Here is a 72089-nt window from a genome sequence, read left to right as displayed (position 1 = left end):
TACCCTACCAATTTGAAAAAAAAAATTTTTGTGTGAACTTGCTTGAAGAATATATTTTGGAACATGGTTTTTGAGTTAAGAACACAAGCATGTGAGTTTTGAGCATTATTATGTGGTTACATCTCATAACCACTTATTTTCATTCTTGTGTGCATTATTCTCGTTCTATGATTGTAATCTTTGAATTGTTTGATTCTATATGTCCATTATTCTATGTATACATGCATTTATATGATTGAGGCCATCATTTCATTTAGCTCACTTACCCAAATAGCCTACCTTTCATCAACCATTGTTAGCCAATTTGAGCCTATTTAATTCCTTTTGTTCTTAATTTTAGCACATCACTACCCCTAAGTGAAAAACTATAAATGTCCTTGATTTAGATCTTTGATTAGCTTAGGCTAGTGAGGATGTGTATCATTTGGGTATGGGAAACTTGGGACATTGGTTGAAGTAAAAGTGTAATTTTTATTTTTGTTAAAAATATTGGGAACTGGGTACATATTCATGCACTATATGTAAAACCATATGCATTGATACGTTTGTATATACTTTAGAAAAAAAATGATAAAGAAAAATAAAAAGAACATATATATATATATATATATATATATATAAAAAAGAAAAAATATAGAAAAAGAAAAAAGAGAAAAAGAAATAAAAAGGGGATAAAAATATCTCAAAGTAAAGTTTAATAAAAATCAATGCATATGGAATGTTAATTAAAGAGAATGCATGAGTATGTGAAAAAGTGGGAATCATGGGTAGCTAGGTTGTGTATTAGAATTGTATAGGTTGTTACATGTGTTAGGTGAGAGCTTAGGCTAATCAAAGATGCAAATTTCAAGCTCACTTGACCATATGCATCCTTACCTTTACCCTAGTCCCATTACAACCTATGAATAAGTCCTCATGATGAATATATGCATGCATTGAATAATTGTTGATTGTTAGATGAAAAACAAATCTTGGAAAGCATGAGTAGAAGAGAATTGAGTGATTGACCCTATACACTAGAGCGACTAGAGCGGATACACATCCGGTGAGGGTTCAATGCTCAATTCCTTGTTCCCAGCTTTCATGAGCATTCTTCTTGCAAGTCTATTTGTACTTTATTTTGATATTCAAATTGGTAGGATTCATGAATCATCATACTACTTAGCCCTACATGTGCACATGTGTTCTTGGGGATTGACTTACTTTTAACCAAGTAGGGAGAACTATTTTGTATTTAGTTGCATTCATATAGATAGGTACATGTAATTTATTTACATTGAATAAATGTTCATACCCCTTTTCTTGTCCTTCTTTATTCTTAGCATGAGGACATGCTTGGTTTAAGTATGGGAGATTTGATAAACCCCGATTTTGTGGTTTATCTTGTGCTTAATTTAGGGGATTTTATCACCTTTTATCACAGTTATTCAATGAAATAGCATGGTTTTGCAATTCTCCCTTGATTTGTGCTTAAATGTGAAAACATGCTTTTTAGGCCCTAAAATTGGTGATTTTAATTCACTTTAATTCCATTCGATGCCTTGATATGTTTGTTCAGTAATTTCAGGTTCATAAGGCAAGTATTGGATGGAAGAAGTGAGGAGAAAAGCATGCAAAGTGGGAGAACTCATGAAGAAATGAAGGAACCGCAAAGCTGTCAAGCCTGACCTCTTCGCACTCAATCGACCATAACCTGAGCTACATAGGTCCAAATGAGGCGGTTTTAGTTGCGTTGGAAAGCTAACATCTGGGGCTTCGAAATGATATAAAATTTGCTATATATTGCTTCGCGTTTAGGGGTGCGCACGTGCCATGTACGCGTGCGCGCCGATGTTGCACGTGGATCCATTTTGGGCAACTCGTTGGGGGCAATTTCTGAAGCATTTTGGGCCCAATCCAACTCATTTCTGATGCTATTGAACCCAAGGATTGAGGGGGGAATGAACCAAGTAGTCATAGTTGAGTTTTCATCATGTTTTAGGCTAGAATTCTAGAGAGAGAAGCTTTCCCTTCTCTCTAGAATTTAGGGTAGTTTAGGTTCCTTTTTCTTAAATTTCAATTCTTGTTTTGATTTAGTTTTCTCTTTTAATTTCTTGTTATTACATCTCTATTCTTCTAGTTTTACTTGTCATTTTCTTTATTTTGCCATTTTTATGTTTATGAACAATTGTTGGATCTTGATTTCTTTTAATGCAATTTTATGTTTCCATGTTCTTTTATGTTGATCTTGCTTACTATCATTGATTTCTTGCTATTGATAGTTATGGGTTTCCTTTAATTCTTGCATTTTTTTATGTTTACTTTTCTTGCATTCTAGGTGTTTGATAAAATGTTTCCTCTAGTTTTTGAGTAGTTCTCTTTACTCTTGGCCTAGGCTAAGGAAATTGAGTGATCTTGAGTCATTGGGTCTCATTGAATTGGTGATTTGAGAACCCTTGGTGATCAATTTGATACTCATTGACGCCAACCCACTACTAATCTAATTAGTAGGTAGGTTGGGACTTATGGGTTGATATGATCAAGCCTATTTGACGTACTTCAAGCCTAGGAGTAGATATTATGTACTTAAGGCTTTGGAGGTAGACTTAATAGGTTGGCCCCTCATAATTATCAATATATGGTTTGTTGACAAGGATGGTGATCTCAATTACCTATGTCTAGCCAAGAGTTCTTTTCCATTTCTTTTATTAGATCTTGTTATTTTACTTTCTTGTTAGTTACTTTTCTTGTCAAACTATAAAATCAAACCCCCCTTGCATTTTCATAGCCAATAATTAAACACTTCATTGCAATTCCTTGTGAGACGACCCGGAGTCTAAATACTTCGGTTAATTCTTATTTGGGGTTTGTTATTTGTGACAAAACCAAAATTTAATTTGATGTGAGAGTTGTTTGTTGGTTTGGAGCTATGCTTACAACGAAGTTCTAATTTCTACAAGAGAAATTCCTAACCAACACGATTCTCGCTCATCACTGAGGTGGTTGTTGCTGCTGAGACTGAAATTGGCAGTTATTGTAATTGTTCTATTGGAAGCCGCCCTGAGAATTATTGTTGATGTTCTGAGGTCTTTGAGGTTGGTCCTCCTATCCAAAATTTGGGTGATTCCTCCACCCCTGATTCTATGTCTTGGAATATGGATCATTGTTGGGATTCCTAAGACCACTCCCCATGTAATTTACTTGTTCAAAAGAGGGTTGAGTATAATCATAATTATTATTTTGCACAAAATTACCTGCCATGTCATAAGAGACTTCCTGTGGTGGATTTTGGATGTTGATAGCTGAGACTTGCATGCCACCCATCTGTTGAGTAAGTAAATTTATTTGCTAAGACATAAGCTTGTTCTGAGCAAGAAGAGCATTAACAGCTTCTACTTCCAACACGCCTCTCTTCTGAGAGGTCTCAGAGTTCACAGGATTCCTGTTAGATGAGTATAAATATTGGTTGCTAACAACCAATTCAATAAGCTCAATAGTCTCCTCTGGTGTCTTCTTCTTGTGCAATGAACCCCCTGTAGAGTTATCTAAGCTCATATTGGACATCTCACCCAAGCCTTCATAAACAATATCTAGTTGGGTCCATTTGGAGAACATGTCCGGAGGACATTGCCTAGTCAGTAGCTTGTATCTCTCCCAAGCTTCATAAAGAGTTTCACCCTCCTTCTGCCTGAAAGTCTGAACCTCCAACCTAAGCTTAGTCAGCTTCTTTGGTAAGAAAAATTTAGTGAGAAACTCAATAACAACCTTTTCCCAAGTATTCAAACTCTCCTTTGGTTGGGAATCTAGCCATAGCTTTGCTTTATCCCTCAGAGCAAACGGGAAGAGCATGAGCCTGTACACCTCTGGGTTCACTCCATTTGTCTTCACAGTATTACATATCTGCAGAAAATCAGAGATAAATTTATTTGGATCTTCATAAGGAGTCCATGATACTGGCAGTTTTGTTGCACCAGGGTGACTAATTGTGGCTTCAACTCAAAGTTGTTTGCAGCTATAGGGAGAACCACAATACTTTTTCCATAAAGATCCGCAGTAGGGGCAGAGTAAGAGTCAAGCACTCTCCTTTGTTGATCATCCCATTCGGATTTACCACATTGGCATTAACAGCATTATCATTATCCATAATGGACTCTGCAGCCTTGTAAAATCTTGCTTGTTGTAAACGTCGCCTGAGAGTTCTTTCAGGTTCAGGATCAAAGTCTAAGAGATGCTCTTTGCCTCTGTTCCTGCGCATAAACAAACAAAAGACAAGAAAAGATGGGATTCTCTAAGTCAGAGTGTAGAGAACTCCCAGTGAGGTAACCTATGTAAAATAATAAAATAAAAATACTAAATAAATAAATAAATAAAAATTCGAAAATAATAATTGAACTTAATGAAATAAATTCGAAAATTAACAGGAAAAAATAAATAGGAAAAATAAAAGTAACTAGGTGACACCAAACTTAATTTCAGAAATTAAGGAAAAATATTAATACTATTATTAGAGAAAATTTTGAAAATAATAAGGCAAAATTTAAATAAAATTAAAACTAAAACGCCTAATCTAAGCAATCAAACAACTGATAGTTGTTAATCACAATCAATCCCCGGCAACGGCACCAAAAACTTGGTACGGAAATTACAATCCACAAACTAACCGGCAAGTGCACCGGGTCGTACCAAATAATACCTCAGGTGAGTGAGGGTTGATCCCACGAGGATTGAAGGACTAAGCAACAACGGTTGATTAAATTACTTAGTTAGGCAAACAGAAAGTAGTGTTTAAATGTTCAAGAAGCATTAAACAATCGTGCAGAAATTAAAATAGTAAAGTAAATGAGTTGGGAATAAAATATGGAGAAGGAAGTTAAGGATTCAGAGTTATCTAATTTTCCGGATTAACTTTTCTTACTAACTATTTTAATCATGTAGGATTTAATTTATGGCAAACTATATGTGACTAGACCCTAATTCCTTAGACCTTTCTAGTCTCCTCTAAAATTCATCAACAGCCAATTCCTTGGTCAATTAATTCCATTTAGAGGGTGATGATCAAATTCCAGTTTATATGCCACAAAAACTCTAATTACCCAAAAAATAAAAGGATTATATGTCACGTATCCCGTTAAATCCAGATAATTAAAATTTAGGAGAATATGTTTTCAAGCTATTGTTCAAGTAAAGAGCTTTTTCAAGTTATACAAGAACTCAAATAGAAAGAGGGTCATACTTCCGTTCCACCCAAATTCATAAGATAAAGAGCGAAAACAATTCTTAAATTATAAATCCATACATGAATTAAAATAGAAAAAGCAATAAAATCAATCCATACAAATAGACAGAGCTCCTAACCTTAACAATGGAGGTTTAGTTGCTCATGGTTCAGAGTAAAAAACTAGGATTGTAAATTAGAATGGAATAATGTTGTATTGAGATGGATATATTAAGTTAACTAATTCCCATCCCCTTTTATATCTAATCCTAATAAATTTAAAATCTATCTAAAACTAAAATAATATCTTTTTCTCAAAAATAATATTTGAATTTAAATTAGAATTAATTAACAAGTCTTCAGTTGATGGATGGGGACCACTCATTTTGTCCATTCTGCAGCTTCTAATATGTGTTTTCTGGGCTTAAAACTGAGTCAAAACAGCCCAGAAATTGCCCCCAGCGTTTTTCTGCGTTTTCTGCACGTGGTGCATGTCACGCGTACGCATCAGTCACGCATATGCGTTGATGGCCTTTTCTGCGTGTCACGCGTACGCATCATTCACGCGTACGCGTCGCTGAGCAAATCTTCAAATCACGCGTATGCGTCAGTCACGCGCACGCGTCGCCATGAAAAGCTCCAAATCACGCGCACGCGTCAGTCACGCGTACACGTCGCTTCTTGCTGCCATCTCCTTTGGTTCTTGTGCTACAGAAACTCCATCAAATCCAACCGAATGCTACCTAAAATAAACAAAATTGCAAAAGACTCAAAGTAGTATCCATATTGGCTAAAAGATAATTAATTCTTCATTAAACTCAACAAATTAGATGCAAATTCACTAGGAAAAGATAAGGAAGATGCTCACGCATCAGGGATGCACTCTTGTGCTCGTCCATCTCCAACACCGCAAAGTCCGTGGGAAAAAAATATGGTCCAACCCTAATAATCATGTCTTCCACCACTCCTGATGAAAATTTGATAGAGCCATCAGCAAGCTGAAGGCATATGCGAGTCGGCTTGACTTCTCGAGTCAAGCATAGCTTCTTTATTAATGATGCAGGCATCAAGTTAATGCTTACTCCAAGATCACATAGGGCTGTCCTTGTGCAGGCATCCCCTAGGGTGCGTGGTATCATAAAGCTCCTAGGATCCAGAAGTTTCTCTGGTAAGCTCTTCTGGATTACTGCACTGCATTCTTCGGTGAGGAAGACTGTTTCTACCTCTCTCCAATCCTTTTTATGACTTAAGATTTCCTTCATAAACTTAATATATGAGTGTATCTTTTCAAGAGCATCTACAAAGGGGATCTTGATCTCTAATGTCTTAAGATAGTTTGCAAAGTGGGCAAACTGTTTATCTTTTTCTGCTTGACGGAGCTTCTGGGAAAATGGCATCTTGGTCTTGTACTCATCAACTCTAGTTGATGTAGGCTGAATGTTTGCAATGCTTGAAGAGGGGTTATTGGCTTGCTTAGGAGGGGTGTTCTCAGCACTTGTACGTGTCTAATCACCCCTGCCTGGGTGTTCAATGCCCTTGTTGCCCCCTTCTTGGCGTTCAATGCCAGAAGTACCCCCTTCTTGGCATTGAATATGGCACTCCTCCCTGGGCTTTCAATGCCTTCAGAGTTGCCTTGGACTACAGTCTGGTCATCTTCTGTCAGCTTTTCTTCCTTTTCTTCCCTTTTGGCATTCAGGGTCCTTCCACTTCTCAGTTGGATAGCCTGACACTCTTCCTTTATCTGTTCAGATAATTGCTGTCTAGCTTGACTCAAATGTGCCTCTATATTCCTGTTGGAGGCTCAGGTTTCTTGCACAGCCTCTTGTAATTCTAATAACTCTTGTACAAGGGAGCGCAGCTGCTATGTTAATGGGCCTTTTTGTTCTAGAGGCTTAAATTCAGTAGATACTTCCTTAACCTCTCCTTTATTGAAGTCTCACTGGCTGAGTACAGATGCTGATTGCTGGTAACTGTCTCAATAAGTTTGTGAGCTTCCTTAATTGTCTTCCTCATGTGTATAGAACCACCAGCAGAGTGATCTAGAGACATTCTAGCCACGTCTGTGAGCCCAAAATAGAAGATGTCTAGTTGCACCCATTTTGAAAACATTTCAGTGGGGTATTCCCGTAGGATCCTCCTATACCTCCCCCAAGTATCGTGAAGTGATTCATTATCCTCTTGTCTAAAGCCTTGGATATCCAGTCTTAGCTGAGTAAGTTTCCTTAGAGGAAAGTATTGATTCAAAAATTTGGCTACTAGCTGACTCCATGTTTCCAAGCTAGACTTGGGTTGATTGTCCAACCACCTATTTGCTTGGTCCTTCACTACAAAGGAAAAGAGCAGCAATCTGTAGACATCCTGGTCTACTCTCTCAGAGTGTACTGTGTCAGCTATTTGCAAGAAATTTAGAATAAACTCTGTGGGTTCTTCCTGTGGAAGTCCATGGTAGGGACAGTTCTACTGCACCAGAGTAAGCAGCTGAGGGTTTAGCTCAAAATTGCCTACCCTAATAGGGGTTATACTGATTCTTCTTCCATAGAAGTCAGGAGTGGGGGCCATATAGGATCACAAGGTTCTTCTAAAATATTCATTCCCACTTGGGTCCATAGTGAACTCTTTCTATTCCTGTACACACAGTCAAGAAACAAGGAAATGGAAGGTGGGTGTCTCTATGTCAGAGTATAGAGCACTTCCAGTGAGGTGAAGATAAGAACAATAGAGGTAGAAGAAGAGATGGAATTCGAATCTTTAGAAGAAGAGGAGAAAAGAAACAAAAAAAATTAAATAATTTTGTTTTATTTTATTTATTTATTTATTTAATTGATTTTCGAAAATACAAATAGATTGAAAGTCAAGACAACTAATCAATTAAAAGACTTTGAAAATTAAATGTGATTCCTTAAGTAATTTTCGAAAATAGAAGAAGGAAAGAGTCAAATAAAGATTCAAATATTAAAAAAAAAGTAAAGATTTAAAACTTGAATGTTTTAAATTTAAAAAGAAGATAAGATAAAGAATAGAAAAAATATTTGAAAGATAAGAAATTGAAATTTAAAATTTTGAAGAAGATAAGATAGGAAAGATTTAAAGTAAAAAAATATGACAAAAGATTTGAAATTAAAATAAGATAAGATAATATATATGAAATTTAGAGAAAGATAAACAAAAGATAAGATAAAGATTTGAAAAGATAAGATTTGAAATTCTAAATTTTAAACTTTACTTAACAAGAAAACACCAAACTTAAAATTTTTAAATCAAGATAAGAAAAGATAGTAAAGATTTCAAAAATTTGAAAAAAAAATAAAAGAGATATTTTTGTAATTTTCGAATTATTAAGGAAAAATAAGAATAATTAAGAGACACCAAACTTAAAATTTTAAGATCAAAGGACACTACTTTTCGAAAATTGAAAGAAAAGCAACTAAAAGACACTAAAATTAAAATTTAAAATCAAACAAGAGAAATTACCTAGAAAAATTTTGAAAATTTAAAGAATAAGATGAAAACAGACAGGACACCAAACTTAAAAACTGACACAAGACTCAAACAAAAGATACAGATTACTAAAGAAAAGAAGGGGTTTTGAAAATTTTTTGAAAAAGAAAACAAAAGACACAATTAATAGAGTAACTAAACCTTAAAGAATACCTAATCTAAGCAACAACACAGTCTGGTAGTTTGTCAAACTCGAACATTCCCCGACAACGGCGCCAAAAACTTGGTGTGTAAAATTAAACTACGCACAACTAAACCGGCAAGTACACTGGGTCGGTCAAGTAATACCTCAAGTGAGTGAGGGTCGAATCCCATGGAGATTGTTGGATTGAGTAAGAAATGGCTATCTTGTAAATCTTAGTCAGGCAATTAGAAAAGATGGTTGTTTGTTTGAAAGCATAAACGAAATAGTAAAGAACAAAATACCAGATTGATTGTTAAAACAGTGATAAGGATTCAGTTAAGGCTTTAGAGATGCGTATTCTTTCTGGATTAACTTTTCTTACTGTCTACTTCAATAATGAATAATTCATTCAATGGTAGCCATAATTGACTAACTCATGTAGCATCCTCATCAAGTTAACTCATGGCTTCCCACTATAGTCAAAGGTAAAGACCTGAGCAATCCATTCCCCTTTGCAGTCCTACTCAAAATGCCATAGACAAGGTCGGATCTTCCGAATAAGGGAATGTTGCTTCTCAGACTCTAGCCTTAACGGAGAGAGACCTCAGCAACCCACAGTCAACGGGATTTTATGTCACTTATCCAAAGTCGCCCAGGCACTCTCTTGGAATTTGTAGTGCATTCTCTAGCTGTGGTTCAATACTATCCGGGTCAGGACTCACACGGAACCCATGTAGAACAAGAATGATTGTCACAGTTCATCCTTAATTCATGAGATGAAGAACGAAAATGCACAAGAGAATGGAATCAAAACGTGTATTGAAATAGAAACAATAATATTATTAATCCATGAGAATCAGCAGAGCTCCTAACCCTAACTGAGGAGGCTTAGTTGCTCATAGCTTACAGAAAGTAATAGTAAAACAAAAAAGGGGGCAAAAGATCCCTAACAATGGTGATCTTTGTTCTATATATAATAATCTAATAACTAAGAAGTACAAAAGTATGATAGACTAGACTTAAAGGTGCAAAAATCTACTCTTGGGCCCACTTTGGTTGAGTACTTGGGCTGAGCTTGGCGTCCAATTTGAGAAATGGGCGTTGAATGTCCACTGAGGGGTGATTGGCACTGCCTTGTGTCTCTTGGTGGCATTGAACGCTAGGAATGGGGTGGAATGTGGCATTCAACATTGGCTTAGGTTCCTTTGGGGCGCTGAACGCCAGAAAGGGGGTAACTCCTTGGCGTTCAACGCCCAATATGGGTAGGCTTCTTCGAAGAAAAGTGTAGACCATTGTATATTACTGGAAAGATCTGAAGGTTAACTTTCCAACTCCATTGAGAGCTTGTCATTTGGATCTCTGTAGCTCCATAAATGCTTGTTTGAGTGCATGGAGGTCAGAATCTGACAGCATCTGCTACGCTTTCCTTGCCTCTGAATCGGATTTTGCCAAAACTCCTCAATTTCAGCCAGAAATTACCTGAAATCATCAGAAAACACAACAACACAAAGTAGAATCCAAAAATGTAAATTTAGCACTAAAACCTATGAAAATATAATAAAACTTAAACAAAACATAACTAAAACAATATGAAAATGATGCCAAAAAGTGTATAAAATATCCGCTCATTACAGCTTAATGAGGTCAGACCATGGTCTACTTATATAAATTCTTACACCAATTTGGACCTCGTCGCTTTATCTTGCCGACTATCTAAGTCGAGTAATGATTTTTGCACTTTGTCGAGCTTAAATTAGTGCGTGCAGTAGAATAACTAATTGCTAGAAAATGAGATGAATATTAAATTATCATTGATGAAAATGATTTACAAATGCTATCTTGCTACTAAGAGTTTTTTTACTTGTAACACCTGGCCCTTGCTATGATGCCTTGTTAAAATTCCCTTCAGGAAAACCCTTCTTGGGAAAAAACCATGAAGTCAGAAAAAAGAGTACATTAGGGAGCAAGGGGTGCTTTTCTAGCAGTAGTATCTCTTCGTGTTGCATGCATGCCACGACCTAGGGAGCTCGTTCCCTTGTAGTTTAGACACTTTGTAGTAACCGTTTTCCAAGACTTCAATGATCTTGTAAGGTCCTTTTCCAATTTGCAGCAAACTTTTCTTTGTCCGACTTCTGTATTCCATTGTCATTTCAGATCAGTATGAGGCCGTTCATGGCAAAGTTTATTCTGATGACTTTCTTGTTATACCTTGTAGACATCCTTTGTTTCAAAGTTTTCTCTCTTATCCAATCATTCTCTTGGACTTCTAGGAGGAGGTGTAGCTCTTCTTTCTGAGCTTGGATGTTTTCTACTTCATTGTATAATTTTACCCTTGGGCTTTCTCCATTTACTTCAATAGGGATCATGGCTTCTATATCATAAGCAAGTTGAAATGGAGATTCTCCCGTTGTAGAGTGGGGAGTTGTCCGATATACCCATAGAACTTGGGCGAGCTCTTTAGCCCATGCTTCTTTTGCACGATGTAGTATTCTTTTGAGCCCTGCCAATATGACTTTATTCGTAGCTTCTGCTTCTCAATTGGCTTGAGGGTGCTCTACCGACATGAATTGGTGCTTAATCTTGAAGCTTGCCACCAAGTTTTTGAAGGTCGAGTCGATGAGTTGGGTACCATTTGCTTGTCCTCAAGCAAAAAGAAAGATAAATAGAGTTTAGCTTAATCAAAAAGATTTGAAAATCTTTTAAAATTGAAAACAAAAGTTGGATTTACTATAATTCTTATTATTATATTCAGCTCTCTTATCCATCATGAATCTTGCAGACATTAGGATTCAGAAAATTTTCAAAACTGAAATTCAAATTGTATTATGAGAATTTTTCGAATTTATGGGACTTGAAGGCAGTTACTTCTATTTGGGTTAGGGGAAAGATCATCGCAGGCTTTTGACTTTAAGTATTTTGTCACAAGGAAGCTCTTAACAGAATTTCAATCAATAATCCCGAGCCATTTAGCCCAAGTTACTGGGTGATAAGGCACCCCTCGGATCTAATTATCCAAGCATCTCCTTGACACGATCACACCACAAGCACATAACTAGGGTTTTGACCCAGACATCGATGCTGAGAGCCTCTTTGGACTTCTTAATATTATTTCTTAAGGCAACTCTTTAAGCGGACTTTCAATCGATAATCCCGGTCCAATTGGCCCAAGTTATTGGGTGATAAAGCACCCCTTGGATTTACTAGGCCAAATCTATCCTTAAAACAAAAACATTACTAGCACATAACTGGACCCTAATCATTGGTGCTCAAAGCCTTCGAACTTATTTTTTCAAACTGCTTCAAAGAATTAATGATCAAATCCTCATAATACTTCTTTAAATTTCTGTTCTTGAAGATTCTTTTTCTATTTTCTTAAAATTCAAGCATTTCAGATTTCTTCAAAAGTAACCACATATACTTAAACACCTCCACTGTTTGTTTTTGAATTATTTATTATTCAATTCCTTTTTTGTTCATTAGGATATTCTCTGTTACAAGCATAATCACTGGAGGTACAAACAAAGAAAGAAAGGAAAAAGAAAAAGGTAAACAAAATCCAATTAATGAAATTAAACATGCAAAAAAAGGAATTTGATAAACCCCAATTTTGTGGTTTATCTTGTGTTGAATTTAGGGGATTTTATTAACATATCTCATATTTATTCAATGAAATAGCATGATTTTATAATTCTCCCTAGTTTGTGCTTAAGAGTTAAAAACATGCTTTTTTGGGCCTTTAAACTGCTAATTTTAATTTACTTTAATTCTATTCGGTGCCTTGATATGTTTGTTGAGTGATTTCAGGCTTATAAGGCAAAGATTGGATGGAAGAAGTGAAGAGAAAAACATGCAAAGTAGAGAATTCGTGAAGAAATGAGCATTTGGAGAATTCAAGGCCACGCGCACGCGTCATCCACGCGTACGTGTGAGGAGGAAATCTACCAGCGACGCGCACGCGTCACCCACGCATACACGTGAGGAGGAATTTTCCAATGCGATGCGCATGCGTGACGTTGGTCACATGACCTCATTAAAGTGAATACGCTGGGGGTGATTTCTGAGCCATCCAAGCCCAAATCCAACTCATTTATGAGGCTATTTGATGCAGAATTCAAGAGGGAACAATGGGAGAGCAATTAGATTAGCTTAGGATCATGCTTTAGGTAGTTTTCTAGAGAGATAAGCTCCCTCTTCTCTCTAGAATTAGGGTAGAATTAGGTTAATCTCTCTTAGATCTAGGGTTTAATTCTTGTTTTCATCTAGTTTTCTTTGCAATTTCTTGTTCTTACATCTTTATTTTTGTTACTTTATCTTGTTAATTTCTTATTTTGATCAATTTTATGTTTATGAACTCTTGTCAATTTTAATTTCATTTAATGCAATTTGAGGTTTTATGTTCTTTTCTTGCTTGTTTGAGTTGTTATTGTTAATTTCTTGCATTGGGTAGTTTAGATCTTATTACTCATTGCAATTTTACCATGCTCTCCTTTTATGCCTTCCAAGTATTTGACAAAATGCTTGGTTGGGCCTTAGAGTAGATTTTGAGCATTCTTAGCTTAGGAAGAGAAATTGGGCAATATTGAGTCATTAATACCCAATTTAGATTGGTGATCTAGAGTTGTTAGTTAATATTATTTCTATTGACTCTAATCTCTTGCTAATTCAATTAGTAAGTTGATTAGGACTTATGGATTGAGATTCACTAGTCTTATTTGACTTTCTCTCAATGTAAATATAACATTGTACCATCTTCCGATGTTGGAGATGACGAAATAGGATTAGCTCTTGTTAATTATTGTATCATGATTAATGACTAGGATAGAAAGTCTTGATTCTCAATCCTTGTCATGAATGCCTCTTTTTAGTAGTTGTTATCTTTAGTTGTTTGATTTATTTTCTTGCCATTTAATTTCTTGCCTTTTTAATTTCTTGTTTTATCAACCCAACCCCCGTGAAACTCATAACCAATACTTGAGCACTCGATTGTAATTCCTAGGGAGAATGATCCGGGACTAATACTCTCGGTTATTTTTATTGGGTTGGACTTATGACAACCAAAATTAAACTTTGATTGAGTGCTATTTGTCAATTTGGAACTATACTTGCAACGAAGTTATTTCTCTTTTACCGAGAAGAAATTCCTAACAGAGGGTAACGCTACATCAGAAATAAAAGGGAAAAAAAATACTTGACTGTCACCAGAAGGGGGTTCACCAAGATCACTTTAGTCATCATCATCCTTACTTCTCTCTTCATCTTCAGTTTTAACTATTACTTCCTGATTTTGGACATGCGATACTTATTGTCTCTGAAGTTCCTGAAGCTCCTCTTCTCTCTTTCTTCTAGCTTCTGCTTCCCTGCCAGCTTATTTCATTCTTGCTCGAGCTTCAAGATATGTCATGACATTAGGATGTGCATCATGCATGGTCATGTAGAGATAGTTGAGCTTGTTTTGTATTTTCTGGTAACGTTGTTTTAAATCCCATTGAAATAGTTAAAACTCTCTGTAGAATTATTGAAAATCAACTTCTTGAGTGTGCAGATGACTTGGCCCTGCTTGAGATTCTGGTACAGAAACAGGAATTTCTAGTGCTTGAGGAGGGATTTTTGGTGCTTGAGGAGTAGGAAGAGGATGTTGTTAATGTTCTCCCATTTGGTCTTCACGGACATGCCGTCTTGCATCTTTTTCCATTACTGCCATAGTAATGGGTTTGTCTAGCCATATGGGATGTCTTCTGCAATAGACACACCGGCCGCTTGGCACAGTTGATGGATGATTCCCAAAAATTTGGGCTTTATCAGTGTTTCCCTATTCTCCGAAAAGAAGCTCATATAGTAGGGGATAAGTTCTTCTACTCTTACCTCTTCTCCCCTCATGATGGTGTGGATAATTACCACCCTCTCCACAGTTACTTTATAATGGTTGGAGGTTAGGATTATGTTATGTTGGGTAAAGTTCAACAATCCTTTAGCAACGAGGATCATTTGAGTCCTACTTAGTGCCATTGGCTCTCCATTTTCACTTAATGTCCACTACGTGCTTGGAACACAAATACCTTAGAGGACTTCTCCCAGATGTTTGTATCTGGTCAACCTCATCCTATAGTAATAGTAGTCATCCCCCAAGTTGTGAGGTTGAAGGGGGATGTGGAGAAATCTTCTTATACTCCTTGAACTAAAATCAATATTCTTTCCCCGTACATAGCTTTTGAACTCTTCTTCTGTTGTATTACATGCATTGGCATAGAATTCTCGGTCTAAAGTGGCTCCCACTTGCTCAGGAGGATTAGCCAAGATTTTTCACTTTCTTCTTGCTATCTTATTTGGAATTTTTTAATACTCTTCGGGTTTCAGATCAAACTTGACTTCAAGGTTGATTCCTTTATTTATCCACCGTTGATTATGTTCTTGATGGAATGGGAAACGGAATCGATGATTGTCATATGATGGGGTGGTTATTTCTTTTCCTTCCTTTTTTTGAATAAAGACATGATAGCTTAAACCAAGGAAGCCGACACCAAACTTAATGCTTTGGATACAATTGAAAATTAAATATAGAAGAAGAAGGGAATTGTGTAGTGTGTGAAGTGAGTAATGGCTTATGCATGTATTTATAGTGAACTCTGAAGTGAGGTGTGTGGTGTGCATGTTATGCAGAAGGAATCACAAAAATTAAGGACTACATGCGAAACCTTCAAATCACAAAGTTATAAATGCATGTGAAGAAGTAGAACTTAGGGAAGATAAACACATGTATGCTTGCTGAGTAAGTGAAGTGGTGTATCGTGCATGCATGGTGATATTTTCTTTCTTGGTGACAACTCAAAAAATCAGAAACTTTTTAAATGTTTATGAAACTTTATTAATAAAAAAAACTAGGGGAGAGGTAGGCTGGGCATTTTCAAGGCATGGTCTATTTCCTGGGAATGTGCCATACTAGCGTGCCTTGTGAATTTGGTTGGCCGTTGGGTGTTTGTGTGCATATATCAGACATGCATGCTGTAAGTGAAGGGCCGCTGGACGTGTGATCCTCTCTACTGGGCTTGCCTTCTTCCTTTTTTTTTCACTTAGACTAAACTACTATGCATGCATGCAAAAGAGACTAATGTTGCAATGTAAAGATGAATGTGCTAAAACAAAGAAGAGAAAACGAAAACTAACCGATAATTCGGTTGTCCCCCAACAAGCGCTTCTTTAACATCTCTAACTTGACATTAAATCTTCTAGATTAGGTTTCGGATTGTCTCACAGCACCTTTTAATGTTGTGTGTCTTATTTAGCTCTTTGTGGCTTTCTTTCCTCAGATTGTTAGCTGTAATCGCTATTGTCGCTAATACCTCTTCAGATGTCATCTTTAGTAATGAACCTCTTACTGATGATTCAATTATCGTTCTTGAGGTTTTAGAGAATCCGTCATAAAGAAGTAGATTATCAGCCAATCGGATAGGCCATGACATGGACATCCTTTGAATAGCTTTTTATACTTCTCCCATGCTTCATAGAATGATTCGCTCTCCTATTGAGAAAAAGAAGCAAGGTCCTTCCTTAGTCGGATTACACTTTTATTATCAGCCGTCATTCATTCTTCCTTTTTCCCATGCAAGTGCAATAAAAACAAGATCAAACGTACCTTGCAGTATAAAGAGGAGAAAGAACAAAAACAATCTAAAGAACGTAAAAGATAACATAAAAGAGAAGAAAAGAAAATATAGAAACTAAAAGTGAAATAAAAGAAAAGAAAGTAAACAAAATCTAAGTTAGAATTTAACCAGACATTATGTTGAGCGAAAATTGAAGCTCATGGATACCAGCAAGTGCACCGGATCATTCAAATAATACCACGGTGAGTGGATATCACTCCCACAAGGATTAAATAATTGAGCAAGCAATTTTCATATTAAATGCCTAATTATATTGAAAGAACCTAGATTGAAGAGGGCAAGATTGAGTATTGCTGAGAACTTTAGAACTTGAATGCTTGAATGCTTATGAACAGAGAACTTGACTGTTGATTTGAGAGAAGACAATGAAGGTGAGGGTCCAAGGCTTCGGAGATATTTATGCACTTAGAAAAATCAAACCTTATTTACTTATCTTAAAGTATGTAATGATCTTTCATGACAAACCTTTAGTAACTGATTTCCAATTCCTTGGTTCGTCAGTTTCTCAATAATCAATTAGTTGTCAGTTAATTCATTAAAGAGAATAAGCACAAAAATTGATTTAGATTCTAATAAAATTTAAAAATAGTCATTAGGTCGAATTATATGTCACGTACTCAAGCTAGTCCTATCCAATTAAATCTTAGAAGAAAACACAATTTTCAAAAGTTGTTCTAATCTGAATTATATGTCACTTATTCAAAATTAGAGTGATTGAAAACCAAGCATGTGTTGCATACTAATTGAACCACTATTCATAACCGAATTCAAAGAGTCATGTAAAAGATTTTTCAAGCTTTAATTCAAAGATAAAAATTTTCAATTATAATAAAATAATTGAAAAGAGATTAGCATACCTTTCGATACCACTAATCCGAATGAAGAACAAATAACTCAATCATGAAATAGATCAATGTAAGACTTCAAAATAAAATAAACTTAGATTAATAATGCATAGAAAACATAAACAGAGCTCCTAACCCTTTGATAGAGGATTAGTTACCCGTGCAATGAAAGAAAAACAAGAAAAAAATATGCTGAGGAACCGAATGTCCTTCTCTGTGAACAAGGTTCACTTATTTATATACTAAATTCTAGAATTCAAATTCAAACTATCCTAATCTTATCTCTTGGAGAGGAAGATAAGAAACTACTTATTGATTTTAGTTTCAAATTGAAAATAATAATTCAAATTAAATCCTGACAACCAAATCTCTTATGTTTCTAGAAAGAATTAATAATTAATCTTCTAGAGTCTTCAATATTTTGGATGTGATTAAGACTTCTAATGATGTGGATAATTAAGCTTGGACCTTAATTGTCACTTCCTGAGAGTTGTAATTAGCTTTAAGTAGGGCTTGTATTAGAGAAAATTGGGCAAGAAGCCCAAAAACACACTTCCAAGACAAGCAGGTCTACCGCGCATGGAGTCTAGGCCACTAAGCATGCTGGAGCTGAAGGGGGAGTTTGTTGGGCGTGAGAGAAGGCTGTCGGGCATAGGTGCTGGTCTACTAGGCGTAGGGGCTATCCGCCGGGCATGTCTCTTGTATGCATGCTAGCTCCATTTTCTTGTTCCTTAGGGCACGCTTTCTTTAGGCCATGCTTTTTTTGTACTTATGTCTTCTTTATGAAAAAACTTTAGATCTTATTTTTCAGTAAAAAAATTTTGAAAACAAAAAAACACTATCTCGACTCCAAACATTTGATTATTTATTAAAATATTAAAAAATTAAAAAATTTGATTAAAACCTAGGAAAATGAAATAGAAAAGAACCCTAAAAATCACTTAAGATGACATGTCATCACCATTGTCCGTAGTGATGGAATATGGAACCCCAAATCAGGTGACAATATTCTTGTAGAGAAATTTCTGACTTCTTTGGGCTGTAACGATTGCCAAAGGTTCTGCCTCAATCCACTTAGTGAAATAATCAATCCCAATTATGAGGTATTTCACCGGCCTGGGTGCCTGAGGGAACGGCCCGAACAGGTCTAAACCCATTTTGCAACAGGCCACGGTGAGGTGACACTGATGAGATATTATGGTGGTACCACATGAAAATTGGCATGCATTTGGCAAGGCAGGCATTTTTTAACGAAGTTGGCCGCTTCCCTTTGCAAGGTCGACCAAAAGAAGCCAGCTCGTATCACTTTCTTAGATAGTGACCGCGCTCCTAAGTGATGCCACCATGGACTTCTTCTAGGACCTCCTCAGTCTTTGAGGTCGGAATGCACTTCAGTAAGGGTGTAGATACTCCTCTTCTACAGAGAACATTATGAACCAAACTATAGTTCTGTGCTTCCTTTATGAGTCTTCTTGCTTTCCTTTTTTCTTTAAAGATGATATCAAATTTGAGGTATTCGATAATAGGAGTCATCCAACCCAAGTTTAGATTGGAGATTGTCAGTGCATTCGATTTGTTGAATTCATTGGCCACTGATGGTGTGTAGAAAGTTTTTTGGATCAGGCTTTATTATTTCCTTGGGGCTTAGTGCTAGCCAGTTTAGAGAGGGCATCAGCTTGACAATTGAGTTTTCGAGTTATGTGTCTGACCTTTGTTTCTTAAAATTGTCCGAGTTGTTCTAATGTTTTCTCCAAGTACCTCTTCGCGTTAGGATCTTTTGCATGATAATCCCCATTTATCTGAGGTTATCACTTGAGAGTCATGATAAGAGGAATTTATTGTTGATCTAGATTTTCATAAAATAGAATCTCCTCGTTGCTAGTATAGTCTAAATCAACAATTAACTCCCAATCAAATTTTAATTCCAAGAGATGTCACAATCGAAACACAATATCCGAGAGTATTTAGACTCCCGGGTCGTCTTCCCTAGGAGTTGCAAATGAGATACGCAATTATTGGCTATGGGAAAATGGGGTTTGATGGCATGAGACAAGAAGTGTAAATAGCAAGAAAATAAAGATGCATGCAAGTAATTAGATGGAAAGCAAGTAAAAGCAATGAAGATAGAAATTAAATGGTAAAAAGATATCTTGGAAAGAATTAGGGAATTAGGGATTCCTATCTAGTTATGGACCACAAACATGGTAATTGTGTGGAATTAATCCCAATTAGTCAATCCTAACATCAAGGATTAGTCAAAAGGGCATAATTGATCTCAATCCACAAGTCCTAGCCAACTCTATTAATGGAAAGCTTAGAGTTAGTGGAAACCAAATCAACCAACAATCCTCACACAATGTGGAATGGACATCCACCACTCAAGTTCACCCAATTACCCAATTTTCCAACTAAGAGTGTGAAAAACTAGGCAAAAATCTAACCAAGCATTTTATCAAACACTTGGAAGGCATAAAAAGAAAGCATGGTAAAATAACAAGAAATAATAAATTCTACAACTACCAAGCAAGGAAAATAAAAATAGCAACTCAATTCAACAATAAAAGAGCATGAAACATAAATTGCATTAAATGGAAATCAAAATAACAAGAGTATTCATCAACATACAAAGTAACCAAAATGAGAAATTAACAAGATACACTAAGAAAATTAACACAATAGAACAAAGAAAAGTAGAAGAAACTAAATGAAAACAAGAATTAAAAAGAGAAATTACAAAGAAATTAAGCTATAAACCCTAATTTCTAGAGAGAATGGGGAGCTTCTCTCTCTAGAAAATGACCTACATGATGCTAAACTAACCCTAATTTCTCCCTCCCCCCTTTGACATGGAATGAGTCCCCTTTTGATATAGCACTCAATCAGCTTTAGAAGATCCAAAACTGGGCTCTTGAGGCCCAGAAATTGCCCCAGCAATTTGCAATAAATGAGTCACGCGTTGGGACTTGTGTGTAGGCACATATTGTTGTCCGTACGCACACTCCAGTGTGTACTTCTCCTTTGTTTTCTTCATGTTTTCTCCCTCTTGCATGCTCTTCTTCCACTCTTATCAAGTCATTCCTACCTATTATACCTGAAATCACTCATCAAAACCATCAAGTCATCGAATGGGATGAAAGTGGGAAAAAATTAACTAAATTAAGCACAAAATAACATATTTTCACAATTAAGCTCATAGGGAGAGAACACAAAAGTATGCTACTTAGATGAATAAATGTGGGTTTATATGATGAAATCCACTCAAATCAATCCAAAATTTATCATCAAATATGGATTCATCAATTCTCCCACACTTAAATAATAGCATGTTCTCATGCTAATCCTAATCAAAAGAGAAGTATAAAAAGGGCAAGCAATTTATTCAATGCAACTACCTACATGCATGCACTATACTAAATGCTAACTATCTATATCTATACTAGAGTCTTTACCAAAATTGGCAAAACAAACAATAGAATTCCAATCAATCCACAACAAATCCTTAGGGCTAAGGCAAGAAAATATAGCAATATGGTCAATGTCCAAAGATTTGATTTGAAATTTTCAAAAACTAACAAGCAAATTGCAAGAAGATATATGATAAGGGATGAAAACATAGAATTGAGCAATTGAATCCCTCACCGGATGTGTTTACACTCTAATCGCTCAGTGTGTAGGGCTTAGTCACTCAATCTCCTTTAATCATATTTTTCAAAGATTTGCAAGTCATCTAACAATCAACTAATATTTGATGATTAAATGCAAATATCATGAGGTCTTTGGGGGGTTGTAATGGGGCTAAGGTTAAGGTAGGATTAATATGGTTAAGTGGGCTAATAGATTGGATCTTTGATTAGCTCAAGTATCCCACCTAATCCTATACTAACCTATTTACACCAAAGAAAAACAACCTAACTTCCCATTCATTTCTTTTCTCACATTCACTCATGCATCTTCTTTCCAATTCAACCACATATGCATCCTTTATTTACATTCTTATTGTCATTTCTTTTGTTTTGTTTTTCTTCTCTTTTTTTTTTATTTTTTTCATAAACAAAGTATGTACACCAAATTTTTTTTATTTTATCATATAAAAGAGATGCATATGTTTTAAGTAATAGATGCATGAGTGTTTACCCATTTTTTCCCAAATATTCTCAATGAACACCCAAAGTAACTTTCTACCAATGTTTTTCACAAATTCTCCCTACACTTAATTAACACACACTCTTCAAACCCAAGCTAATCAAAAATATAATTAATGGACATTAATGATTTTTCACTTAGGGCAAATGATGTGCTTAAAATTAGAACAAAAGGGAATTAAAGTGGTTTACAAAGGTAGATGTAAGGGTTGGCCATATGCGTTAGTGAGTTCAATTTCAAAAATGGCCTCAATCATACTAAATGCATTCAAAACATCAAATATAGAACATATAGACTAAAGCAAATCTAAGATCACAATCATAAAAGGAGTATAAAACACATGAACAAAATTTTGTGGTTGATAATGTGCAACCACACAATTAAAGCCCAAATCTCACTATGTATTTTTGTTCAAGCTCTTTCTATGTTCCATAAGAAAGATACTCCAAGCAAGTTCAAAAATAAGTTTTCAAATCTAATCAACGGAACGCCCTAAGAGATTTCTTGAAAATTCTTTGTTGTTTTACTAACCTTATTTCCTATACTAAGAAATCATGCCAATATTTGCTACAATAAACTATAAGAAAGCTAAGATATATACAAGCAAGTAAGAAAAGTGCAATGTAATGAAATAATAAACAAATATTCACAAAAATATAACTATTAAAAACTAGAAAATAATGCAAAGTGTTGAGAAAGAGAAAATTTACGCCCCGAAAATTGCGGATCCTCCCCCACACTTAAATGTTATACGGTCTTCCGTGCATGCACTCAATCCGGGGTGAAGAACTATGAGGCTCCACCTTCAGCTGGTGGGCACTGGGGCTCGGGCTGCTGGATAAAATAAATAAACAAGAATTGAGGAAAAGTAAGATGTGTGTGGTATGATAAAAGACAATGTGTGCATTCCAAATGTGCGCACTGTTTAGAACACACACATTGTTCGGGTAAAACGGTGACCACAAAAGCAAAACAAAAATCATGTATTCCTCAATTAAGTAGCCTAGGTTGCAATTGAAGATAAGCAAGAGTAAAGGCATAGACAAACCTAGGTAACCACAACTAAAGTGAATTGAATTTAAAGATATTGGATATTGATGTTGTACAAGTGAAAGCGCAAAATGAATAGAAAATGGCACAATCAACAATAGCCAATCCAATAATGAACAGAAAACTCCTTATTCATCATGAAACATAATGAAAAAGTCACATGGTAAATGTATTTGCTGCAAAAAGTGATAAGCTTGAGAAGCATCAAGTTAAGTCACTCAAACAAATGCAAAGTATTAACAAGAAACAAGTACCGGTCATGTGATTAATTTGATATGAGAATCATGATGAACAAGTAATTTCAACATAATTCACTAAAGTAAAAGTGCACAATTCCTGATTAAGTTGTCAAACGAGGATATAGTCTAATGCATATGGTAGCTACAACATATAAATCAAACTCAAAATTCAATTAGACAATCAAACAAAGACTTAATTCTCAATGCACATATTCATAAAAAATTAAACCAAAATTTAAGCAAGAAGCAACCCAATCAACATCAATCAAACACTTGCAATTAGTCAATTAACAATAATTAACTAAAAGCTAATATAATTACTAAAATGAAAAATGAAATAAAATGAAGACTAAGTAAAACAAGTAGCAAAACAGGGGAAAAGCAAGAGAAGAAAAGGGTGGAGGGGGTGGAAGTCCGTTAGGGCTTAAGGAAAAGTGCAATAAAAAATTCTGCCCAAAACAGCACTTGTGCGTACGCACAGACATGTGTGCATACACACACTTGGTGGAACAGGGAAGGCATGCGCTCGCACATGTCGTGCGAGCGCTCTGGACAGAAGGGGGATTAAGAAGCGTGCGCATGCACAAGCCTGTGCGTACGCACAGAACACACTTTTTTTTTTAAGGATCATGGGTGCAAGCGCACACAGGTCCGTGCACACACATAGGAATCAAAAGGGGTAGGGGTTCATGCGCACAGGCTATGCTAGTGCGCCCAACAGAATGGGTGCAAGGAAGTGTGCGTACGCATAGGGAGGTGCGTATGCATACAGTGCACAAAAAGAATGTCGCGTGCATACGCACAAGGTCATGTGCGCACGCACAAAGTGCAAAACAAGGGGGATGCGCGCGCACAAGGCGTCCAAGCACTCCCAACAGAGGCTGTGTAGGCTGGGGTGCGTACGCACAGGACGTGAAATTTAGTTGTTGTGTGCACGCGCACAAGGGTGGGCGCGTGCACAAGGGTGTGCACGTGCACAAGGCACACACGCACATGCCCTGTTTTTCCCAAAAAAAAATTTCTTCAAAATCTAAGGTACCAAGCCTTAGCTCAACCAAAATTCAACCCCAAAACATCCAAAAACCCATAAATTCTTGATCAAAACCAAAATCAACCAAACAAATCTCAAAATTAAACTAATTCTAAGCTAACTAAAATAAGCAAATGGAATAAAGTCAAATTATAAACAAAAGGAGAAGGTAAGATCAATGTTACCATGGTGGGGTGTCTCCCACCTAGCACTTCTATTTAGAGTCCTTAAGTTAGACTTTATTGAGAAGCTCTCATCAAGCTTGAAATTCCACCCAAGCTTGTATTCTCTAAGGCTTTTGAGATTCCAAAGTTTGTGCACCAAATTCTTGTTGTGAATTCCTTTCATTCCATCTAGGTAACAAGCATTTGAAATTTCCAATTCCTATAACACAATAGCAACAAAACTCACAATGCAATGGGTGAGAATTCATAGGATAAAAAGAAAATAAAAGCCAAAGGTAATGAGAACAAATAAAATGAACTCCTACCTTAGGAAAGGTGTTAGGATATTCATATATTAACATATTCACAATAGCCAAAAATAAGCAAGCAACATATGCACAATCAACCAAAAACAAGCTATTCACAATATTCACAATATGCAAAATAGCCAACAATATAACACCAATGTAACTCCCCGGCAATGGCGCCAAAAATTTGATAAGAGGAATTTCTTGTTGATCTAGATTTTCATAAAATAGAATCTCTTTGTTGTTAGTATAGTCTAAATCAATAATTAACTCCCGATCAAATTTTAATTCCAAGAGATGTCACAATCAAAACACAATAACCGAGAGTATTTAGACTCCCGGGTCGTCTTCCCTAGGAGTTGCAAATGAGATGCGCAATTATTGGCTATGAAAAAATGGGGTTTGATGGCATGAGACAAGAAGTGTAAATAGCAAGAAAATAAATATGCATGTAAGTAAAAGCAATAAAGATAGAAATTAAATGGTAAAAAGAGCTCTTGGCAAGAATTGGGAAATTAGGGATTCCTATCCTAGTTATGGACCACAAACATGGTAATTATGTGGAATTAATCCTAATTAGTCAATCCTAACATCGAGTTTTCATCAACATACAAAGTAACCAAAATGAGAAATTAACAAGATAAACTAAGAAAATTAAGACAATAGAACAAAGAAAAGTAGAAGAAACTAGATGAAAACAAGAATTAAAAAGAGAAATCACAAAGAAATTAAGCTATAAACCCTAATTTCTAGAGAGAAGGGGAGCTTCTCTCTCTAGAAAATGACCTACATGATGCTAAACTAACCCTAATCCCCCCCCCCTTTGACATGGAATGAGTCCCCCATTGATATAGCACTCAATCAGCTTCAGAAGGTCCAAAACTAGGCTCTAAAGGCCCAAAAATCGCCCCCCAGCGATTTGCGATAAATGAGTCACGCGCTGGGACTTGTGCTTAAGCACAGATGTGTGCGTACGCACACATGCTATTGTTTCTTGTGCGTACACATAGTAGGTTGTGCGTACGCACACTCTAGTATGTGCTTCTCCTTTGTTTTCTTCATGTTTTCTCCTTCTTGCATGCTCTTCTTCCACTCTTATCAGGTCATTCCTACCTACTATACCTGAAATCACTCATCAAAATCATCAGGGCATTGAATGGGATGAAAATGGGATAAAATTAACTAAATTAAGCACAAAATAATATATTTTCACAATTAAGCTCAACTTAGGGAGAGAATACAAAAGTATGCTATTTGGATGAATAAATGTGGGTTTATATGGATTCATTAAATATGGATTCATCAAGTCACTAAACACTGTGACTTCTGATGCTCTTACTTCATTGGCTAACCTTAAGCCAGTAAGCATGGCTTCATACTTGGCTTGATCATTGGAGGCTAGAAACTTGAATTTTAATGAGAGCTCTATTCGAGTTCTTTCTTTATTCTCAAGAATGATTCCTACCCCACTACCAGCTTTATTTGATGATCCTTCCACATACAAATGCCAAGCTGGTGGGCTTCGTTGTTGTTCACTTCTGTACTCGGCCAAGAAGTCGGCCAAGTATTGAGATTTCATTGTTGTACGAGTTTCATATTTAAGGTCGAACTCGAAACTCCATAGCCCATTATAGCATCCGACCTATAATGTCCGTCTTTTGGAGGATATGCTTCGTAGGTTGGTTAGTTCGGACTTTGATAGTATTTGCTTGGAAGTAAGGTAGGGGCCTTCTGGAGGCCAGGATGAGAGCATAGGTAAATTTTTCTATCTTTTGGAACTTCAGTTATACCCCCTGTAATGCCTCGCTCATGAAATAAACAGGTCGTTATCCCTCCTTATCTTTTCAGACCAGGGCTGAGGCTATGGCCTTGTCTACAACGGCTAAGTATAGCACGAGTTCTTCTCCTTCTTCGGGAATTGGTGGATGGCTCAAGAATTTTTTGAAGTTTTGGAAGGCTTACTCGCATTCTTGAGTCCATTGGAACTGATGTCCCATCTTGAAAATTGTGAATAATGATAGGGATTTCAAGGCCGACCCATCCAAGAATCTAGACAAGGCTATCAGGCTGCCATTTACTGTTGAACCTCTTTCAAATATGTCAGGTTTTTCATTTCCATGATAGCCCTACATTTGTCTGGATTAGTTTCGATACCTCTTTGAATGAGCATGAATCCTAGGAACTTCTCGGCTTCTACTGAAAAGGTACACTTTATGGGATTTAATCTCATCTTGTGCTACCTTATCGTGTTAAACACTTTTGTGAAGTTGGACCCTAGACTTGTGTCTTCCTTGGTCTTTACAAGCATATCATCTATATAGACCTCCATTAATTTTCCTAGGTGGGATGAGAACACCTTGCTCATTAATCTTTGATAAGTGGTTCCAGTATTTTTCAACCCAAAGGGCATTACCATATAACAATAGTATTTCCTAGAGTAATGAAAGAGGTATTCTCTTGATCTGGCTTATACATCGGGATTTAGTTGTATCCCAAATATGCGACCACAAAGGACAATTATGCATAGCCTGAGGCCGATTCTACCAAAGCGTCAATATTGGGAAGTGGATATAGGGCCTTAGGACAAGCTTTGTTGAGGTCGGTGTAGTCAACACACATCCTCCACTTCCCATTTTGTTTCTTCACGAGCACCACGTTGGCGAGCCATAATGGGTACTTTACCTCCCTTATGAATCCGGCTTCTAGTAGTGCCTAAATTTCTTCTTTTATGACTTTGGCTCTTTCAGGACTGAGCTCTCGTCCCATGTAACTCATGAGGTCGGGATGGATTATAGGCATGTTAGAAGCTTTCCAGGCAAAGAGATCAGAGTTTTCTTGTAGGAGTTTAAGAGGTCTTGTTTTAGCTGTTCTTCCAGGTTTGCCCCTAGGTTGGTTATTTTTCCGATTTCATTCCCAATCTGGACTTCTTCGATCTTTGCTTCTGGTTGGGGTATTAGTTCTTCCCGAACTCGGACACCTCCATGTTCTATGGTGTTGACCTCTTTTTCTTTTGTATACTCTCGTAGGTTCAGCCTTTCATTATAACATCTTCTTATTAGTTTCTGGTCTCCTCTTACAATAGCTATCCTTTTAGCAGTAAGAAACTTCATGCGAAGGTGAGGGGTAGACACTACTACAGTAAGTCGGTTTAGTGCTGTCCGGCCTATCAGGGTGTTATAAGCAAATGCTACATCCACTATAATATAGACTATTGGTGCACGAATCCCCACACCTTCGTACAACTGTACCAGCAAGTGCACTGGGTCGTCCAAGTAATACCTGAACGAGTCAGGGTCAATCCCACAAGGATTGTGGTTTGAAGCAAGCTATGGTTATCTTGTAGGTCTTAGTGATGAGCGGATAATTTATACGCTTTTTGGCATTGTTTTTACATAGTTTTTAGTATGATTTAGCTAGTTTTTAGTATATTTTTATTAGTTTTTAAATAAAATTCACATTTCTGGACTTTACTATGAGTTTGTGTGTTTTTTTGTGTTTTCAGGTAATTTATGGCTGAAATTGAGGGACTTGAGCAAAAATCAGATTCAGAGGTTGAAGAATGACTGCAGATGCTGTTGGATTCTGACCTCCCTGCACTCAAAGTGGATTTTCTAGAGCTACAGAACTCCAAATGGTGCGCTCTCAATAGCGTTGGAAAGTAAACATCCAGGGCTTTCCAGCAATATATAATAGTCCATACTTTGCCCGGGTTTAGACGACGCAAACTGGCATTCAATGCCAGTTCCATGCTGCATTCTAGAGTTAAACGCCAGAAACAGGTTGCAAAGTGGAGTTAAACGCCAGAAACAGGTTACAAACTGGCGTTCAACTCCAAGAGAAGTCTCTACACGTGTAAAGCTCAATGCTCAGCCCAAGCACACACCAAGTGGGCCCCTGAAGTGGATTTCTACATCATTTACTCATTTCTGTAAACCCTAGTAACTAGTTTAGCATAAATAGGACTTTTTACTATTGTATTTACATCTTTGGATCATCTTTGGATTGTCTTTTGATCCTTTGATCATGTTTTAGGGGCTGGCCATTCGGCCATGCCTAGACTTTGTTCTTATGTATTTTCAACGGTAGAGTTTCTACACACCATAGATTAAGGTGTGGAGCTCTGCTGTTCCTTGAGTATTAATGCAAAGTACTACTGTTTTTCTATTCAATTCAAGCTTATTCCTATTCTAAGATATTCATTCACACCCAAGAACAGGATGAATGTGATAATTATGTGATGCTCATCACCATTCTCACCTATGAACGCGTGCCTGACAACCACTTCCGTTCTACATGAAGACGAGACAGAATGAGTATCTCTTAGATATCTAATACAGGGGACCGAGTCCGGGATATTAGAGTCTTCGTGGTATAAGTTAGAACCCATGGATGGCCATACCTGAGATCCAGAAAGTCTAAACCTTGTCTGTGGTATTCCGAGTAGGATCTGTGAAGGGATGGCTGTGACGAGCTTCAAACTCGCGAGTGTTGGGCATAGTGACAGATGCAAAAGGATAGTAAATCCTATTCCAGTATGATCGAGAACCGACAGATGATTAGCCATGCAGTGACAGCGCATTGGACCATTTTCACTGAGAGGACGGGATGTAGCCATTGACAACGGTGATGCCCAACATACAGCTTGCCATGGAAGGAAGTAGGAATGATTGGATGAAGATAGTAGGAAAGTAGAGGTTCAGGAGGAACGAAAGCATCTTTATACGCTTATCTGAAATTCTCACCAATGAATTACATAAGTATCTCTATCCTAGTTTATATTTTATTTATATTTATTATCAATTCACCATAACCATTTGAATCCGCCTGACTGAGATTTACAAGGTGACCATAGCTTGCTTCAGGCCGACAATCTCTGTGGGATCGACCCTTACTCACGTAAGGTTTATTACTTGGACGACCCAGTGCACTTGCTGGTTAGTTGTGCGAAGTTGTGACAAAGTGTGATTCACGTTTAAGAGCACCAAGTCTTTGGCGCCATTGTTGATGATCACAATTTCTGCACACCAAGTTTTTGGCGCTGTTGCCGGGGATTGTTCGAGTTTGGACAACTGACAGTTCATCTTGTTGCTCAGATTAGGTAATTTTATTTTATTTTTAAGCTTTTTATTTCTTATTTTCGAAAATAATACAAAAAATTTTCTTTTTCATTTTTCCCAAAATAATTTTCAAAAAAAAAACAAAAAAAAATTCTTATAAAATCATAAAAACCAAAAATTTTATGTTTCTTGTTTGAGTCTAGTGTCAATTTGTAAGTTTGGTGTTAATTGCATCTTTTTTATTTTTCTTAAAATTTTCGAAAATTCATGCATGTGTTCTTCATGATCTTCAAGTTGTTCTTGATGATTTTCTATATTTGATCTTTAATTTTTCTTGTTTTGTGTCTTTTCTTGTTTTTCATATGCATTCTCGAATTCTTAGTGTCTAAATATTAAAAATTTCTAAGTTTGGTGTCTTGCATGTTTTCTTTTATTAAAAATTTTTCAAAAATACATACTTGATGTTCATCATGATCTTCAAAGTGTTCTTGGTGTTCATCTTTGCATTCAAAGTGTTCTTGCATGTTTTCTTTGTTTTAATCCAAAATTTTTATGTCTTGAGTCTTTTTGATGTTTTTCTCTTTCCTTATTAAAATTCAAAAATTAAAAAAATATCTTTTCCTTATTTTACTCCTAATTTTCGAAAATTGCATTGAATTAGTCAAAGATTTTCAAAATCATATCTTTTTTTTAGTCAAGCAAAATTTCAATTTCAAAAAAAATTTTATCTTTTTCAAAAATCAAATCTTTTTCACTTTTCTTCTTAATTTTTTTCGAAAATTTTAAAATTTAATTCTTCAAAATCTTTTTCTTAATTTTATCTTATATTTTCGAAATTAATACTAACATTTAATGTTTCAATTCAAAAATTTTAAGTTTGTGACTTTCCTATCAAGAAAAATTCAATCTTTAAAATTTTAGAATCATATCTTTTGGTTTCTTGTTAGTCAAGTCATCAACTTTATTTTTTAAAATCAAATCTTTTTAATTTATCTTTCAAATCTTTTTCAAACAAATCTCTTTCAATCATATCTTTTCAAAATTTGATTTCAAAATCTTTTTCTAACTTCTTATCTTTTCAAAAATTGATTTTCAAATCTTTCTCAAACTAATCCTATCTTTTTGTTTGATCTTATCTTTTTTCAAAACTACCTAACTAATTCTATCTCTAATTTTCGAAAATCACCTTCATCTTTTTCAAAATTCCTTTTTAAATTAACTAATTGTTTTAAATTTAATTTAATCTGATTTAATTTTTCCTTTCTTAATTTTTAAATTTTTAATTTTAATTCTAACTTAAAAACAAAAATACTTTTATTTTATTTTATCTAATTTTCGAAAATTCTTCTCCCTCACCTCCTTCTATTTATTTATTTATTTACTAACACTCCTCTTCATCTAAGAATTCGAACCTACTCCTCACCCTTGTGTTTGGATTCTCCTTCTTCTATTCATATCTTCTTCTACTCACATAAAGGAATCTCTATACTGTGACATAGAGGATTTCATATTTTCTGTTCTTTTCTTTTTCATATGAGCAGGAACAAGGACAAGAACATTCTTATTGAAGCTGATCCTAAACCTGAAAGAACTCTAAAGAGGAAGCTAAGGAAAGCTAAAGCACAACTCTCTGGAGAAAATCTGACAGAAATTTTTGAAAAAGAAAGAGACATGGCCGAAAATAACAACAATACAAGGAAGATACTTGGTGACTTTACTGCACCTAACTCCAATTTACATGGAAGAAGCATCTCAATCCCTACCATTGGAGCAAACAATTTTGAGCTGAAACCTCAATTAGTTTCTTTGATGCAACAGAATTGCAAGTTTCATGGACTTCCATTAGAAGATCCTTTTCAGTTCTTAATTGAATTCTTGCAGATATGTGATACTGTTAAGACCAATGGGGTTGATCCCGAGGTCTACAGGCTTATGCTTTTCCCATTTGCTGTAAGAAACAGAGCTAGAATATGGTTGGACTCTCAACCTAAAGACAGCCTGAACTCTTGGGATAAGCTGGTCACGACTTTCTTAGCCAAGTTCTTTCCTCCTCAAAAGCTTAGTAAGCTTAGAGTGGATGTTCAAACCTTCAGACAAAAGGAAGGTGAATCCCTCTATGAAGCTTGGGAGAGATACAAGGAACTGACCAAAAAGTGTCATTCTCACATGCTTTCAGAATGGACCATCCTGGATATATTCTATGATGGTCTATCTGAGCTATCAAAAATGTCACTGGCCTATTCTGCAAGTGGATCCATTCACCTAAAGAAAATGCCTGCAGAAGCTCAGGAACTCATTGACATGGTTGCTAATAACCAATTCATGTACACTTTTGAGAGGAATCTTGTTAGTAATGGGACGCCTCAAAGGAAGGGAGTTCTTGAAATTGATGCTATGAATGCCATATTGGCTCAGAATAAAATATTGACTCAGCAAGTCAATATGATTTCTCAGAGTCTGAATGGAATGCAAGATGCATCCAACAGTACTCAAAAGGCATCTTCTGAAGAAGAAGCTTATGATCCTGAGAACCCTGCAATAGCAGAGGTGAATTACATGGGTGAACCCTATAGAAATACCTATAATCCCTGATGGAGAAATCATCCAAATTTCTCATGGAAGGATCAACAAAAGCCTCAACAAGGCTTTAATAATGGTGGAAGAAACAGGTTTAGCAATAGCAAGCCTTTTCCATCATCCACTCAGCAACAGACAGAGAATTCTGAGCAGAATCCATCTAGTTTAGCAAATATAGTCTATGATCTATCTAAGGCCACTTTAAGTTTCATGAATGAAACAAGGTCCTCCATTAGGAATTTGGAGGCACAAGTGGGCCAGCTGAGTAAAAGGGTCACTGAAACTCCTCCTAGTACTCTCCCAAGCAATACAGAAGAAAATCCAAAGAGAGAGTGCAAGGCCATTGATTTGACCATCATGGCCAAACCTACAAGGGAGGAGAAGGACGTGAATCCTAATGAGGAAGACCTCCTGGGATGTTCAGTGACCAATAAGAAGTTTCCCTTTGAGGAACCAAAGGGATCTGAAGCTCATCTAGAGACCATAGAGATTCCATTGAACCTATTTCTGCTCTTCATGAGCTCTGATGAGTATTCTTCTTCTGAAGAGAATGAAGACGTTACTGAAGAGCAAGTTGCTAAGTACCTTGGTGCAATCATGAAGCTGAATGCCAAATTATTTGGTAATGAGACTTGGGAAGATGAACCTCCCTTGCTCACCAATGAACTAAATGCATTGGATAGGCAGAAATTACCTCAAAAGAAATAGGATCCTGGTAAATTCCTAATTCCCTGTAACATAGGCACCATGACCTTTGAGAAGGCTCTGTGTGACCTAGGGTCAGGAATAAACTTAATGCCACTCTCTGTAATGGAGAAACTTGGGATCTTTGAGGTGCAAGCTGCCAGAATCTCATTAGAGATGGCAGACAACTCAAGAAAATAGGCTTATGGACAAGTAGAGGACGTGTTAGTGAAGGTTGAAAGCCTTTACATCCCTGCTGATTTCATAATCCTAGACACTGGAAAGGATGAGGATGAATCCATCATCCTTGGAAGACCCTTCCTAGCCACAGCAAAAGCTGTGATTGATGTGGATAGAGGAGAGTTGATCCTTCAACTGAATGAGGACAACCTTGTGTTTAAAACTCAAGGATCTCCTTCTGTAACCATGGAGAGGAAGCATGAAAAGCTTCTCTCACTGCAAAGTCAACCAAAGCCCCCACAGTCAAACTCTAAGTTTGGTGTTGGGAGGCCACAACCAAACTCTAAGTTTGGTGTTGAACCCCCACATTCAAACTCTAAGTTTGGTGTTGGGAGGTCCCAACAATGCTCTGATTATCGGTGAGGCTCCATGAGAGCTCACTGTCAAGCTATTGACATTAAAGAAGCGCCTGTTGGGAGGCTACCCAATGTTACTTAACCATATCTATTTTATTTTCTTTTTGTTATTTCGTGTTTTATTAGGTTGATGATCATGTGGAGTCACAAAAACTACTAAAAAATTCAAAAACAGAATGAAAAACAGCATTAAAAATAGCACACCCTGGAGGAGGAGCATTCTGGCGTTTAAACGCCAGCAACAAGCATCTGTCTGGCGTTTAACGCCAGAAACAAGCACCAAGCTGGCGTTTAACGCCAGAAACAAGCATCCACCTGGCGTTAAACGCCAGAAACAGGCTACATTTGGGCGTTTAACGCCAGAAACAAGCAGCAGTCTGGCGTTAAACGCCAGGATTGCACAGCAAGGGCGTTTTACACGCCTAATTGGAGCAGGAATGTTAAGTCCTTGACCCCACTGGATCTGTGGACCCCACAGGATCCCCACCTACCACACCTCTTCTCTTCTCCTCCTCACACCTTTTTATAACACTCTTCCCCAAAATAACCTCCACCAATCACCTCCATTACTCCTCCAAAACCATCATACAACCCACCTACACCCACCCACTCAAATTCAAACCATCACTCCTTCCTTTTCACACATCATAACCACCTAAAACCCCATTGGCCGAACCACTCACACCTCTCCATCTCATCTATTTTCTTCTTTTTCTACTCCCTCTTCTCTTCTTTTGCTCGAGGACGAGCAAACCTTCTAAGTTTGGTGTGGTAAAAGCATTGCTTTTTGGTTTTCCATAACCATTTATGACACCTAAGGCCAGAGAAACCTCTAGAAAGAGGAAAGGGAAGGCAAAAGCTTCCACCTCTGAGTCATGGGAGATGGAGAGATCCATCTCAAAAGCTCATCACTAAGAAAAGGATGGAGCAAACAAGAGATCATGGACCTCAACAAGAGCATGAGGAAATTCCTCACCATGAAATCCCTGAGATGCCTCAAGGGATGCACTTTTCTCCACACAACTATTGGGAGCAAATCAACACTTCCCTAGGAGAATTAAGCTCCAACATTGGACAACTAAGGGTGAAACATCAAGAGCACTCAGCATTCTCCATGAGATTAGAGAAGATCAAAGAGCTATAAGGGAGGAGCAACAAAGACAAGGAAGAGACATAGAGGAGCTCAAAAGCACCATTGGTTCTTCAAGAAGAGGAAGACGCCACCCCCACTAAGGTGGACTCATTCCTTAATCTCCTTGTCTATTTATTTTACTGTTTTTCGATTTTTGAGCCTTATGTTTTATTGATGTTTGTGTCTTTACTATATGATCATTAGTGTTTAAGTGTCTATGTCTTAAAGCTATGAATGTCCTATGAATCCATCACCTCTCTTAAATGAAAAATATTTTAATTACAAAAGAACAAGAAGTACATGGTTTCGAATTCATCCTTGAAACTAGTTTAATTATTTTGATATGGTGACAATACTTTTTTATTTTCTGAATGAATGCTTGAACAGTGCATATGTCTTTTGAAGTTGATGTTTATGAATGTTAAATATGTTGGCTCTTGAAAGAATGATGAAAAAGGATACATGTTATTTGATGATCTGAAAAATCATAAAAATGATTCTTGAAGCAAGAAAAAGCAGTGAATACAAAAGCTTGCAAAAAAAAAGAGAAGAAAAATGGCGAAAAAAAAATATATATATATATATATAGAAAAAGAAAAAGCAAGCAGAAAAAGCCAATAGCCCTTAAAACCAAAAGACAAGGGTAAATAAAAAGGATCCAAGGCTTTGAGCATCAGTGGATAGGAGGGCCTAAAGGAATAAAATCTTGGCCTAAGCGGCTAAACTAAGCTGTCCCTAACCATGTGCTTGTGGCGTGAAGGTGTCAAGAGGTAAAAAGCTACAAGTCCCGCTCATCTGATTGGAGCTAAGTTTCATTGATATTTTGGAATTTATAGTATATTCTCTTCTTTTTATCCTATTTGATTTTCAGTTGCTTGGGGACAAGCAACAATTTAAGGTTTGGTGTTGTGATGAGCGGATAATTTATACGCTTTTTGGCATTGTTTTTACATAGTTTTTAGTATGATTTAGCTAGTTTTTAGTATATTTTTATTAGCTTTTAAATAAAATTCACATTTCTGGACTTTACTATGAGTTTGTGTGTTTTTCTGTGATTTCAAGTAATTTCTGGCTGAAATTGAGGGACTTGAGCAAAAATCAGATTCAGAGGTTGAAGAAAGACTACAGATGTTGTTGGATTCTGACCTCCATGCACTCAAAGTAGATTTTCCAGAGCTACAGAACTCCAAATGGCGTTCTCTCAATTGCGTTGAAAAGTAGACATCCAGGGCTTTCCAGAAATATATAATAATCCATACTTTGTCCGGGTTTATATGACGCAAACTGGCGTTCAACGCCAGTTCCATGCTGCATTCTGGAGTTAAACGCCAGAAACAGGTTGCAAAGTGGAGTTAAATGCCAGAAATAGGTTACAAACTGGCGTTCAACTCTAAGAGAAGCCTCTACAAGTGTAAAGCTCAATGCTCAGCCCAAGCACACACCAAGTGGGCCCCGGAAGTGGATTTCTGCATCATTTACTCATTTCTGTAAACCCTAGTAACTAGTTTAGCATAAATAGGACTTTTTATTATTGTATTTACATCTTTGGATCATCTTTGGATTGTCTTTTGATCCTTTGATCATGTTTTGGGGGCTGGCCATTCGGCCATGCCTAGACTTTGTTCTTATGTATTTTCAACGGTAGAGTTTCTACACACCATAGATTAAGGTGTAGAGCTCTGCTGTTCCTTGAGTATTAATGCAAAGTACTACTATTTTTCTATTCAATTCAAGCTTATTCCTATTCTAAGATATTCATTCGCACCCAAGAACATGATGAATGTGATGATTATGTGACGCTCATCACCATTCTCACCTATGAACGTGTGCCTGACAACCACTTCCGTTCTACATGAAGACGAGACAGAATGAGTATCTCTTAGATATCTAATACAGGGGACCGAGTCCGAGATATTAGAGTCTTCGTGGTATAAGTTAGAACCCATGGATGGCCATTCCTGAGATCCGGAAAGTCTAAACCTTGTCTGTGGTATTCCGAGTAGGATCTGTGAAGGGATGGCTGTGACGAGCTTCAAACTCGCGAGTGCTGGCTGTAGTGACAAACGCAAAAGGATAGTAAATTCTATTCCAGTATGATCGAGAATAGACAGATGATTAGCCATACAGTGACAGCGGATTGGACCATTTTCACTGAGAGGACGTGATGTAGCCATTGACAACGGTGATGCCCAACATACACCTTGCCATGGAAGGGAGTAGGAATGATTGGATGAAGACAGCAGGAAAGTAGAGGTTCAGGAGGAACGAAAGCATCTCTATACGCTTATCTGAAATTCTCACCAATGAATTACATAAGTATCTCTATCCTAGTTTATATTTTATTTATATTTATTATCAATTCACCATAACCATTTGAATCTGCCTGACTGAGATTTACAAGGTGACCATAGCTTGCTTCAGGCCGACAATCTCCGTGGGATCGACCCTTACTCACATAAGGTTTATTACTTGGACGACCCAGTACACTTGCTGGTTAGTTATGCGAAGTTGTGACAAAGTGTGATTCATGTTTGAGAGCACCAAGTCTTTAGCGCCATTGTTGATGATCACAATTTCTGTGCACCACTTAGTCAGGAAAAATCAAGAAGGTTGTTGGGTTGAGACAAGGGAAATTAGTAATAGGAATATGATATAAATTACTTTTTATATTAAATGGAATCAGTAATAGGAATATAGTTGAGGATTGGAGTTGTTTAGCCTTTCTGAATTAACTATGGTGTTACTGTCTCTTTTGCTTGTGAATAATCTCTTCCATGGCAGGCTGTATGTGATCAACACCATTGGCCGTGGTCATCAATCTCTTCTGCTTTAGATCAAATGCCATTGGCTGTGGTCATCCAATCTGAATGAGGGTGAAGCTCTAGCAGTTCATTCTCCTGGCGATCCTACTCAAAATGCCACAAACAAAGTCAAATCTTTCGAAGCAGAGAATGCTGCTTCTTTTGGGTCTAACCTCTACCACAGAAACAATAATCTCCCCGAAAATCGGTTGAACTAGTGTCTCGAGAAGTTCCCAACGGAATCGTGGATTAGCCGTCTGAGAGGTGTATAATCAAGCTGGCGGTTCGCGCTTTCCAGTCACGTAGTCACATGAACCCAAGTAGACACGGGTGATTGTCTGGCACGCGGTCCTAGTATGATGAACAGATCTGATTGTCACTGATCATCCTATTCAACATGTTGAAGAATGAGAATACATCTTAGAAATAAATCAAACACGGATCAAAGAGAAACAGTAATAATTTTATTAATTCATAGGACTTAGCAGGGCTCCTCCCCTCAACCTAGGAGGTTTAGAAACTCATACTGAAAGAAAATACATTGGTAAAGTGATGATGTTCGTAAAAACTCCTGGATAACATAAATCTAATCCCTTATATACTAAACAAATGACTAGTAAGGGTAAAACAGTCTTTTTAGTGCTAAAATCCACTTCTGGGGCCCCCTTGGTGAGTGTTTGGGATGAGCTTTGATGAGATCCACGTGCTATGAGGTCTCTAGGGCATTGAACGCTGGCTAGGGGGTCCTCTTTGGTCGTTTGGATGCTGGTCTCTTCTCCTTGGGCGCTGGACGCCTGAAAGGGGCAGAAAGTTGGCATTGGACGCCAGTTTTGGGCCTTCTAATCTGAAGAAAAGTATAGACTATTGTATATTGCTGGAAAGCTCTGGAAGTCAGCTTTCCATAGCCATTAAAAACGTTGCATTTGAACTTCTATAGATCCAGAAAAGCTCTTCCGAGTGCAAGGAGGTCAGATCTAGATAGCATCTGCAGTGCTTTCTCTGTCTCTGAATCAGACTTTTGCTTCAACTCCTTTATTTCAGCTAGAAAATACCTACAATTGCATAAAAACACACAAACTCAAAGTATAATCCAAAAATGTAAATTTAATACTAAAACCTATAAAAACTTAATAAAAACTAAACAAAACATACTAAAAACTATATGAAAATGATGCCAAAAAGCGTGTAAAATATTCACTCATCACAACACCAAACTTAAACTGTTGCTTGTGCCCAAACAACTAAAAAACATAGTAGGATAAAAAGAAAAGTAAGATACAATAAATTTCAAAGTTTACAATGAAGCTCAGTTTCAATTAGATGAGCGGGACTTAGTAGCTTTTTTCTTCTGAATAGTTTTGGCATCTCACTATCCATTGAAACTCAGAATGGTTGGCATCTTTAAGAACTTAGAATCCAGATGATATTATTGACTCTCCTGGTTCAGTCCTTTTTTATTCTTGAAGACAGCTTTTAGAGTCTTGGCCGTGACCCAAAGCACTTTGTCTTCTAGTATTACCACCGGATACATAAATGTCACAGACACTTTAACTGGGTGAACCTTTTTAGATTGTAATTCAGCTTTGCTAGAATTCCCAGATAGAGGTGTCCAGAGTTCTTAAGCACACTCTTTTTGCTTTGGATCACGACTATAACCGCTCAGTCTCAAGCTTTTCACTTGACACCTTCACCTCACAAGTACATGCTTAGGGACAAGTTGTTTAAGCCACTTAAGCCAGGATTTTATTCCTTTAGGCCCTCCTATCCATTGATACTCAAAGCCTTGGATCGTTTTACCCTTGCCTTTTGGTTTAAAGGGTTATTGGCTTTTTCAATCTACCCTCCTTTTTCTGCACTTTTGAGCAGTAATGGATTTTTCTCTTTATTTATTTTTTTGCCATTTTTTCTTTCTTTTCCGCATGCATAATAATTTTTTTCTTTTGCAACATGCTTTTCCTTTTTCTTTTTGCTGCTTTATCTTGCTTCAAGAATCAATTTATTTAGATTTTTTAGATTACCAATAATACGTTTTCTTTTTCTCATTCTTTCAAGAAGCCAACATTCTAAAATTCCAACTTCAAATATGCACTGTTTATTCATACATTCAGAAAATAAACACAATGCCACCACATCAACATAATTAAACTATTCTTATTATAAACTTTTCAATTCTTTTCAAATAAAATTTTCTTTTAAGCAAGGTGAGAGATATATGAAATATTTTACAACTTCAAGGCATAAATGCAAATGATCATGCAACAAGAACAAAAGAACAGACAATACACAACAGAAAATAGCAAAATAATAAAAGGAAAGGAAGTAAAACAGAACGAATCCACCTTTAATAGTGGCGGCTAGTGCTCCTCATTGAGGATCCAATGTGATGCTTGATCTCTTTAATGTCACTCCTTTGCCTTTATTGTTCTTCCCACATGGCTCTTTGCAGGAGTGATAGAAGTCAAAAAGCAAAGCTTTTGCAACACCAAACTTAAGTGTTTTGCTCGTCCTCGAGCAAATATGATAGGTGAGGAGTCTTTGGGACCCACTGGTCCTGAGAGGCTAGGGAATTCAGATTCCATGACCTCTGCATTGGTGTTTGAACGCCCAGGTTCTACTCCCTGGTTAGCATTTAACGCTAGCAACACTCCATCTGGAGTGTTCTGTTATCACTGCTTAACATTTTTGTCTCTGTTCTGATTGATGCACATGATCTTGAACCTACAAAAAAAGTAACTTAAAGAAAAACAAAATTAAGGAAAATAAAAAAATAATTAATTAAGGTTGGGTTGCCTCCCAACAAGCGCTTCTTTAACGTCATTAGCTTGACAGACAACTCCTTTCAAGGAGGAAGATAGTCATAGAGGAATAAATCCTTACTCCTTACTGGGAGCTTCCTTCCTGTGCTCTCATGGATTAGCATAAGACACTCAAGAGACAGGATCTTGTTCACTACATGAGGCAGGGTTGGGCTTGCAGGAATATGCTGGTGTCCCTTAGCACCATTTCCCTCTTCCATGGTAAATACCATGCTGAGATAAGTGAACATTACCATTTTCCATGGTGAAAAGCCTTCAGTAGGGATGTTTTTGTTTTTCCAGCCCCTAGATATCTTCTTTTTGGAGCCTTCCTCCTTTGTGGATAGTGTACATCCAACACCAAACTCACATTTGGTCTTAGGAGGGATTGAATTGGTCTCATCCAAGGGAGGAGGCTTGGATGCTGAATCCTTTATGCAAGTGCCTCCCTTGTCAGGGGGTAATGGAGGGTCAAGAACCTTGAACACCATACAGTCCTTATGCAAGGTAAACATTGTTTCTTGGGCCTCTTGGATTCCCAGCTTCTCCATTACAAAGAGTGGCATGAGGTTTACACTTGACCCTAGGTTACACAGAGCCTTCTCAAAGGTCATGGTGCCTCTGGTGCAAGGGATTAGGATGTGTCCAGGATCCAGAAGCTTCTAAGGTAGCTTCTGCTGAACCAAAGCATTTAGCTCTTTGGTGAATAGTGGAGGTTCTTTCCCCAAAGATTTTTACCAAATAACTTGGCATTCGGCTTCATGAGAGCTCCTAGGTACCGAGCAACTTGCTCTTCCCTAGTATTCTCATCCTTATTAGAAGATGAGTAGTCATCAGAACTCATGCACTACAGGAGTGTATGCAAAGGAACCTCTATGGTCTCTACATGAGCCTTGGCTTCCTTTAATTTTGGGATAGGGGTTTCTTGAGTGAGCATCGAGCACTCAGAGGGTGTGCTTTTACTGGCATTCAATGCCAGCTCTATTAGCTCTTTGGGCGTTGAACACCCATGCTGTGCACCCTTACTGGCGTTAAATGCCAGTTCCTCTATCCTTTTGGGCATTGAACGCCCAGCAGGGGTCTTGACTGGCATTCAATGCCAGGTTCCCTGTCTGGTTGGGAGTTGAACGCCCAGTGAGGGGTTCCTCACTGGCGTTCAGCGCCAGAAGTCTTGCTTGTTTGGGTGTTGAACGCCCAGCCAGTGTTCTTGGCTGGCGTTCAACGCCAGCTCTGCTACCAGGATGGGCGTTAAACGCCTAGTGAGGGCTTTTTCACTGACGTTCAGCACTAGGCTTGCTGTCTGGTTGGGCATTAAATGCCCAGTGAGATCTTCCTCACTGGCGTTCAATGCCTTCTCTTTCTCTCCAGATTTGGCCTCTGCCTAAGTGAAAGGTATCAGATTTAAACATAAGCCCAGATCATACAGGGTATTGTCAAAAATGATCTTTCCAGTAGTCTATAGGATCTGAAAGCTCCCTGGATCTGGCATCTTCCTAGGCAGCTCATTCTAGATTAGGATACTACACTTTTCAGTAAGTACCTCTATTCCATCTCCCCTCAGATCCTTCTTTTCAAAAGGCATGTCTTTTAGATAGGCCGTATAGGGTGTCCTTTTTTTCAATACCTTTGCAACAGAGATATTGACTTGCAGCTCTTTAAGGGCTGCTGGGAAATGAGCCAACTGCTCTTCTGCCGATTCTTTTTGCATGCCTAGGAAAGGCAGCTCTTGAGGCTCTTTTACCTTTGCATGGACAAGCTCTGTGGTAATCACAGGCTCCTTTTGCACACCCAGAGAAGAATCTACTTGAGGTTCCTTCTCTTCTGTAGGGGCGTGCACAATGGCAGTTTTAGGATCCTTCTGGTCCATGATTGCCTTAAGTCCCTTAGTAGCATGCTCCTGAGGTTCAACCTCCTTGGTGAAGACTACTGTCTCACCCTTTTTTAAGGTCTCCTTTCTAGAGAGCATCAGGCTTTCTGTGAGGACCCTATAGGGATGCACTTCCTCAAACAACTCAGTAAGAGGAATATTGATCTACAACTTCTTAGAGCCTTCCACGGACTGTGAGCATCGCTCATCCTTGGTCTTCTTTTTGGTCTTGTAAGGGTGTGGTACTTCAGGCTTTCTTCCCTTAAGAGTTGCGTGCAACAATGTACTTTCAGCCTCTTCTTGAATCTCTTCTTCATTTAGTTCCTCAACAGTGTATACCATCTGAGGTTCAGCCTCCTAAGTGATGATGAGAGCTAGACACTCTTCTTTAGGATTCACTTTTGTATCTCTGAGAAGAGTGTTAGGGTGTCTCTGCAGTTTCTGAGGAAGGTTCCTTTGAATGACTACATTTCACTCTTTAGTAAGAGCTACTGTCTCTACTTCCCTCTAATCCCTCTTGTTGTTCAGTATTTCCTTCATGAACTTAGCATATGAAGGCATTTGTTCAAGAGCCTCTGCAAAGGGGATTTGGATCTCCAGCTTCTTAAAAGCTTCTAAGAATTTGGCAAATTGCCTATCCTTTTCTGTTTTCTGGAGTCTTTGAGGGTATGGTAACCTGGCCTTGTACTCAAGGGCCATGAGTGGTGCAGGGTGAATGTCCATAGTGCCTAAAAAAGGGTCATCAACCTGCTTAGGAGAGGTGTTCCCAACACCGACACATGTCTGGTCTCCCTTGGGCTGGCATTCAATGCCTGGGCTACCCCCTTCCTGGCATTCAACGCCAGGAACACTATTTCCTTTTGGGCGTTCAACACCAGGGATGGACACCCCTTCTTGGCATTGAATGCCAATGACATTCCTCTTTGGGTATTCAATGCCCTTAGAGACGTCTTGGACATCAGTTTGGTGTTCCTCTGTTAGCTTTATTTCTTGTGATCTCTTGCTGTTCTGAGGTTGGGTGTTTAAAGATTTTCCCCTCCTCAGTTGAATAGCCTGGTATTCCTCTGTTATCTGCTTAGATAACTGCTGCCTTGTTTGACTCAGCTGGCTTCTACATTCCTATTAGAAGCTTGAATTTCTCGCAAAGCCTCTTGCGATTCCAGTAGTTACTGGGTAAGGGCGTGCAGTTGCTGAGTCTGTGGGCCATCCTGTTCTGGAGGGTTAGGTTCAGTAGATACTGCCTTAACCTCTCCTTTCATAGAAGTCTTAGCAGATGAGTATAGATGCTAATTAGTGGCAACTGTCTCAACAAGCTCATGAGCCTCTTCAATGGTCTTTCTCATATGTATGGAACCACCAGCAGAGTGGTCCAGAGACATTTTAGCCATGTCTGAAATTCCATAGTAGAAGATATCTAACTGTACCCATCCTGAAAACATTTCAATGGGACATTTTTTTAGCATCCTTCTATACCTCTCCCAGGCATCATAAAGAGATTCACTATCTCCTTGTTGAAAGCCTTGGATGTCCAATCTCAACTGGGTCATCTTTCTTGGAGAAAAGTATTAATTTAAAAACTTGTCTACTAACTATTTCGAAGTTTTCAAGCTAGCTTTGGGCTGGATATCCAACCACCTCTTTGCTTGGTCCTTTACAGCAAAAGAAAAGAGTAATAGTCTGTAGACATCTTGGTCTACTCCCACATTGTGTACTGTGTCAGTAATCTTTAAGAAATCTACCAGAAACTCAGTAGGTTCTTCATGTGGAAGTACAGAATATTGGCAGTTTTGTTGCACTAAGGTAATGAGTTGAGGGTTTAGTTCAAAGCTACTTGCTCTGATGTAGGGTATGCTAATACTTCTTCCATAGAAGTCAGCAGTGGAGTTTGTATAGGACCCCAGAGTTCTTCTGAACTCTCCATTCCCATTTGGGTTCATGATGAAGAAAGTTAGGAGAAGAAGAATTAAGGAATAAGAAGTAAATTATAATTAAAATATTTTTATTTTTATTTTATTAAATCCAAAAATAAAGGTTAATTAATTAAAAGGAATTGAAAATTAATTAGTAAATTTTGAAAAAGAAGAGAGAAATAGAAGAAGAAATTTGAAAATTAGAAGAGAGAGGAGTTAGTTAGAAAATTTTGAAAAAGAAGAGAGAGAAAAGAAGTAACTAATTAAGAAAGATTTGAAAACAAGATAAGATAGAAAAGATAAGATAAGTTAGGTAAGAAAGATAAGATAAGGATGTTTAAGAAAAGATAAGTTTTAAAATTAAAAAGATTTGAATTTTGAATTTTAAATTTGAAAATTAAATTTTGAATTTTAAATTTTGAAATTTGAATTTTGAAATTTAAATTTTGAATTTTGAATTTTTGAAATTGAAACAAGATAAGATAAAGAATTGAAAAAGTTTTGAATTTGAAAAGGTTTGATTTTTAAAATTTGAAATTTGAAATTGAATTTTAAAATTTGAAATAAGATAAAATAATATTTTTGAATTTTGAATTTTAAATTTTTGAATTTTAAAGAAAGATAAAAAGGTAAGATAAGATTTTGAAAAAGATATGATTTTTAAAAAGATTTGATTTTGAAATTTGAAAATTAAGATAAGATAAGATAAAAATTTAAAATTAAAGTCTAAATTTTTAATGGAATTTTCGAAATTTTTAATTAAAATAAAGATAGAAAAGATAATTTTTTTATTTTTGAATTTAATGAGGAAAGAGAAAAACAACAAAAAGACACTAAACTTAAAATTTTTATATCTAAGACTCTAAAATTTTGAAAATTAGAAGGAAAAATACAAAGAGACACCAAACTTAAAAATTTTAAGTTCAAACAAAAAGAAAAACAAGAACACTTTGAAGATCAAGAAGAACACCAAGAACAAAACTCAAAGAATTCAAAAAATACAAGAACATGCAAAAGACACCAAACTTAAAAATTTTAAAAACCAAACATACAATTTTCGAAAATTTGAAGGAAAAATACCAAAAGATATCAAACTTAAAAATTTTAAGATCAAAACAAAAAGAAAACACAAGAACAACTTAAAGGTCAAGATGAACACCAAAAAAAACACTATTCAAGAAATTCAAGCCAATAAAACCAAACAAGGGACACCAAACTTAAAATTTTTGAAAATCAAAGATAAAATTTGAGAAAATCATAAAGAAAAGACACAAGAAGACACCAAACTTAAAGATTGACACAAGATTAAACCAAAGAAACTATTTTTGAAAATTTTTAGAAAGAAAGACTCAAAATTTTTTACAATTTAACCAAGAACAAGAACAAAAGACTCAAACCAAAAACAAAGATTAAACAAAGAAAAGAAAAATATTTTTGAAAAAGGTTTTAATTTTTTTTCAAAAATAAATTAGAAAATAAAAAAAATTAAAGCTAACAAAATTAAAGAAAATACCTGATCTAGGGAACAAGATAATCCGTTAGTTGTCCAAACTCGAACAATCCCCGGCAACGGCTCCAAAAACTTGCTGCACGAATCCCCACACCTTCGTACAACTATACCAGCAAGTGCACTAGGATCGTCCAAGTAATACCTGAGCGAGTCAGGGTCGATCCTACGAGGATTGTGGTTGTAAGCAAGCTATGGTTATCTTGCAGGTCTTAGTCAGGCGGAACCAATAAGGTTGTTGGATTGAGATAAGGGCAATTAGTAACAGAAATATGATATAAATTACTTTTTATATTAAATAGAATCAGTAATAGGAATATAGTTGAGGATTGGAGTTGCTTAGCCTTTCTGAATTAACTCTGGTGTTACTGTCTCTTTTGCTTGTGAATGATCTTTTCCATGGCAGGCTGTATGTGATCAACGCCATTGGCCGTGGTCATCAATCTCCTTTGCTTCAGATCAAACGCCATTGGCCATGGTCATCCAATCTGAACGAGGGTGAAGCTCTAGCAGTTCATTCTCCTGGCGATCCTACTCAAAATGCAACAGACAAGGTAGAATCTTTGGGATCAGAGAATGCTACTTCTTTGGGTTCTAGCCTCTACCACAGAGACCCTAATCTCCCCAGAAATTGGCTGAACTGGTGTCTCGAGAAGTCCCCAACGAAGTCATGGATTAGCCATCTGAGAGATGTATAATCAAGCTGGCAGTTCGCGCTTTTCAGTCATGTATTCACACGAACCCAAGTAGACATGGGTGGTTGTTAGGCACGCGGTCCTAGTATGATGAACAGAGCTGATTGTCACTGATCATCCTATTCACCATGTTGAAGAACGAGTATACATCTTAGAAATAAATCAAACACAGATCGAAGAGAAATAGTAATACTTTTATTAATTCATAGGACTCAGCAGGGCTCCTCCCCTCAACCTAGGAGGTTTAGAAACTCATACTGAAAGAAAATACAATGGTAAAGTGATTATGTTCGTAAAAATTCCTGAATAACATAAATCTAATCCCTTAAATACTAAACAAATGACTAGTAAGTGTAAAACAGTCTTTTAAGTACTAAAATCCACTTTTGGGGCCTACTTGGTGAGTGTTTAGGCTGAGCTTTGATGAGATCCACATGCTATGAGGTCTCTACAGTGTTGAACGCTGTCTAGGGGGTCCACTTTGGGAGTTTGGATGCTGGTCTCTTCTCCTTGGGCGCTGGACGCCGGAAAGGGGGCTGGAGGGTGGCGTTGGACACCAGTTTTGGGCCTTCTAATCTGAAGCAAAGTATAGACTATTAAACATTACTAAAAATATCTAGAAGTCAACTTTCCATAGCCATTGAAAATGCTGCATTCAGACATCTGTAGCTCCAAAAAACCTCTTCCGAGTGCAAGGAGGTCAGATCTAGACAGCATCTACAGTGCTTTCTCTGTCTCTGAATCAGACTTTTGCTTCAGCTCCTTAATTTCAGCCAAAAAATACATGCAATTGTATAAAAACATACAAACTCAAAGTAGAATCCAAAAATGTCAATTTAACACTAAAACCTATAAAAACTTAATAAAAACTAAAGAAAACATACTAAAAACTATATGAAAATGATGCCAAAAAGCGTATAAAATATCCGCTCATCAACTATGTTCAAGGGTTTCAATCTTGGGCCCTTTTCAAAGGTAGTGTAAAGAGAAATAAACCCTAGAGGTCGGATCGGAATACCTCCCTGGCCAAAGAGGGTATTTGGGTATGTTCTCAAATCCTTTTTTTAGATGTATCTTGCGGGAAGATTTTGTTACTCCTCCCATGTGAATCCTCTAGCAATCATATGAATGTGCCTCTCAGGAGTTCGTAGCTGTCGATCTCGTCGAACCTTGTCTTCTTCATTTCTTTTCCTCTTTCCCTGATCATCCGACCTGTCTACTGAATACCTATCCAACGGACCTTTTCCTAGCCAACTTTTTTATTACACTTTTTAAATCATAGCAATCATTGGTGGAATGACCATAAATTTTGTGGTATTCACAGTATTCTGACCGACTTCCATCTTTTTTGTTTTTGATCGGCCTGGGAGGTGAAATGTTTTCTATATGGCAGATCTCTCTGTAGACGTCAACAAGGGACACTCGTAACGAGGTGTAGTTGTGATACCTTTGAATTTTGTCCGAGTTATATTCTTCTTTTTTCTTTGATTCCTTCTCTTTGTCTCAAGCTGCATATTGATTGTGTTGTCTCGGAGCTGGTTCCCTTAAACAAGTTGTTTCTTCCATATTAATATACTTCTCGGCTTGCTCTTGCACCTCGTACAAAGAGGTCAGGTTCCTCTTTAATATGGATTGGGAGAAGGGTCCTTCTTTGAAGTCATTGACTAGTCCCATGATAATCGCCTCGGTTGCTAGGTTTTGAATCTCCAAGCATGCTTTGTTCAATCTTTCCAAATAAACCTATAGATATTCTCTGACTTCTTATTTCACTCCTAAGAGGCTTGGTGCATGCTTGACCTTATTCTTTTGAATGAAAAATTGGTAACGAAGCTTCCTGCCAAATTGTCAAAGCACATGATCGATCTAGGTGGTATACTATCAAACAATTTCATAGCCGCTTTGGTTAACGTGACCGAAAAGGCTTTGGAACAAGTTGCATCCAATGCGTCTGTCAAGTACATGCTGCTTCTAAAATTGCTCAGATGATGTCTCGGATCGGTGGTTCTATTATAAAGATTCATGTTCGGGCTCTTAAAGTTTCTAACAACTTTAGCCCACATGATTTCTTCTATGAATGGATCTTTGCCTGTCAGAAGTATTTTCTTCTCAGTCAGCTCAGGTTCTTCTACCCTTAAAGTTGGACTCGACTTTCAAGAACTTTTCTTCTAGCTCCCTTCTTCGTCGAACTTCCCTTCTTAGGGCTTTTCCAGATTCTCACTCTCGCCCTAGCTCCTGCTCGAGTTGTTCCATCGGACCTTGATGTCCATGGACAAGTCCCATGATCTTCGTGGGATCCCTTGTCCCGGATGCTTTGGGTAGGTGTACTTTCGAGCTTATCCTATGTCCCTCCATATTCGATGGTTGTGCATCTCTGGCTACACGTTTTCCTCTATCAGCTCGGGGAGGTATGACTAATACTCGTTCGTCGTTGTCTTGTTCTTCCTCGTCATTATGTCCATCTTCTGAGATTCGTCTGCCATCGTACGGTCATGGTTTCTAGGTCCCCAGCAACAGTGCCAATGTTTCGAGGGTTACTTGAAACTAGGTTGTTTTGGGCTTGAACATGAGGTCCAAACGCCTTTGGTTGATTTGACCGACGTTTTCTCCAACGAGGATGAATCTGTTCGAGTTGTTCGTGAGAAGAGGTGGGAATGGTACCTGGAAAGGACTTTGATGCTTAAGTTGGCATGAGTTTAAGCAGATTTTTTAGTAGATTGGGTTTGAAGAATACCTAAGGGTGTCAGAAAATTGATAAGTGTAGATGTAGAGTCAATAACCACTTTTTGAGTAGTTTACCTTTGATGGTGGGTTGGTTACTCCCTTTTAGTAGGGAGGTTATTGATATCTCCTTTTTGGATGAATAGGAGAGATAGTAGGAGTCAGTTACTTATTTAGATAAGTAGGGATGAACTCAAGTCGCCGTGTCTGACCTCTGTGAGATCGGGTAGATGTTGATCTGGATAATACCTATAGATTATGCTTTATTCATTTTGGGCCTGACTAATTAGTGGGTCAATGTATAAACAATTGGAATGACTAAATAATAAACCTAATAATCCACCTAATTCTATAAAATTGACATTTGTCAAACTTTTTTTTATATCATTAATAAGTATTTCTCTCTCTTAATTATTAATTTTTTGTTCCTATTGTACCACTTATTTAGTTTTATATCCTTTCTTATTCGTTCATATTCTCTTTATATTTTTCTAAACATACAAATATAAAATAATGACATATTATTTTTTAGAGCCTGAAAATTAAAAACTCTTTCATATGTCATAATCAATCTCCTAAATCAACTACAAGAATTATTTGACACATAAATTAAATTACTAAAATTATTAGAATATTAAGATAGAAATAAAAAAATTTTATTTTTATATAATTTTGCTTTTAGGTTAATTGGTATACTAGATTTGTGGTTTTACTTTGATATTCAGTTTTCGTTGATTTGGTTTATTTTTGTTATATACGAGAGATAATTATTTTATATATAGATATATATACAAACAATTCATAAAGTTCATATTAAGTCATATCACTGCTTAATTATTATAACATTCTTAAATTCAATGTAGAAAAAAATTTAATTAATCTATGTTATTCTTTATATTACTAAATTTTATTAATCTTAGTAGACCTTCTAACAATTTATAATATTAATAGATTAATTATGTTATTGATTGTTTGAGTATATATATATATATATACTATTTGGCCAGCAAAAACTATATATACTTTATTTTATTTAGTATTATTAGCCAACTGTTAGTATATTTTAATATAAAAATATCAAATATAATTATTAATTTAGTTTAAAAAGATAATAAATTAAGTTTGTTATTATTTAAAAAAATTTTGTGCATATCATAGTCTAGTAAAAATTATTATTATTATTATTATTATTATTATTATTATTATTATTATTATTATTATTATTATTATTATTATTATTATTATTATTATGTCAAATAATACATTCATTTGTTTCTACTTTATTGCTTAAATTATCTAAATTATAAAACTAGTAATACATCACAGAGTTGTTATTATTAATTTATAAACTGTATTTCACTTTTTATTATTTATATATTTAAATTTTTTTTAGAATTATTTACTTAATTCTATAATAAATGATATTTTAAAATTTAAATAATTTATTAATTAATTTGTACTTATTATACCATGCATTCAAAAATTTATTAAAAAAATATTAATATAATAAATAAAAAATAACTTAAAAAATATTGTATCAAAATTTTTTTAAGATAAATAGATCCTGACAAATAAACTTTTAACCAATTTAATTTTAAAACACGTTGTTTTATACGTCTATATGAATAAGATAAATAAATTTTTGATCAATTTAAATTTAGAGATAAATTGATACTTGTCTTTTTTTAACTATTTACGTTAGCACTTAACGATTTAGATCTCAGCCGTTTCTATTCGTGTTTGAAAAAAAAATTCACAAAAAGACCATGTTATTTTATGAAAATGAAAAACAGGACCGAAATATTTTCTTTTTTTTTTTTTATCAGATATTACGTTATCTTTCGTAAAATGGGATAGAGACTGGATTAAAAATTTACTAAATTTTTTTTTTGTGAAAAATATGCAAGTTATATAAATATTCATATGTATTTACATATCCACTTAATACTACAAAGTTTTTGTTTATTTGTGATAGTTTTTTTTTTATTTGTGGAGGTTTATAACCCCACCAAATAGTTTGTGAGGTTTCTAAAATTCCCAAAATTTGAGGTACCATGAGATCTTTTGTGCGAAATTTTTAGAAACCTCCACCATCTATTCAGTGGGGGTTTTGTGTGTGTTTAGTGAGAGTTTTATATTGAACTTTTGTGGCAGTTTTAAATCACTTTTATAATTTAAAACCACCAAATATTAACTTTTTAATTTAACAAAAATTAACTATTTTATGAGATTTTTAAACCTCCACAAACTCTATAATTATTTATTTATTTTTAATTTCAAATAATTCATTAATCTCATTTCATTTACATATTCTCAAATTAGAAATCTATTTTTTAATATCAAAATTTAAAATTATAAATTAAAACAAAAAAAAAACTTTAATATATGACATCTGTATTCATTTTATATATTTATTTAATCATTAATTAAATAAAAATCTCTAAAATAAGTCTTTGTTCTTTTATTCTACTATTAAATTATATTCAAAAGATAAGAAGAAAAATTTAGTTAAATATGACTAACAGAATAAGTATGAAAAGAGGTTTAGTTCAATTCTTCGTTAATGGATATTCGGATCTAACTCCAAAGTCTATGTTACATGAACTAAGCCATAGTAATTTTAGAAGAACTGGATTAGAGTTAAAATCACAGAAGAATGATAATTGATATTGAAATTATTAAGTAAATAACAACTATAGAGTAAACCATATTACTCCAATTAGCTGTAACTGAACAATCTAAAAATTGTTCTTGAGAAGAGAACATAGAAAGAAGAAAGAAAAATATTGAACCAAAACTTTTTAGTACTTTTTTGGATCAATAACAACCAAGATAATCATTATAATCATCGTGAAAAAAACACTTTCATCTAAGAAAAACCTTCGTTGGATTCACAAACTCTGCATCCGAAATCGCGGAATCCTCAAATTGGCTTGCATCATCTTCTTCGGCTAGGGCAGGGAAGTTAAGATCTATGAAACTCTCTCTTCCAAGCTTTGAGGAACTAGTGGTGGTAACCAACGACAAGTCCGACAAGGACCACCAATGCTGTTCCCTGCAACAAAGCAGAGGGAATTATAAGAGATAATCATTGGTTAACAAAACAGGAGAATTAGTCAGAGAAGTTTAAAATCACAGGTTAGGCTTGAAATTAGGAAGTTTCATTAGTCATCATCTATACTAAAAAGTAATATAAAATCCAAATAATTTATCAAGTAAGTTAAGGAAGAAAATAAAGAAAGAACAAAAATGGAGATATGGAAGAAGCATGATAAGCCAGGGTCTAAGTTATGATTGTGGTCAAACTGAGTTTGAATGAAATCTTTCGATGGATGAGGTTCATTATAACTTGATTAGTTATAATGATCACAAATTGGACATTAGTTGTTCAATTCTTCTAAGATCCATTCTTCTAAAAGTAGTTGAGAGAAACTAGTTGCTTGCAGGTATTCTCAACTAAAGAAGTATATCAAATCTGTCGTATAAATGCAATCCATCCTTGCTAGTATTATTTTTACTGTTCTGTGGTAAGAAATTATACAATGTACCACAAGAATTCTTTTCAAAATAAATATTATCTTTAAATATCACGATCGAGTGACCAATGTCTTTCTGTTGACATTATAGAACATAGTAAAGGTAAGATGGAATTACCTTTCCCTCTAGTACTCTGACTTACTGTCATGATTGTTTAAGAGCTGGACTCTGCAACAAGGAGAAGTAATGATGGTCAGATTCAATTAAAGAAGCAGGAAATAAGAGATGCAACATAAGCCATCTCCGCTTTTTAAAAGAAGTTTGCAGCTTATCATTTTAAATATTTTAATGATGCATAATTGATGGAAGTGGAAACTTGCAAAAGATATAGAACAAACCGTAGAGTCCTTAACAGAGCCATCTTCATCGATAACTTGTTCTATCATTTTAACTAAATATCGATTAAAGACAAATTCCATGATATGCAAGCACGTTTAGGTAAGAAAAAGCTATCAAATACATAATAATATTCATAATTTATAGATCCAATAACTTCTTTCACCATTTACCACTTCTGTAAGAGGCATGAAACGACTATATCAGTCCTTGTCTTCCTTTATGGCCACTTTTAGATCACCTTGCAATGTCTTAGCACATTGCAAAAGAGCCATGACATCCCTTGCCTCATATCCATTAATCGGCATACTTCTCCTACCTTGCCGAATAGCAGCTTTCACTTAGAAGAATCTTAAATCAACAACTTGACAGAAAAGAAAGTAGAAGTTACAAAAAGCATATCTAAATTAAAAGAGGTATAATCAATAATCACTTCACACAATAATATAGCCCACAGCTATAGTTTCCCAATGCTTACTCAATTTTGGGCCATATGCAATCTTTAGGTAATATTACAATAAACGAAAATTGCAAAATAATGATTATTGCCAAAAATATTACAATAAACTAACCTTTCCATGGAAGTCTTTATATATTAATATGTTAGCAGGTTTCACATCACGGTGGATATAAATAGGAACAGTGTGTTTATGTATATATTCAAGTCCTCTTGCTGAATCCAGAGCAATTTGCACCCTTGTTGACCATGCCAAAGGTTCTCTCCCTGGAATCATGTTACCAACATTGTCACTAGTATGATAACAAAGATTAAATGTTGAATTCGGTACTTAAGAGCATAAAATCATAAACATGCTTAATTTTGGTACATAATGTAATGTGTTATGACATGAAAATATGAATGTGATCTCACCTGTACCATGCAAATATTGGCTTAAGTTTCCATTTTCAATGTATTCATACACAAGGAAAGATATCCCTCGACGCAATATCTAATCAAATGCACCTAAATTGATTAGAGACAAGTTGAGATTCACTGAATGCCATAGAAACTCGACCTTTTGGTGTAGAAGAAAGTAGTTACCAGATTCAAGTGATGAACATGTGTTAAGACCTTCAACTCTGAAAGAAACTCTGTTGATGCTTGAACATCCATATTCTTAATTGCTGCTTTCTACATAGAATAAAATTATGCAGATAAAGAACTAATGGTTAAAGATAATTTATTTGTCCTTTTAATTCTAGAAGATTATATAACATTATTAAAGATATAATTGGCTTGTTCTTACTTGGCCTCTCAATTCTGCAAAATAGACAGCTCCGAATCCACCCTGACCAATTTTGTTATCAGAGCTGAAGTTATTTGTAGCCTTGGCTAGTTTTTGATAAGAGAATTCCATCGATTTTGCTGCCATAATTGCTGAAAGGCCAGAAGCACTAGCAGCTGTGGATCCTGAAGTTTCATATTCACCACTGCTAGATGCTTTACAAGGATAAGGAAGAAAGAAACAAAAAGTGTTATTATTATGAATTCATGATCACAATATAATTAATTCATTGAACATTTTAACATTATGTCATAGTTAATATAACTTAATCAACTAGAAAGAAAAATCATCTTCCATGATTTTTATAACTGCACATATCAGTTTTCCTAAGTCAAATTACTTTGAATGTGTCAAACTGAGATTCACATAAAACAAGCCAGATAGAAATGATTTAAAAACAAACCTCAAAGTCACTTGAAAGTTCTTTGTCTAATGATGTAAGAAGATCTTCTCCATGAGCTGAAGCCTAAGCTGCGTGAATCAACTCACGCTGAGCTGAATTTCTATGAGACAAGATTTTTATTATAAGTCCTTCGTCCGTTCCCCATCCTGCAAAGACATTTCATATTAACAACAACTTGTAGCAATAATGAAAGATTTTGTATTAAAAAAGTAATTTCCCAAATCTAGTAGGGCTTAATTGTTTGATTATTTTTGTCTTAAAAAAGGAAAAAAAGATCATCATATATTTGTTTTTCTCTGTAATTCTAATTGCCACTACACATTGAAACACACAAGCAGAAAACAACATCTTGCTTATAGTTCACATAGGCTACCTATTATTGCATTTGGTAATACTTTGATCTAATTGAATTACATATACAGATATTGGAAACAGGAGCAAATCAAAATCTCTAAGGAGGAAACTACACAAATATGATCATCGCAATCTATCATGTGCTTATAATATTATGCTATTCACTTTAGCTTTTTCACAATCAGAAAAAAAATCATCTTCCATGATTTTCATATCACTCTAATATTTCCTAATGCTAATTCAAACACCAAGCATTTTGTTGAAGCTATTGGTGCAGCTTTTATCACTTGTTGGTTAGTTGATATTAATAAACTGAATTTGTCTAATTCGTTGATCAAATGCATGGACACAAGAAGGAGCATTAAACAATTCATTTTGGAAAACTTTTCTTCTGATTTTGTAATTTTCACATTCAAATCCTGTAGTGATGAAACCCACCTAGCATCATTTGCCAGAGGAATATTTGATTCAATAAAACAGTTTTTTTTGTTCTCAACATATAGCAAACATGCACATTAAACATCCATTCAAGATCTCATGAATGTAGGGGTGGCAAGTGGGGAAGCACGCCTAGTGAGGCGGTCCCAGAATCCCAGCCCGCCCCGCTTAACAGCGGGCTGGCGGGCCAGCGAGCTAAACCTGCCAAATATTCTCTTCTTTTTTTTTACTTTTACTATTAAATAATATATATAAAGGCATAAAAAAATATCTTCTATTTTTTACTTTTAACTATTATAATTTCTAAAAGTATAAACAAATTATAATTTTTATATTCACAAACATTAAAGTATTTGTAATTATAAATATCTAATAAACATAATTATAAACCAAGCTTTCATCCAAAAATAATTATAAATATTATTCCCAAAGTAAAATAAACATAATCCAAAACATAATTATAAATATTGTCTCTAAAACAAAATAAACATAATCCAAAACATTCAATTTTCATCTTCATTCTCTTGTAAGTTGGGTTGGGGAAAGTTGGATTTTGACGAAAAAAATTGTAAAAATACCCCTTACCAAAAAAAAATTAAGCCCGGCGGGGAAGCCCGCCCCGCCCCGCCAAAGCCCACGGTTTAAGCGGTGCAGGTTAGGCAGGCTTTTGCTATTTGGCGGTCCCAATTTTTCAGTCCAACCCGCCTTTTTTGGCAGGTTACGCGGACCGGCCCGGTGGGTTTATGCCTGTTTTCCTACATGAATGGTACCAGTAGATTACACGAACATAAGAATATGTTATAAGCAAATTATATAAGAATAAAAATTACTAATAGAATAAACTACGTGAGTCACTACTGAATTAAATAATATGAAGAAGAAGAAGAAGAAGAATACAAGCGGCAGCTCAAAGGAGAAAACAGATCTGAAACAGTGGCTCGATTCAGAAGCTTTCGACGCGACAACTACAGCAGCAACGATGGCGGAAACTACGACAGCAATGGCGGCAGAAACTGCAGCAGCAACCGTAGCTACAGAGCAAACAGATCTGAAACCATAATGTTGATAGATGAGGTGGCTCGATTGAGAAGCTTCCTACAACAACCATGACGAAAACAACGGCGGAACTGGCGACTGCAACGGCAGCGGAACCAACGACTGCAACGGCAGCGGAACCGACTATCACAACGGCGGCAGAACCGGCGGTGAAGAACTTAGGGTTTTGTCAGCCATTCTCTTTTCTTCTCTCTAGTTCGGTCTCATTCTGTAAAACTAAGAAGAAGAGAGTTTTTTTTTAGAGAGTTTAAATCTTAATTATGAATTAATTATTAGGGAGAGTTTTATAAATTGTCATAAATAAAGTGTATTTTGGAGATTTTTAAAAACCTCCACTAAAACCTCTTTCAATTAAATATAAATATTGTAGTGTAATTAAATTTTGAGATAAATAGTTTTACCATTTCTTTGCGGACAATATCGTTGAGATTCTCTTACAAAGAATTTCTTTAATTTGAATAAAAAACTTATAAATTCTAGGGTGGTATTTGGCCCAATACTTTTTTCTTTTTTTTTTTTTTATGATTTTAGGTAAAATTTGTGTTTTCAATTGCTTAAGGGAAGAACATAAAAATACATTATACTCTATTTTGGCCAGCGACAGACCCTTAAATGGAGCTCAGATTCGCGACGGATTAGTCTTCAACCTGTCGGGTTGGGGGATACCGTTTGGGTAAACCCGTTTAAATTTGCTCTACTCTATTTCCAGTCAGCAAGGACTTGTCATCGGGGAGTGTGGTTTTTGGGATGGGCTTGATTGGATTTGGAATTTTCAATGGAGGAGGGCACTGTTCCAATGGGAGCTGGAGCTTGTCAATCAACTGCATGAGAGGTTAAGGCCAGTGAGGTTGTCATCAGGTAGGGAGGACAATGTGGTGTGGAAGTTTGAAAATAAAGGTATTTTCTCTACTAGTTGTGTGATCCAGGCTATACAAGCGGAGACATTATCAGCTGAGATAACGAGTTATAGCTTCACGAGTTCCATTTGGAAAGGTTTCGTCCCTCCGAGAATTGAGCTCTTTGGGTGGTTTGTGCTAGTGGGTAGAGTTAACACCAAGGAGCGGCTGACTAAACTAGGAGTCAACATTCTGGGGGATAGTATGTGTGTACTGTGTACCAAGGAATTAGAATCTGTTGAGCATTTATTCCTTAGGTGTGAGGTAACATGGCAGGTGTGGTGCAAGTGGCTGAGGTTACTAGGAAGGGAGTGGGTGATTCCCGGAACTGTTAAAGAAATGTTTGAGAGTTGGCATGGAATGCATAATAGACAACAGGGGAAGAAGATGTGGATGTCAGTGTTCTTTGCAGTGATTTGGAACATCTGGTTGGAACGGAATGCACGAATCTTCAAGAATGCAAGAGCAAGTCTGGAGGTCATACACACAAGGACGTTGATGAGCTACACGGAATGGAGTGGTGGTGATCCTGGGGGAGGATGAGAGTACTGGGGATAGTAGGGGTTGGTTTATTTGTTGGTAGCTGGTTATGTGTCTTCTTTTTTCTTTTATTTGCTCCACTTTAATGTGTTGAGCTTCCTTTGTTTCAAAAAAAAAAAACATTATACTCTACACCAATTTACAAAATCATGCAATATAGCACTAATATTTTAAAATTATTATGTGTATATAAAAAATTAATTATTCAATTAATTATTATATATTTATTAATATTATTATTATTATTATTTTGATATTTAAGTATAGCAATATATCAAAGATAGTAAAAGAAAAAACATAATAACAGAATAACAACCAAGACATACTTACCGTATATTTGTATATGAAAATATGTATTTTTAATTTATTTTTAATTTATATTTTGTATTAATATGCATTTTATATAAGCGATTTTTTTTTGCGTACATTTATCATAATTAATAACATATACATGCGGTAATATTAGAAAGATAATATTTAAAATTATTTTATTTAATTTAATATTCATAATTATATAATATATATATATATATATATATATATAATTATATAGTTATTATATTTCGTATTACTCAATTATTCTAATAATAATTAAAAGGTATAAAATAAAATAAGTGATAATAAAAAATTATAAAAAAATTTTTGATGAGATAAAAAATTATAAAATAAACTACTTTAAACTGATTTTTTTTGTCTCCGTATTTTGTTTATACAAAACTCAACTACTATATATTCCCGGGTGCAGTATTTGACCTAATTAAAATCCCCTCATCAATTACTTTGTATATGCATTACAACCAAGCATATATAACACCGTTACCCCACGTATCTGTGACATAAAAGAGTCGTGTTTGTAGGAATTAAATAGGATAACATCAATCACAATTCGTTAAAATGACTAATATAAATGTAAACTAAATGCGTGAAAGTATATATATGTCCCCCATTTAAAGTAGCCTACATTGATGTACTTCCAAAAAGACCTCCGTCAAAGTGGCGAAGGTTGATACATGTACAAGATGTCTCCGGTACGGGTTGAAGGGTGGATCGGGAACCTGCGGGCAAGGCTGGAGCCGGATTGCTTGACTGGAGCGATGGGAGGTGGTACCTGCAAAGACATTCCGACGCTCAAGTCAGAATGGATCTAAGAGGTAGAAAGTGTGAGGGATGAATGAATACCTGGAGGGACTTGGGTCCTCTTATTTATAGATGATGGGTGTTCTTATCTTATCTTATCTGATCAAGATAAGACGGACGTGTGAATTCAAAAGTTGGTTAGGGCCGGTTTTTGGGCCTTTCGGAGTTGGACCCGGGAAGCCGGGTAAGGTGCAGTCCTGGGTTTAGGATCCGTGGCCCGGATCCGTAACAGTTGCCCCCGCAGCGGGAGAGCGAGCGAGATCGGTCTGTCGCTGGGAGACGTTTGTTTTTCGTTTGTGGGCTCAATTTTTCTCGGGTGCCCGTCTGGTTCCTTCGAGATGAGGTTGGTGTCTTAGTTTCGTGTCGTGGAAGATTCGTTTGACCGTTTAGGCCTGACGTGACTCTTCCGTATCAGTCGCGTCTGTTGCGTTCTTCGAGGCGTTACTTTTTTCGATGGGGGGTATTTATTGCGAGCCGTGTTTTTTCTCTTTTGCCCTTACATTTGCTTTGCTTTCTAGGGGTATTTTCGTCATTTTACTTTTTCAAAACCGTTTTGGTTTTCCTTCTTCAGTTCCCTCATTTTGCTTTTACTTCTCTATTGCTTCTTTTTCCAATCAGAGCATTTTCCATTCTCCATTTCTCTTTCTGCGGTTTCGACTGATCTTCTTCTGCGGCACTTTTCCTTCGGGTTTACTTCCTTTGGTTTATCAGGTTGGTATTTCTCTGTTTCTTTTTGCTTCTTCTGCTCTGTCTTCCGCTGCATTTTTGTTTTGTTTTTGCTAAGTGTAGTTTTAGAGTAGTTTTGTGGTAGATAGTTCTGTTGTGTCCCGTAAGGGGGGGGCGAGTGCCACCGTACAATTTGGTGGTGTGCGGTGGCGGTGTTTGTTTTTGGTTTTCATCCGCCGTTTTCTGCCGTGAGGTTTGGCTGACGGTGGTGCTCGTCGATATTTTAGGTATGGCTCGCCGAAGGACGGAGGGTGTGAGGGCTCCGGTGGCCCCGGCGGGGGGTGTCCCTGGTCTTTTTTCTTGGGTCACTAGTGACGTCTGGGGGACGCCGTCGCGGATGACGGAGGCGGACCTCCAACGGCTCCGCGATGAAGGGGCTGTTTGTGGGGGTGGCGATGCTGAATGCCACTATGAGCTTTCCCTTCCTGGGGTTGACGAGAGGGTTTGCTATACCAATCTCGACTCCCCGACTGTGCCGGATTGGATGTGGGTGTATGAGGCGATGTTTACCCGGCTTGGTGTTCGGCTTCCCTTTTCTCCATTTGTCCAGCAGTTATTGAACCGGTGCTCCGTGGCGCCGTCCCAGCTACATCCGAATAGCTGGGCGGCGATACGGTCTTTCAAACTTGTCTGTGATTTTTTAGAGCTACCTGCCTCAGTAAATGTTTTCCTTTTCCTCTTCTTGTGTACTCTTCCGACTAAGGAGGGGAAGCACAAGAAGGGGTATGTGTCTTTCAGAGATCAGCCCCATCGTCGTGTTTTCGGTTTGTATGAAGATTCCTTTCACGGTTTTAAGAGTGGTTATTTTAAGGTTCGTCCCGCGGGGGGACATCATCCTTTTTGGTTGACGTTGGAGGGTGAACGTCGGTTACTGGAACTTTAAGCCGGGCCCGTCGGTGTTTACTCGGATTTCGAAGGAGTTCCTGTCCCCGGAGGAGCGGGATATTGCTCTCGTTCTGTGGCAGTTATTTGGGGAGCGTCCTCTTAATCCTCGGGACGTGATGGTTGATCAGGTTGCTTGCCGGTCGTATGTTGGTGTGTGTCTGTTCTTTTCTTGGTTTTTATGTTTTGTTTCCCGTTTTCGTAACTTGGGATTTTTTGTATTTTTTGCAGTTGAGATGGCTGGTGGCTTGACATCTTTGTCACGTTTGAAGGCGGCGATGGCCTAGGAGGAGGGGTCGTCGTCCCCCGCTACTCTTGTTTCTAACCCCGTTGCGGGGTCACGGGCTGCTTCTCAGGAGGTAATTTCCTCGAGCGCGCGGGTCGTCGCCCAGGTTTCTCCTGGCCCTGCGAACTCGCCTGAGGTTGTCGTGGTGACGGCCGCTGAGGCTTCTCGGAAGAGACAAAGGCATGGGGAGCCGAGCAGCGAGACCTTTGAGGAAGAGGGTCTTGTGCCTAGTGTGATGGATCGGCGCTTTGATGCCCCGGGATTCATTGATGAACACTTGATGCCTGGTGCGGAGCCGTTCTTTGATGGCTGTGATGTCTCTTTCCAGGCCAAGTCGGTGTATCGTGCTCTCCTCCGGTCAGCCATTGTCGTTCGGAAGGCTAAGCCTGTGATGGCACAGGTTGGTTTGCTGGATAAGAAGCTGCGTCATTCTCAGGCCGAGGTGGCTAAGTTGAAGGAGGAGCTTGAGGCTGCCGAGGCTGCGAAGGAGAAGGCTTTGAAGTCTTCAGAGGAGGCTGGGGCGGAGATCCTTCGACTTTCTGAGGTTGAGACTTCGCTTCTTTCCTAATTGGCAGAGGAGCGGCAGCGGGCTTCAGATGCGGGTTCTCAAGCTGCCGTGCTTCTCGCCGAGTCGGAGGCTCTGAAGGCCGAGGTCGCTGCCTTGAAGAGGGAGAAGACGGAGTTGCTAGCTGATGCAAAGGATGCAATTGCGGCTACCGAGGAAACGATGAGGGCTCAAGCTTCAGTGCTGGCTCCTGGTGCGGATGTGTCCGTGATGGAGGCCTTCAAGACTGTTCGTGATGGCCAGATCGTTGACCTCGAGTAGCTTTTATCTTTATCTCTTTGGATTTTTCTTTAAACTGTGTTTTGGATATTTTCGGATGGCCAAGGGCCGTGTATTTTGAGATTTCGGAACACTTTACTTTCGTTTTAATAGTGTTTATTGGCCGTCCGGGCCTTTTTGTATGTTCCGTTGTTGCATTGTTTTTGGGCCGTCCGGGCCTATCGTTCATTCCGTTTTAGCCTATTCCGTGTGTATTTTATTTGTTTCCTCGGACCGTCGTTTGGTCGGGTTCTTTTGTGGATATCCGCGTGTTTGGGCCTGGGGGGTGATCAGTCCCCCAGTTGTGGCCGTGTTTTTGTTCCGTATTTGGGACACTTAGGAAAATAGAAATAGCTGTTTTAATGGAATTTTTATTGATGGTTGGGCCTCGTTAAAACCCTCCGTTGATGGCGGGAAAGAGTACCCGAGTTTAAAACTTAGATGAGAAATCAAAAAAAAAAACCTTAGAAATCGTAAACTGGTAGGAGAAGTACTAAAAATAAAAACAAAAATGAGGACAAAGGTGCGACCTTTCTAGGCGTAGTATCGTCGCAAGTTGGCGGCGTTCCATGTCCTCGGAACTTCGTCGCCGTTGAGCCGTTCGAGTTTGTACGCTCCTTTTCCGATTACAGCCTTGATTCTGTATGGTCCTTCCCAGTTGGGGGTGAGCTTCCCTTCTCCTGGGGTCGGGGGACCGATATCGTTTCGTCGTAGGACGAGGTCGTCGGCCGCGAATTCTCGCCGGATGACTCCGTGATTGTATCTTAGGCTGATTCTCTGTTTTAGGGCTAGCTCCCTGAGATGGGTTATGCTTCTTGTTTCGTCAATGAGGTCTCGTTCTGCTTCCTCGTCGTTACGTCCGACTGTTTTTCTGGGGCTTGGGTCTCCAATCTCTACCGGAATGACCGCCTCAACACCGTATGTTAGTCGGAAAGGTGTTTCTCCCGTGGTCGTCTGAGGTGTGGTTCGGTATGACCATAGGACCGATCCGAGTTCATCGGCCCATAGTCCTTTGGCTTCGTCGAGCCGCTTTTTAAGTCCTTTGACGATTATTTTGTTTGCGGATTTCACCTGTCCGTTTGTCTGAGGGTGTTCTACCGAGCTGAAACGGTGAGATACACGTAGCCCCTCTAAAAATTCTCTGAATTTTTTGTCGGTAAATTGGGTTCCGTTGTCCGAGATAACGATCTCGGGGATCCCGAATCGGGCGATGATCTGTCGCCAGAGGAATTTTCGGCATTGGGTTGCCGTTATGGAGGATAGGGGTTCGGCTTCGATCCATTTAGTGTAGTAGTCTATGGCGACAATGAGGTATCTAAGTTGGCCGGGTGCCGTAGGGAAGGGTCCGACGAGGTCGATGCCCCAGGTGCCGAACGGCCGTTCTGCCGATATGGTGCTGAGCTGGTGCGGCGCGGCTTGGTGGATATTGGCGTGCCTTTGGCATTTGTCGCAGTTTTTAACTATTTGTATGGAATCCCGGATAACCGTGGGCCAGAAGTAGCCTGCTCTGATGACTTTTTGGGCTAATGTTTTGCCTCCGACGTGGTGGCCGCAGCAGCCTTCGTGGATTTCACAGAGTATGTACTCCGTGTTCTTGGGTTCGATGCATTTGAGCAGGGGTTGCGAGAATCCGCGTTTGTATAGCTGTCCTGCGACAATGGTATAGTTGGCGGCTTCCCTTTTTATTCGTTTTTCCTCTTTGGGGTCTGGTGGCAGTGTTTCATCGAGGAGGTATTGCAGGATAGGATAGGTCCAAGATCCCTGGTTTGAGATTGTCAGGTGAGCGTTGGTCGTTGTTGACACGGAGGGTGTCTTAACGACTTCCTGGATTAGCGATTTGTTACCGTGTCCGGGTTTGGTACTGGCTAGTTTAGAGAGTAGGTCTGCCCTGGCATTTCGTTCCCTAGGAACGTGCTGTATGGTAACGTGTTCGAATCCTTCCTTTAGTTTGTTTACCTTGGCGAGGTATTGTTGGAGTAGGGGATCTCGTGTCTGGTAGTCTCCGTTAATTTGGGAACTGACTACCTGTGAATCGGTATTTACTTCTAGGACCTTTGCTCCGACTTCCCGGGCTAAGGATAGGCCTGCTAAGAGGGCCTCGTATTCTGCTTGGTTGTTTGACACTGGAAATTCGTATCGTACCGACTGTTCGATCGTGATCCCGTCTTGGTTTTCGAGTATGACTCCGGTGCCTCCGAAGGTGGAGTTTGACGAGCCGTCGACGTGTAGTTTCCATGATTCGGGGGTGAGATTTCCCGGAGTCATCTCGGCGATGAAGTCGGCCATGGCTTGTGCTTTGATCGCATTTCGGGGTTCAAATTTGATCTGGAATTGAGATAGTTCGATGGACCACGCTAGCATTCTTCCCGCTAGGTCGGGTTTCTGCAAAACCTGCTTGACCGCTTGGTCGGTTCGAACCGTCATGGGATGAGCTTGGAAGTATTGTCGTAGGCGCCGGGAGGCTGTAAGGAGTGCGAAATCTAGCTTTTCTAAGCGTGAGTAGCGAGCTTCCGCATCCTGTAGGACTTTGCTTATGAAGTATACGGGTTTTTGCTCCTTTTTCTCGTTTTCACGGACGAGTGCTGCTGCGAGTGCCTCTTCCGTTATGGAGAGGTACAGGTAAAGTGTTTCCCCTGTTTGGGGTTTGGCGAGGATTGGTGGTTCCGCTAGGACCCTCTTGAAGTGTTGGAATGCTTCTTCACATTCCGTCTCCCATTTAAAAGGGGCTCCTTTTTCCATTAGTTTGAAGAAAGGGATCGCTTTTTGAGCCGATGCTCCGAGGAAGCGCGATAATGCCGTCAGTCGGCCGATAAGCTTTTGGATGTCTTTAAGGTTTTTGGGGCTTGTCATCTCGAGGACGGCGCGACATTTCTCCGGGTTTGCTTCAACTCCGCGTTGCGTAATCATGAAGCCGAGGAACTTCCCTGCCTCCATTCCGAAGGCACATTTTGCCGGGTGGAGTCGCATTTGGTGCTTTCGTAGGGTGTTCATTATGACCTTGAGGTCGTCGGTTAGTTGTTCGCCGGATTCAGTCTTGGCGAGCATGTCGTCTATGTAGACTTCTAATTTGTTTCCGGACAGGTCTCGAAATATCTTGTTAACAAGAATTTGATAGGTGGCTCCAGCATTTTTCAAGCCGAAGGGCATTACAGTGTAGCAGTACGTCCCGTCCGGGGTGATGAACGTTGTTTTCTCTTCGTCTGGTCGGTGCATCGGAATCTGATTGTAGCCGGAATATGCGTCCATGAAGCTGAGGTATCGGTGACCGGATGCAGCGTCTACCAATCCGTCGATGTTTGGTAGGGGAAAGGCGTCCTTCGGACAAGCTTTGTTGAGGTCCGTGTAGTCGACGCACATTCGCCATTTCCCGTTAGATTTTTTCACTAGTACGACGTTGGCTAGCCAGGTCGTGTAGGGGAGTTCCCGGATGAAGTTGGCCTCGAGTAGGGATTTAACTTGTTTTTTGACTTCGGTGGCTCGGTCTGCTGACATTTTTCTTCTCCTTTGTGCCACTGGTTTAGCTTTGGGGTCCACGGCTAGACGGTGGGACATTAGGTCAGGTTTTATTCCCAACATATCGGCTGGTGTAAATGCGAACAAGTCTCTGTTCTGTTTCAGGAGTTGGGAGAGTTCTTCTTTAAGATCGTATGGGAGGTTCCTATTAATGAAGGTGTATTCTTCCTTGGTTGGCCCTATTTGTAGCTTTTCCATGTCTCCTTCTGGTTCTGGCCTGGGTTGGCCGTCTTGTCGTGCATCTAGGTCGGCTAGGAATACTCCGGCTGCGTCTCGAGATTTTTTCCTTAGGGCTAGGCTGGTGTTGTCGCATTCGGCTGCGACCTCTCGGTCCCCGTGGATGGTACCGACTGAGCCGTCGTCGGTTCTGAACTTCATGAGGAGGTATTTGGTAAAGATGACTGCAGAGAAATCGTTGATTGTTTTTCTTCCGAGAATCACGTTATAGGCTGTGGAGTCTTTCAGGACTACGAATTCGGATAGGATTGTCTTTTTCTGGTTGCTTGTTCCTATGGTGATGGGGAGGGTGATTGAGCCATCTGGTTTGAGAAAGTTGTCCCCAAGTCCCGTGACGCCGTGGCGGTGTGTTTGGAGGTTGTCGTTGTGGAGTCCGAGTTTATCGAAGGCTCCTCGGAAGAGGATGTTCGAATCTGCCCCGGTGTCTACCAGTATCCTTCGTACTAGGCCTGTTCCAATTCTAGCTGAGATGACGAAGGGGGCATCTTCGGCTGAGGTGCCGTGTTGGCAGTCCTCTGGTAAGAACGTTATCGTATTGTCGGCCGCGGAGATTGGGGCTTGGTTTTTTACAGCCATTACCTTGAGGTCTTTCTTTATTGTTAGTTTTGACTTGCTCGGTACGTCCTTGCCTGTGATGACGTTTACTATGATGGTCGGATCTCCCTCTGGGCTTTCCCTGGGGGGTTGCTTTTGGGTTCTCGGGTTACGCCCTTCTCTCTCCGACGACCTGTCTCTCTCCTGGCGTCTCAGTTCTCTGATGATTTTGGCAAATTCTGGGAGTTTGCCGTCTCGTATGGCTTGTTCCAGGGCATCTTTAAGGTCGAAACAATCTTGTGTTTTGTGACCGTAACCTCAGTGGTATTCGCAGTAGAGGGTTTTGTTGCCTCCTGTCCTTTCTTTGAGTTGTCGGGCTTTCGGAATGATGCCTCGATCTACTATTTGGTGGTATATCTCGGTAATTGGTGCTGTCAGGGGCGTGTAATTAGAGAATTTGCCTATTCTCGGTGGTCAGCTGGTCGGCCTGGGGTGGTCCCGTTGATTCTCTTTGGGTGTTGGGTTATGGTGAGAAGCTGAATTGCCGCGTTGGGTGTTGCCGTGCTGCCGCTTGTTGGCCGCGACGACCTGGCTGACTTCTTCGTCGTTGATGTAGTCTTTGGCGACATTCTGGATCTCATGCATGGTCCATACCGGTCTGGTGGTGAGGTGTTTGCGAAAATCTTCGTTCATTAGCCCATTGGTCAGGCAAAGGCTTGCGACGGAATCCGTGAGTCCGTCGACCGTTAGGCATTCGTCGTTGAAGCGGTCGAGGTATTTTCTTGTGGATTCCTCTTGTTTTTGTGTGACCCCTAGTAGGCTGATGGGGTGTTTGGCTTTAGTGATCCTAGTAGTGAACTGGGCCATGAACTTTCGTGTTATATCGTGGAAACTGGCTATGGATCCGTTTGGGAGGGCGTTGAACCATTTGATCGCTGGCCCGGCGAGGGTTACCGGGAAGGCTCTGCATCGGACCGCGTCGGCCGCTCCTTCTAGGTTCATTCTGGCTTCAAAAGCCGTTAGATGTTCTTGGGGATCCTTAGTTCCATCGTACTTCATATCGGTAGGTTTGTCGAAGCCTTTGGGGAGTTTTTCTCTTAGGATTCTTTCTGTAAAGGGTGTAGCTCCCATTATTATATGGTCGTTTCTCGTGCATTTGGTGTTTCGGTCCCTCCGATCTTCGTCTGAGTAGTGTTGATAACTCAGATCTCGGGAAGCGCTGCGGTTATGTTTCTTGTTGTATCGCCGTTCTGGCGATTTCTCGTGTCTGTGGTCGCGTGAGGTGCTGCAACCGTCTCTTCTGTCGTGTCGTCGGGTTGGCGACCTACCGCAGCGAGACCTTGATCTGGAGGTTGCATGGCTTCCGTGTTCGTTGTTGTGTTTTTCTTTATTGGTTATCTTGCCTTCGAGTTCCTGGACCCGGAGGCAGAGATCCTGGATGATCTGCGCCGCTTTGTCCCTGGCTTTCTCAGGATGTCGTCGGTCCGTGACGTCGTGGTCGTTCGTGTGTTGGATAGTACTTGCTATTCTCGCTTGGTTTGTGACCTCCCGGTGCTCAGGGGTTGGGTTAAGCGGTTGAGAGTCATCCTGGCTTGAGGGGGTTTCTTCTAGGATGTCCCCCATCTGGCTTTGCTTGGCGCAGGGTCCCCACAGACGGCGCCAATGTACAAGATGTCTCCGGTACGGGTTGAAGGGTGGATCGGGAACTGCGGGCAAGGCTGGAGCCGGATTGCTTGACTGGAGCGATGGGGGTGGTACCTGCAAAGACACTCCGACGCTCAAGTCAGAATGGATCTAAGAGGTAGAAAGTGTGAGGGATGAATGAATACCTGGAGGGACTTGGGTCCTCTTATTTATAGATGATGGGTGTTCTTATCTTATCTTATCTGATCAAGATAAGACGGACGTGTGAATTCAAAAGTTGGTTAGGGCCGGTTTTTGGGCCTTTCGGAGTTGGACCCGGGAAGTCGGGTAAGGTGCAGTCCCGGGTTTGGGATCCGTGGCCCGGATCCGTAACAATACAGATAAACAACATTAACTAATAATTTGACATCATATTGTGTGTGTTGTTTTTTCCCTTTCTTTTATCAATATATTTTTAAATAATACTACACATTTAAATTTTTTGTTAGTTAAATCTAATTAAGTTGATTTAATATAATAAAAATTAATTATGACTAATATTATTTTAAATTTTATTATTTAATTTTGTTAGATTTAATTTATAAAAAAAACTAAAGATGCAATATTACTTTATGTTTCCAAACTTGCAAGAATAAAAAAAGAAAAAGCTAAGGTTGGTTATAACAACGAGTAGTAGTAAAAGATTTGCGATCTTGCATTACAAAATCCTTGTCTAGTTTCCTTACACGTATGACATAATTAATAACAATCAGTCATGGTTTGTCTTAATGAAAGTGATTAAAAAACACTGATTGCAAGAATCACGGTTTATATATATATCATTTCAAGGTAAAATCTGAAATAAGATTTTATTGTCTTTCTTACAAATCTTATCAACAAATATTAAAAGAATGGTAATACTACGGAGAAAAGAAAAATAATATAAATTTATTTTATTTAATATTTATTAATTATAATAATAATTAATTGATACGACCGTTATAACTCGATTAAGACGTTATAACTCGGTTATAAATATTATAGTTCGGTTATTTATATATCAAAAACGTATAATAACGTTTGCCATTATTTTTCATTTAAACGAGATATTTGGAAAATGTAACGGAATATATCTCATTCCAAATATAAAAGAAGGTAAAAAAGTTGTTTAGAGACATTGCAATTTGTAAAGTCTATTATTTATTGGCTAACTTGAGTGTCGAAGTACTTTTTGTAAATGTTCACTTCTCTTTAGTCTCTTATTGTCGAAATATAACTCATCCTGACGAAAAATTTGCAAATACTTATGGCAGACGAATTATATAATGGTCAACCTCTATACAAATATTAATAAATATTAAATAAGATAAATTTTAATTATTTTAGTTGATTTTTTATTATGTTTCAAATATTATTGTTAAAAGAATTATGGACTCAACAATGACATTACTCACTTTGCTCTATTGATCGAAGACAATTAATAGACTCGTTAGTTCAAGTGGTTGTTAGAAATAATATAGAAATAAAAGTGGAAGAAAGAATACTCTGTGTAGAGAAAAATTTATAGGTTAATAGAATTTATTATTTTTGTCAGTATTTTTAATTATTAATTTAATTTATTTATTTTAATAGTTTAAAAATATATTTTTAATCTGTACTTTTAAAAATTATTAGCTAATTGTTAGTAAAAGATAATAAATTTTGACGATCCTCTAACATTTTTTGTATATAGATATATTTGTAGAAATATATTTTTCAAAAATATTATTTACACACCGAATAAGTCATTATATATTTATGTGTAAATACAAGTATACTTTAACTCATTTTTAATATATATTTTATATTTTAATATGTATTTTATACTGATGATTGATTTTGATGGCTGACTTTTGTATATACTTAATATAATTGTATTTTTTTTATTAAATAACATCAATGCCTTATCCCCCGCTACAAAAAATACGCTTAGAACCGTCGAATTTATAATCAGATTCATTATTATAGTCCAATGATAATATTATATTATTACTATCTGATTTACCATCGAGTAAGATTCGCCAAAAAATCCTCATCGAAAAGCATTTACTTCAGATTTTGGACGTCCGACGCTAATGCTTCAATTATTGTCATCGGATTTATCCGACAATAATTGAGGACATGAAAGATGACATATCCGTTGATAATTCAGACGACAATAAATAGACAATTTTGATTTTAAAAAATTGAAAAAAATGATTACTGAAAAATTAACTTTCTATTAAATATAAATAATATAAAAATTAATATTTTCCAGGATTGGTATTTTTACCATCAATATTTATATTATTATTAAACATAATAGAAACTAAAGATTATTTTTTATTAAAATAATAAAATTTAATTATTCTTTTAGTTCTTATAATTTTGTCAAATTTTCAATTAGGTTTCTATACTTTTTTTTCTTTTTTCAATTGGGTCTCTGAACTAATATTTTCTTTTCAATTAGATCCCCTTGACAGCAAACGTTATAAAAAAAACATTAAAGAAGAGTAACCAAATCAATCGTCAAACCATTCTAGCTATTAGTATACTAATTTAGAAATTTAATCCATTCAACAGTGTTTTAATTGGAGTAACCGAATTATAATAAAATAATATATAAAATTATAAATAAACATACAAAAAATAAACCCAAATAGTTAAGTTATAACATTTTAACTAATATTTTTATGTTATGTTATATTATAACTATAATTATAATTATTTCACTATAATTGAAATTTATGATATTTAAATTCGAACTACATTTATTAAGAACTTTTAAGTTTTAATTATTTTTGATTTTTTCTAAAATAAAAATATATCTTTCAATATATATCTATTTTTGATTATATGAATTGAAAATTATTTATATTAATATTTTAAACGTAAGTTAGTATAAAAAATAAATTAAATATATATTATAAGAATGTTATGTTCATGGCTAAGGCCTAAATGGTCTAGTCCAGCAAACAATTAGTAGGAAAAATGTGTATCTTGAATACTTTGAGACCCAAATGAAAGTCCATATCTACTCACCCTAATATATCCCTCATAAGTTATAACTCTCTTCTATCAGCAGTCACCGATCCCACCATAACTTCCTTCATATTCATTAGCAACCACTATAAAATTTAAAACGAGAAAAAGGAGTTCCTCAAGAAGAATGTAACCTGTTGCTACTCAGATCACCGTTGCCACACTGTCACGGATTCACCCTGCGACGCACCACACTAGAAGCATCGTCTCTACGTCCTGTCACTACAAAAAAATCACTCAGCAACACTTTTTTTAAATTACATTTAAAAAGCGTAGCCTATTTATATAATAGACTACACTTTTCTCTATATTACCTTTTTATATGAAATAGGAAACACAGTTATGACATTACTTAAAAGTGTCTCTTTAAATATTAAAAAGATCACTCATAAAGCCTAGCCTTCTCTTAATATTTATAGATATACTTTTCTCACCAAAGAGAGCACTTTTGAAGAATAACCTATTCTTTATATTTTAGGTGCGCTTCAAAAATGTTTCCTAATATAAGAGCTCCAAATATCCGTACACTTAGTAAATTTTTTGTTGCCTTTTCATCATACACTACACGCCCGCGCTTCACCTTTCCCCACTTCACCCTTCATCAGAGAAGAAAGGGTCGCACTTTCGCCACTTCACCCTACACCACTCACCTTCGCCCTTCTCCACTCATCGTTGCCCCTCTTCCCCACTCACCACTTCACTTTGCTCACCACTCGTCGCTATTGCCGTTCCTTATCTTCTTCATCTTCGTTTACCATTGTAATCATCGTCGCCGCACCTTTGTTGTCTCTGCACTCACCGTTGCCGCTCACCCTCGTCGTATTTGTGCTCACAGTTGCCGTTCAACCTCATCAGCTCTGCCTTCACCGTTGCCTCTCACCCTCGTCATCTCTGTGTTTATCGTCGCCGGTCGCTCACCATTGTCGTCTCTAAACGCTCAGTATCGTCGTCTCTGCGCTCACCATCGTCGAGAAGGTATATGTATTGATTTTTATTTGGTTTTGAAATTTGGAAGGTCTAGGATTCCGATTGAAGGGTTTTTGATTTGGGGCCTGGTACACTAATTTGTAAGATATGCATTTGTGAATTGTGAATTGTCATTTGGTGAACAATAACATATATAATGTGGCTATACATTATAACTTATGCTTATTAGTGCAAGATTGATTGAGCATTAATGTTTTTCTTTTTCCTTGGCAGCAATTTGATATACATTTATGTGTTGAATGATGAACACTGACTGAATTTCTGTGCCAATTAGTCCATAGAGCATGAATTCACCATCGACGAGTTCGTTTCCTTAAGAAGGATGGGTGTGTATATTCTTATCCAGCAGACCAATACGTGGGGAGATAACCTCAAAATTAATGTCAATTTAAGTGCATCCATTCCCTTGATTGATGAAGCCGACATTAAGTTTGATAGTCAGGTACGACGAGTTTACAAAGTTTCTTGTTATGTTTTCTTGGGAAATGAGAATGCCTATTCTGCCTGCTAATCGAATATGTTTATGTTGTTTGTTGCCTAGTGACGAACAGATTTTTGCTAGTAAAGAATTTCACAAAAATAATCACGTTGTAAGTATAGTTTCTAAACCAACAAATTAAAGAATCCTTTCGTACAAAAACTTGTTTGTCACTAAAGCAAACCCAATAAAAATAATAACCGAAGTATTTAAACCTCGGGTTGTCTCTCAAGGAATTGCAGGGAGGTGTAGTTATTATTGGTTATGAGATTGTATCTTTTTGGGTTTTTGAAATAAGAGAACAAGAAAAAGTAAATGATAATGAAAATCAAATGATAAAAAGGTCTTAGTAAGGTTTGGTG

General features: G+C 37.4%; 2 protein-coding genes and 1 non-coding gene across 3 annotated transcripts; 1 reads left to right on the top strand and 2 right to left on the bottom strand.

Moving 5' to 3' along the window:
• Positions 1-31377: 31377 nt before the first annotated feature.
• LOC148564604 (small nucleolar RNA R71) lies at positions 31378-31485 on the bottom strand. Its single transcript, XR_015885337.1, has one exon. It is a non-coding gene; the product is annotated as a small nucleolar RNA R71 (small nucleolar RNA).
• Positions 31486-53025: 21540 nt separating this feature from the next.
• Positions 53026-53841, bottom strand: LOC110262853 (lysM domain receptor-like kinase 3). The gene is made up of 4 exons (XM_021103497.2): positions 53716-53841; positions 53511-53600; positions 53340-53418; positions 53026-53192 (listed from the first exon to the last, which is right to left on the bottom strand). Exons 1-4 carry the CDS (start codon positions 53839-53841, stop codon positions 53026-53028), a joined length of 462 nt encoding a protein of 153 aa, XP_020959156.1.
• A 2214-nt stretch (positions 53842-56055) lies between these two features.
• LOC148564603 (uncharacterized) lies at positions 56056-57444 on the top strand. The gene is made up of 2 exons (XM_088487062.1): positions 56056-56168; positions 56715-57444. Exons 1-2 carry the CDS (start codon positions 56056-56058, stop codon positions 57442-57444), a joined length of 843 nt encoding a protein of 280 aa, XP_088343188.1.
• The last annotated feature ends 14645 nt before the right edge of the window (positions 57445-72089 follow it).

The sequence above is a fragment of the Arachis ipaensis genome, chromosome B5 (genome assembly GCF_059453495.1).
Source record: "Arachis ipaensis isolate K30076 ecotype BB chromosome B5, ASM5945349v1, whole genome shotgun sequence".
Classification (NCBI taxonomy): Eukaryota; Viridiplantae; Streptophyta; class Magnoliopsida; order Fabales; family Fabaceae; genus Arachis; species Arachis ipaensis.
The sequence above is the reverse complement of the archived record's forward strand: the minus strand, read 5'-3'. Positions and strand labels throughout refer to the sequence as shown.

Excerpts from the sequence above, each read along its gene's own strand:
- LOC110262853 (XM_021103497.2), bottom strand. The coding sequence starts at position 53,841 with ATGGCAGCAAAATCGATGGAATTCTCTTATCAAAAACTAGCCAAGGCT. Across the intron at positions 53,601-53,715 it reads TTGCAGAATTGAGAGGCCAA|AAAGCAGCAATTAAGAATAT; the intron begins GTAAGAACAAGC and ends TATTCTATGTAG. Across the intron at positions 53,419-53,510 it reads ATGTTCATCACTTGAATCTG|ATATTGCGTCGAGGGATATC; the intron begins GTAACTACTTTC and ends GCATTTGATTAG.
- LOC148564603 (XM_088487062.1), top strand. The coding sequence starts at position 56,056 with ATGACGAAAACAACGGCGGAACTGGCGACTGCAACGGCAGCGGAACCA. Across the intron at positions 56,169-56,714 it reads CCGGCGGTGAAGAACTTAGG|TCAGCAAGGACTTGTCATCG; the intron begins GTTTTGTCAGCC and ends CTCTATTTCCAG.